Source organism: Zingiber officinale, chromosome 2A (assembly GCF_018446385.1).
Source record: "Zingiber officinale cultivar Zhangliang chromosome 2A, Zo_v1.1, whole genome shotgun sequence".
Lineage (NCBI taxonomy): Eukaryota > Viridiplantae > Streptophyta > Magnoliopsida > Zingiberales > Zingiberaceae > Zingiber > Zingiber officinale.
The window spans coordinates 142,813,718-142,874,665 of NC_055988.1; the positions used below are offsets into that span (position 1 = coordinate 142,813,718).

At 38.0% G+C, this 60,948-nt stretch overlaps 2 protein-coding genes across 2 annotated transcripts; both read left to right on the top strand.

Moving 5' to 3' along the window:
• Positions 1–35,352: 35,352 nt before the first annotated feature.
• LOC122042478 (solute carrier family 35 member F1-like) lies at positions 35,353–52,422 on the top strand. The gene is made up of 11 exons (XM_042602622.1): positions 35,353–35,607; positions 35,767–35,861; positions 36,374–36,431; positions 48,491–48,688; positions 49,419–49,495; positions 51,052–51,134; positions 51,392–51,443; positions 51,612–51,680; positions 51,825–51,911; positions 51,990–52,051; positions 52,133–52,422. Exons 1-11 carry the CDS (start codon positions 35,448–35,450, stop codon positions 52,212–52,214), a joined length of 1,023 nt encoding a protein of 340 aa, XP_042458556.1. The 5' UTR covers positions 35,353–35,447; the 3' UTR covers positions 52,215–52,422.
• A 1,582-nt stretch (positions 52,423–54,004) lies between these two features.
• Positions 54,005–60,599, top strand: LOC122044054 (COP9 signalosome complex subunit 3-like). The gene is made up of 6 exons (XM_042604597.1): positions 54,005–54,286; positions 55,200–55,315; positions 55,401–55,647; positions 59,896–59,953; positions 60,027–60,116; positions 60,504–60,599. Exons 1-6 carry the CDS (start codon positions 54,102–54,104, stop codon positions 60,597–60,599), a joined length of 792 nt encoding a protein of 263 aa, XP_042460531.1. The 5' UTR covers positions 54,005–54,101.
• Positions 60,600–60,948: the final 349 nt, after the last annotated feature.

Here is a 60,948-nt window from a genome sequence, read left to right on the forward strand (position 1 = left end):
GCATTCGAAGCTTAAGGAGTTGATCGCTGGATTCATCAATCTCGAAGAAACGGTAACAAATTGATATTCTCTAAGGTATGCTCTAAACGCATTTCCAAAGACCCTAGACTAGACATTGATAGTCGATTCCTACTATTTTTCTAAGGATATCGAGATAAATACCTTAGAAAGTTTATTTTCTACATTAAAACTTCGCGAATCTCGATGTGCAGGAATGAGAAAGGAGCCAAGTCAGAATCGAACGCTAAAAGTTAAGAAAGACGAATCAGATTATGACACATCCCTCGACGAAGATGAAAGAGCATACATGGTAAGAAAATTTTCAAAGTCTTCTTTAAGTCTAACAAGTTTAATAAGTCAAAGGCCAAGAAGCTTCTTCAAGGAAAAAGGAAAATAAAGTGCTACAATTGCGATGAAGAAGGACATGTAAAAGACAACTGCTCAAAACTAAAGAATAATGGAAAAGACAAAAATAAAGGGCCAAGATGATCGAAGCACAAGAACTTGAAAGTAACTCGGGACGAAATGTCATCATCTGAATCTAAGACGGAGTAATATGTCGGACTTACGCTAATGGCAAGTCATCAAGAAGAAGAAAATGACGAAACCTTATCCGAGATGAGAATCGAGAGTATCGATGAAGGAGGAGTTTTGAACAACGAATCTAACAGGTAAGTGAGGTACGACTCTTACTTCATGACCAACTTTAAGATGCAATTCAAATGCTATATAGAAGTCAATGTAAAAATAGGACAAAGTATATAAATGCAAAAAATAACTATTTATGTTTAAAAGAAGAATTTGAAAAACCAAAGGGTGAGAATGCAAAATTAAAAAGTAAAATAAAACTATTTAAAAATTCTGCACGCTTAAATCCTAACATTTTTAGTGGTTAAAATTTTAGAAATTATAAAGAATTAAATTGATATTTAAGAAATGATAGGGGTTAAATGGTAAAAATAGTTAGAAAATATATTCCTAAAAACTACTTGACAAATCAAGTATATAGGAACTTATTTTAAATTTTTAAATCATGCTTAGTATGATTAAAATCGATTTTTTATGTATGCTTTAAATTGAATGTGTTTTAATTTTTAACATTGTTTAAAAACTTAATTATTTTGCATACTTTCTTTTCATGTTTTGCATTAATTTTTTTTGTGAAAATTAAAGTTGTTATCTATTAACAAATTTTTTTTCAAAATTTTCTATGTTATATTGTTTTTTAAAAAAATTCTTTCAAAAAATAAAATTTTAATGATTAAAAGTATCATAAAATTGATTTTTGAAAAAAAAAATTCTGTGATAATGAAGTTTCTTTTCTATTATTTTTTTTTTCAATATTTTTTGAGGATTATATAATTTTTTATGAATTTTTGATAAAAAAATGTATTTTAAAATTTAAAATTTTTTAAAACTTACCATTATATTAGAAACATGTAGAAAAATTATTCAAATTTATTATCATTGAAAACTATTTTTAAATAAATTTAGTTTCAAAAATAACTTTATCTATTCAAAAATATTTATTTCGATTAAAATAAAAAATATTTTTACTTGAAATTTTTATATATTTTCAAATGATTATGATTATTATTGGAAAAAAAATTCAAGATTTTTTTGATGCATTAAAATAGTATTTAAATTATTTTTAAAAAAATTTAGATTAATTAATTAAAAATTATTTATTTTGAAATTTAATTTCGGTAAAATGACATATAACTTATGTTCTATTTAAAAATCCCTAGAAAAAGTTTCAATATTTTTCTAACTTTAGCTTTTTACCAAAAGACGTAGACAGAATTAGGTATTTGCCAAAAAGTGTATTATGATTTTATAATTACCAAAAGATGCATTAATAAATATGAAAGTCCATTTATACCCCTCCCGCTAACATCATCTTTTGCTACCCCATTTTTCAAAGTATCCGAACCATATTTGAATTGTTTAGATTTAAAAATTTTATTGATGATTTGGATTGTGATGGCGTCAACATCTTTCTCCCTCCCTCTCTCAATGCATGCAAGCCTCACACTTTTCTAACTCTCCGATTGCGAAAAACTTTCACACATTTTTAGTTGTGAGATCTTCCCCCAAACGAAAGAGTACGTAAGTGTCTTCGTGTGCTCGTCAGGCGACATCAAGGGTTTCCGGCAAAAATTCACACTGGTTCAGTCTCTACAGTGAAGTTTAGGGTTTCTGCCAATTCTCTCCTTTCATAATGGTGGAAGGAAGTAGGATGGGTGTTTCATCCTTTGCTGTTAAATTATCCATAAAGGTATCACCTTCGAAACCATCGGATTTGCAAAGTCTGAACCAGTTTGGACAGAAACTACATAGAATGTCTATAACAAGAAGCCAGCTGGTAAGTCGAGATCAAACAGCGTGAATAGAAAATATTGATATAAAATATCGAATATTAAATTTCTGATGTTATTTATAGGGTTGACCGTGGCTTCTTGTGATGCAATACATTCGATGTCTTTTATACAATTTGAAGATAGACTTCAAACAAGGAGACGTGAAAAAAATTAGAATTGATGTAATTATATCAATTTTAAAGGACAAATTCTGTAAAACATCGGATTAATTATCCATAGTGTTGTAAGCAAAAAAAGTTGGGTAGGGAATCTAAAGGTACAATTATGTAGTGTTGTTAGTTTTATATCTATGCATGTAGTATTTGTTGTTGAATATAATGGTATGTATGATATAAGATGTTTAAAATAAATTGTCACAAAAATAACAATACTATTGCTTAGTGAAATAAATATCACAATATTCAAATTGTCATGATGGTGTAGATCAGTGAAAGGAGACATAACTTCACACCATATCTCTCTTATGAAAACTAAAAACTTGGTAACCGTTCGGATTTTTTAGAAATCCAAATAGGCTAGGTCCGACACTAGTTTTAAGTCTACAAGGTCTGCTTGGAAATATAAAGTAGGCATGTAATTTGGGAACTCCAAAGTAACTAAGTTAGAGTTAAAACAAATGGTTATTATTATCCCCGGATATTAAAATTCGTTGTTCATTGAATGGAAATCCATAAGATTGAAATGTTTCGTGCCAACTGGCACGGAGCAAGAACTTCATTTGTGGTTAGAACCAAGATTTAGCACCATATCTTGCTTCTCCCCTCTCAAACCTTCCCAGGGAATGTAAAATTAAAGAAATTCAAGTGTCGTAGGTTCATCAATGAATTTCGGTCAAAATCCACTAATGGACTTAGACTTCTTTGATTGAACCCATTTATAGTGGTCTGAGTTTCTAGTCTTGCAAGGACTCTAACGGTGCTATGCTTTACTTATTTAAAGCTCTCTATAGGTGATCGGTCGTTATAAAAAAATTTAGCCTAATTGTGGGCCTGATATTATCTGATATCAAGTCCAAGTTGGACCCAATATTCTCTTATATTAGGCCTACGTTGGGCCTGATATGGTATCATATCAGGCCCAACGTGGGCTTGATTGGTTGGGACCTCGCCCGCTTTGTTCAATTGATCACAATCCAATTTTTTGATCTCGCTATCTAAAACCTGAGACTATATCTCCGTTCTATAAACTAAAAACTTGCTACAGATTATGATTTGTGAATTAGTTTAGAATTTCAAATAGGCTAGGTTGAACACTTGATTTGAAGTCTACAACAAGAACATTGGAAATATCTAATTGTATTGTAATTTAACTTAAATATCTAAGTAATTTTTAACTTAAAAATAAATTGGTGGTAGGTGTTATCCTCGGATATTAAAATTCAACAGGGTGTGTGTTGTTCATTGAATGGAAATCCATAAGATTGAATTATTCCGTGTCAATTGGTACGGAGCAAGAACTTCATTTGTGGTGGTTAGAACCAAGCTTTAGCACCATATCTTGCTTCTCCCCTCTCAAAACTTCCTAGGGAACATGAAATTAAAGAAATCCAAGTGTCGTAGGTCCATTAGTGGGTTTTGATCAAAACTCACTAATGGACTTAGACTTCTCCGATTAAACCCATTTCTAGTGGTATGAGTTTCTAGTCTTGTAAGGACTCCAATGGTACTATGCATTACTTATATAAAGCTCTCTTTAGGTGATCAACCATTACAAAAATTTTCAGCCTGATTGTGGGCCTGATATGATACCATATCAGACCCAACTTGGGCCTGATATTAGATAATATCAGGCCCAAGTTGGGTCTGATATGGTATCATATCAGGGCCAACGTGGGCCTGATTGGTTGGCACCTCGCCCGCTTTGTTCAATCAATCACAATCCAATTTTTTGATCCTAATATCTAAAACTTGAGACTATATCTCCGTTCTATAAACTAAAAGCTTGCTACAGATTGTGATTTGTGAATTAGTTTAGAATTTCAAATAGGCTAGGTTGAACAATAGATATAGGATAATTTAAATTGGTGGTTGTTATTTTTATAAATTAAAATGTGGCAGGTTGTCAATCATTATAAGAACAGAATATTACACTTATTTGAAATTACAAATATACAATTTACAATTTACAATTTGAAGTTTTTGTCAATCATTATTTTATGGCCAAGCCTAAATCTATAAGCTCATTTCAGCTTGTATAAAGTTCGTTGATCGTTGAAACATCAAACTCTTTGCATAGTGCATCATAAAAAAGCACAATCTAACCTACAAGAAAATAATATTAAACTTGTAAGAGTATATTTTGTAGTAAAGATAATGCAACATAAATAAATACTTATGATTTGCTTTGTGTCGGCCTATTTACTTGAATTGATTTAAACTCTCTCCCGGAGATAGGTGCTAAACAACGATGCCATATGTGATAGTATGACCAGTTTAGCTCCTTAAAAAATGACATGAACCAACTGTTGGTATTTAATCTATAACTTTTATTCTATATATTACTCTTTTTATATATTGAATTTTATTTTAGAATAATAACATGAGCCAACTGTTGGTGCTAGGCTATTTGAATTTTTTTTAAAAAAATCTCAACTCCTAGCAATTTTTTTTGTTTAGAGACATAAGATATGGTGTGAAATTTTAGATCTCAGGATTAAAATCTTGGTTGTGATTAATGAACAAAGCGGCCAAGGTCAGATCTTGCAAGGCCCACGTTGGGCCTGATATGTTAGTATATCAGGCCCAACGTGGACCTGATATTCTAGCATATCAGTCCCACAATAAGGCTGACATGTTTTGTAACGTTCGATCACCTCAAGGATTTTTAAATTAGTAATGGATTGCATCGTTGAAGTCCTTGGAATACTAGAAACTCATAAGACTTGAAATGGGCACGATTAGAGATGTGTAGGTCCATCAGTGGATGTGACCAAAATCCACTGATATCCCTACGGTACTTGGATTTCTCTAAAATCACCTTCCCTATCAAGGTTTGAGTTTGTAGAATCTATATATGGTGTTAAAACTTAGTTTTAACCTTTACAAATGAAGCTCAAGCTCCATGCCAGTTGGCATGGAACATGTGCACCTATTAGATTTCTTTAAATGAATATCATTAAATTTACAACAATACCAAGCACTGCCATTTTATTTGTTAGTGACAACTTAATTAGAGGTTAAAGCTATATTGCACTACTATTAGCGATTTCCAATCACACGCCATAGCCTTAAACCCACTGTTGGACCTAGCCTACTGGAATTTCTATACTTTTTCGCAATCCGTAGTGAGTTTATAGTTTATAGAAGGGAGAGATGGTGTCAAGTTTTAGATTTGTGGAGCAAGAAATTGGAAGTGATCAGCTGAACAAAGCGGCCAAGGTCCCAACCTATCGGGCCCAACGTTGGGCCTGATATATTATATCGGGCCCAAAATAAGGTTGAGATGTTTTGTAACGTTTGATCACCTCTAAGGATCTTTAAATTAGTAATAGATAGCACCGTTGGAGTCCTTGGAATACTAGAAACTCATAAGACTTGATATTGTTGGTGCAATATTCCCCAGGTCAAGGTTGACCGGGTTGACTGAGCTTGAATTGAGTCAAGCTCGAGTCTTAATGTTGTGGTTTCGATGTTTGACAATACATGTAGTCAATATATGAAGATTGCAGGTGCAATTGTTCATGTGTGAAGGAGAGTCAAGTAGGTCAAGATTGACTGAATACTTGACTGGGAATCCTGGTGAGTGAAGCCAGGTGAAAGACCTAATGAGTGAAGGTAGGCAGAAGAGAAATCCTGGTGAGTGAAGCCAGGTGAAAGACCTAGTGAGTGAAGCTAGGCAAAAGGAAATCCTGGTGAGTGAAGTAAGGAGAAAGACCTAGTGAGTGAAGGTAGGCAGAAGAGAAATCCTGGTGAGTGAAGCCAGGTGAAAGACCTAGTGAGTGAAGCTAGGCAAAAGGAAATCCTGGTGAGTGAAGCCAGGTGAAAGACCTAGTGAGTGAAGCTAGGCAGAAGGTAAATCCTGGTGAGTGAAGCCAGGTGAAAGACCTAGTGAGTAAAGCTAAGCAGAAGGAAGTCCTGGTGAGTGAAGCCAGACACGAGAAAATTCAGATGGATCAAGGCTGATCGGACATCTGGTGTTGGAAAGATCAAGTAGGTCAAAGGGATTGATCAGATACTTGGCACGAGGAGGAAAGTCCAAGTAGGTCAAAGGGATTGACCGGATACTTGGCACGAGGAGGAAAGTCCAAGTAGGTCAAAGGGATTGACCGGATACTTGGCACGAGGAGAAAAGTACAAGTGGGTCAAAGGGATTGACTGGACACTTGGTGAGGGTGTCCTAGCAGATCAAGGGTGAACCGGATGCTAGGCACGATGAACCAACAGGTCATGGTTGACCAGATGTTGGTTTAGGAGACTTTAGACATGATTTTAGGAAGAAATCCTGAGCTGGAACGATCAGCCGATCGATTGGCTCATGCCCAATCGATCGGCCAATCGATTGGGCGAGTCTTCGCGACAAGCCTCCTCCCAATTGATCAGTGGATCGATTGGGACAAGTGCGCGATCGCACAGAACGGCGCTGGATCTATCGGTCGATCGATCCAGATCCCCCAATCGATCAGTGGATCGATTGGGAGCTGCGATTTCACGCGATAAGCCCTGGATCGATCAGCCGATCGATCCAGGCAATTTTCGAGAGCACAGAGGCACTCTGGATCGATCGTCCGATCGATCCAAAGCCTCCCCAATCGATTGGGAGCAATCCGATCGATTGGGATCTAACCGTTGGCATCGTATTTGGCTGCTGGCGAGCTGTTCTCTCGAAAGAACTCACACTGTTTCATCTCAAATCTTTACAGGGCTTCCAAAGCTTCTCCACAAAGTTCTCACCGCCAGATCTTGAGGGTTTTTGGAGGTTTGTCCAAGTCAAGAGGCGGATCTACAGCGAGAAGAAGAAATCTAGGGTTAGGGTTTTCTTGTGCAAACGTGTAAGCTTCTGCTTGTATTTTGTTTCCTTTCCCTTTCTTCTTGTAGTGTGAACTTGTAGGGCTTCTCCGCCTTTGGTAGTTACCATAAAGGAGTGTTTTCATAGTGGAGGGTGCATGAGTGTGTGGATCCTTAGATTAGTCACCTCTTCTTGAGGTGGATACCAAGTAAATCCTTAGTGTTAGCGTTGTGTTTGTGTTCTTTGTAATTTTCGCTGCATATCCTTGAAGAAACAAGCAACGAAGAGCAAGACGAGCGCACTGAGTTATTCACCCCCCTCTAGCTACATAATCGGTCCCAACAGAAATGAGCACTATTAGAGATGTGTAGGTCCATCAGTGGGTTTTGATCAAAACTCATTGATGGCCCTACGATACTTGGATTTCTCTAAAATCACCTTCCCTATCAAGGTTTGAGTTTGTAGAGTATATATATGGTGTCAAAATTTAGTTTTAACCAATAAAAATGAAGCTCTTACTCTGTGCCAGTTGGCATGGAACATGTGCGCCTATTGGATTTCTTTAAATGAACATCATTAAATTTACAACAACATTAAGCACCACCATTTTATTTTTTATTGACAACTTAGTTAGAGGTTAAAGCGATATTGCACTACTATTAGCAATTTCTAATCACACGTCGTAGCCTTGAAACCCACTGTTGGACCTGACCTACTGGAATTTCTATACTTTTTCGCAATCTGTAGGAATTTTATAGAAGGGAGAGATAGTGTCAAGTTTTAGTTTTGTGGAGCAAGAATTTGGAAGTGATCGGCTGAACAAAGCGGCCAAGGTCCCAACCTATCAGATCCAACATTGGGCCTGATATGTTAGCATATCATGCCCAACGTGGGCCTGGTATTCTAGCATATTAGGTCCATAATAAGGCTGAGATATTTCATAACGTTCAATTACCTCTAAGGAACTTTAAATTAGTAATGGATAGCATCGTGGAGTCCTTGGAATACTAAAAACTCATAAGACTTGAAATGGGAGCGATCAGAGATGTGTAGGTCCATTAGTGGGTTTTGGTCAAAATCCACTAATGGCCCTACGGTACTTGAATTTCTCTAAAATCACCTTCGCTATCAAGGTTTGAGTTTGTAGAATCTATATATAGTGTCAAAACTTAATTTTACCCTTTACAAATGAAGCTCATGCTCCGTGCCAGTTGGCACGGAACATGTACACCTTTTGGATTTTTTAAATGAACATCACTAAATTTACAACAACACCAAGCATTACCATTTTATTTTTTAGTAGGTTAAAATGATATTGCACTACTATTAGCAATTTCCAATCACACGTTGTAGCCTTAAAGCCTATTGTTGGACCTGACCTACTAGAATTTCTATACTTTTTCGTAATTCGTAGTGAGTTTATAGTTTATAGAAGGGAGAGATGGTGTCAAGTTTTAGATTTGTAGAGCAAGAATTTGGAAGTGATCGGCTGAACAAAGCGGCCAAGGTCCCAACCTATCAGGCCTAATGTGGGCATGATATGTTAGTATATCAGGCCCAAAATAAGGTTGAGATGTTTCGTAACATTCGATCACCTCTAAGGATCTTTAAATTAGTAATGGATAACACCGTTGGAGTCCTTAGAATACTAGAAACTCATAAGACTTGAAATGAACATGATCAGAGATGTATAGGCCCATCAGTGAGTTTTGGTCAAAATCCACTGATGGCCCTACGGTACTTGGATTTCTCTAAAATCACATTCTCTATCAAGGTTTGAGTTTGTAGAATCTATATATGGTTTCAAAACTTAGTTTTAACCTTTACAAATGAAACTTATGCTCCGTGCTAGTTTGCACGGAACATGTGCACCTATTGGATTTCTTTAAATGAACATCATTAAATTTACAACAACACTAAGAACCACCATTTTATTTTTTAGTCACAACTTAGTTAGAGGTTAAAGCGATATTACACTACTATTAGCAATTTTCAATCACACATCATAGCCTTAAAACCCACTGTTGGACTTGGCATACTGGAATTTCTATACTTTTTCGCAATCTGTAGTGAGTTTATAGTTTATAGAAGGGAGAGATGGTGTCAAGTTTTAGATTTGAAGAGCAAGAATTTAGAAGTGATCGGCTGAACAAAGCGGCCAAAGTCCCAACCTATCAGGCCTAACGTTGGGCCTGATATGTTAGTATATCAGACCCAACGTGGGTATGATATTCTAGCATTTTAGACCCACAATAAGGCTGAGATGTTTTGTAATATTCGATCACCTCTAAAGATCTTTAAATTAGTAATGGATAGTATCGTTGAAGTTCTTGGAATACTAGAAACTCAAACTCATAAGACATGAAATGAGTGTGATCAGCCAAAACCCACTGATGGCCCTACGGTACTTGGATTTCTTTAAAATCATCTTCCCTATCAAGGTTTGAGTTTGTAGAATCTATATATGGTGTCAAAACTTAGTTTTAACCTTTACAAATGAAGCTCATGTCTGTACCAGTTGGCACAAAACATCTGCACCTGAATTGTGTTCTATTAGCGGCAACCGCTGTCCTATTATATTTTCCAAGCACAACAACACTTATTTTATTTAGGTTATAACTTAGTTAGAGTTGAAAACAAATTTATAAGACTTTAAAATTTCCAACCCCAATCTATTGATTTTAAATGCACAGTTGGACTTAGCCTATTATATTTCTAAATATTCATAACTACTAGTGAGTTTTTATTTTATAAAATTGATATATGGTGTGAAGTATTAATTCTGCCTTCCTGATATTGGTTTACACTTCTCATATTATAGATATCACTATATTAAAAAATGAATACTACAAGCAATGATATAACAATAACATTTTTTGCACAACTATTTTTTTTACAACATTATGGATGCACTGCATATAAAATATAAGGATCCACTCCTCCTTCTTACAAAATATTTAAATCAAGCATAATATTCCTATATACATATACAAGTAAGTAAAGAATTAGGGGTTGGCGACATTCTATAAGTCTTTCGATTATGACCCAGTTGTTTGCACTAGCTGCATTTGATTTTTACCTTCCCATTATGTTTCGACTCGATCCTTGCCTTCTTTCACTTACCCGGCTGCACAAGGCTATGGGGACCAAGTAACGATAAATATGGTGTACATATTAAATTTTCATAATTTATCAGTAGTTGTGATACAATTCAATTGATATGGACCTAGGATTTGTAATTTTCCATAATTTCAAACACTAGAAATGGTTGAGCAAAGAAATTGTATATGGTGTAAAAGTAAGTTTTAAGCAAAAATCATGCAAGACCTGATATGATCTCACATTAGGCCCATGTTGGGCCAGATATGGGATAATATCAGGTCTAATGTGGACCTGATATCATCCCATATTAGGCCCTCATTGAAGCATAAATTCTGGTAGCGTTGGACTACCACTCGAAGCCCTGAATAAGTAATGGATAGCGCAATTTACAACACCATAAAGTAACAACACATTCATTGGGTGTAATCAAACAAGTTTAGGTCCTTAAGTGGGTTTTGGTCTAAATATATTTATGGACCTAGGGTAATTTAATTCATGCAAACTCCCAATCACTGCGAAGGGTTAAACAAGGAGAAGGTACATATGGTATCAAATCAAATTTTTGATTAACGAATATAGTGGACTTGATATGATTGCATATTAGGCCCAACGTCCTAATACCTACCATATCAACCTAACATGAATGAGCAAGGTCTAGCTAAAATCTATCATCACAGTGGAGCACTGATAACCATTATTTGGTCATAATATTTTGATTCATATAAGCATGTCAATTGATCTTCTCATGTGTTAATTCCATGTTTACATCACATTACATGAGTTATATTCATCTATGGACTTAATTGTAAATTATATTATATTTGCGATATTTGATGCTAATATTTTGTTATATGTTTTGTAGGATCAAAAGGGTCATGGACTTGATCAGATCAGATCAAGTTTGGATTCAAATCTAGGGTTAATTGAAGAGATCAAGTTCTAAAGCAATATGGACCGCCCATCCAAGATTGGAGCAGATCTAAGTCATCCATCAAGGATCTGGTCCATCCAAGCCAAAGAATAGTAGATCACAACCATTGATCAAGATCTGAAGATTTTGAACAGATTTGGAGCAATTGCCACTGTTGGATCGATCCAAGGAAATCACAGTCGTTCATCAAAGATCTGAGATCTGATTTAAATCACATGAGAAGCTACAGTGTTCCATCGTCAATTGCTACAGTCTGTGTCAAGAAACAGGGAGCGCAAGCTCGCTCCGGCGATCTTCTTCCTCGATCCATTCCACCATCGACGGTCAAGAGAGGTCAAGGGTGTTAGGATGTATACTAAAAGCCTAGCTTTTGGTATAAACATTTATTTAGAAATAAGAATCACATTGGTCAAATGTCTACATTTACGATAAATGTAATTGCTCAATTAATTTATATTGTAGATAACATGGTGTGTGGTGTCACACACAGAAGATCATGTTATCGGTTCCTTATAAATTATAAACAGTAGCTCACGACCAAGATGGAAAGGAACAAACCATTGGAAGGTCGTAGTGTAATTAGGTATTAGTTTATCTTAACTATATAATTACACTAGTACACTTAGAGTATATTGAGTAGGACCATTTGAGGTCGTTCCTTTTATACTGACTTTATGAAGGAACAAAGACCTCAGTTATTATGGAAGTGTGTACTCTTAATCCTAATATAATAACAAGCACATATATTTGATATTTATTTCTTTAATTTATCAATGGGTGAGATTTAGTTCGATAAATCAATAAGCCCGATAAGTTGGGAAATGATATCACTTATAGTGTGTGTTGTTGATTATAGAAGGAAACTGTGTCCTAGTAATCTACGTTGATAATGTCCCCAAGATGAGCTCATAAGGATTGTCATGTTAAACCCTGCAGGTGGACTCAGTCCGACATGATGATAAGGTTGAGTGGTACTATTCTTGGATTAAGATATTAATTAAATGAGTTGTCAGTAACTCACTTAATTAATGGGCATTCAACATCTTAAACACAGGGAGACTAACACACTCATAATAAGAAGGAGCCCAAAAATGTAATTTGGGATTGGTGCGGTAGTTCAATAATAGTTCTCTAGTGGAATGAATTATTATTGATAAAATTAAGTTGTGTGTTCGGGGCGAACACGGGATGCTTAATTTTATCGGGAGACCAAAACAAATTCCTCCTCTCGGTCCCTATCGTAGCCTCTTATTTATAGAGTACTATACCTACCTATACCCACCTTCGTACCCATGATGTAGGGGCCGGCCAAGCTAGCTTGTGGTTCAAGCTAGGGCCGGCCAAGCCTTGGTTCATGGGTGGCCGACCCTAGCTTGAACCCAAGCTTAGGTGTCCGGCCCCCATTAAATTTAAAAGAATTTTAATTTTAAAATTTTCTTATGTGAAAGATATAATTTAATTGGAGAGATTAAAAATTAAAATATCTCTTTATAAAAGGATCTACAAAAGATTAAAGAAAGAGATTAGATCTCTTTCCTTATTTGTAGATTGGAAAGATATTTTATTTTTTCTCTTTGTAAATTATTCACATGTTGAAAAATTAAAATTATAGAAATTTCTTTTTATCAACTATGAAGGGATTTTAAAGGGAAATTTTATTTTTAAAATTTCCGAAGACAAATAAGGAATTTTTAATTGTTGATTAAAAATTGTCTTGTTTGATCTCCATGAGGTGGTCGGCCATTACAAGGTTAATTGGGAAATTTTATTTTATTTTTCTCAATTAATTCATGTCAAGGAAAGTTAAGAAAATTTTATTATAATTAAATTTCCTTATTTGCCAAAGCTAAGGAATATAAAAGAGAGGGTTGGGGTGCCTTCACGACACACATCTTTTATTATTCTTCTCCCTCTCTTCTTCCTTGGTGTGGTCGGCCCCTTCAAGTTCTCTCTTCTCCTTGTTGTGGCCGAACCTTCTCTTCCTCTAGGAGACCAAGTGGTGGCCGGATTCAAGCTTGGAGAAAAAGGAGAGAAAGCTTTATCCCTTGGAGCATTGGTGGTGTTTTCTCTTCATCCTTGGAGGAGCTATTGACTTGGCCGAACCTTGCAAGGAGGAGAAGAAGGTGTATTGGTGGTTTCTCATCTCGGAAGATCGTTGCCCACACAACGTCCGAGGTTAGAAGAGGGATACGGTAGAAGATCAAGAGGTCTTTCTAAAAGGGATAACTAGTATTTTTCCTTTCCGCATAATACTAGTTATTTTTGGAAATAATACCAAATACAAGAGGCATGCGATTCTAGTATTTCGAATTTATTTTCGATGTTGTGTTCTTTCGTTTTTCTTTTTCCTTGTGATTTGATTGTTCTTTTTGGTTGACCTAAAGTTATTTAAGGAAATTAAATATTAGCTTCCTTAAAAGGTTTTGTCTAGTCGGTGGTGGTTGCTCTCATATCCAAGAAGGCCATGTGCCTCGCCACGTCAGAACTGGAAGCCAATTTTGGAAATTAATATTTAATAGAATTAATAACCTAGGTGATTTGGATCGAAAGTGTTAAGTTTCGCAGGAGATCCAAATCTAAACCTAAAAGGACAAATAGATTAAACTTTGGATCAAACGTGTAAAGTTCCGCAGGCGATCCAAGTTTAATTTAAAAGAACACATGGTAGCTAGGAAAAGGTTCAGACCTTTGTACAAAATTTTTGTACAGTGGAACTATTAGGTTTTCCGAGTAGCAACCAACAATTGGTATCAGAGCTAGGGTTTTGCCTCTGTGTATTTGGTATTAGTTTAATTATGCACATGTCATACATAATTTAGGCAGGATAATAGTAGGATGTGCTAACTTTGTGGATGCAGGATCCAACTATTATGGCTTATAGATATTGTGTGTGTGATTGGACCCTTGGACATGTCAAGGGCATTTTATTGTGTGTGCATGATTGTATTATAAAATACAGCAGGAGCTGTATTTAGTTTTATTAGGATTTTATTTTTTGATCTAGATACATGTACATTCCTTCGAGGAATATAGGATCGAAAAATGTAAAATTCTATTTATGTCGCGGATCGAATCTTGCAAGGCGTGGAACCTTTTGAGGATCAGAGGCGCAGCGGAACAAGGAGCAAGATGGATGCGACAACTAGACCCGGTGGTGGTGGCCAAAGATGGCAGCAGCTAGGGTTGGCGACACACGGAGGACAGCAATAGATAAAAGCTATAATAGTTGAAAATTAGTTTTTCTATTTATTGCTTTTTATGTTGTGCTGTGTGTGCTTGTTAGTATGCATGTTAAGTAAGCTAGCATAGTCAAAATTTCTCACTTTAAATAACTAAGTGGGAGAGAGATTTATTTTTAAATAAATTCCACGGTCTCCATTACTGGTTTATAAGTGATGCAACAAGCTTGCGCGTTGGCTCTGAGTGCCTTCCTCCATATCGGATGAGCTTGTTTGCGGATCACTAGATCAAACTTCCATTTTGGATGACTATAGGAAATTAATTAAGAGCGTGTGATCTTCCCCATCGGAAGGGATATAATCTTATTAATGGACTAAGTGTCAAGTAATGGTATACACTTAGGCACGTCTAATAGTATCCTCCCCATCGGAGTCACTGCTATTATTTGTGTGACCGAAGAAAACCAACTATTAATTTGTCAAAAAGATAAGTTGACAGAATAATAAAATTAAAACCCTCTCTTATAAATGTTGAGTTTTTGTATACGTCCACACTATCGTGGCATACAAAATTCACGGTGTATGAGGTAATTTTATTTGTCAGGTTGACGAGAAAATAAAATTAATGGGAAAAACTCCTCTTACAAATATTTAATTTTGTATACGCCCACACTATCGTGACATACAAAATTTACGGTGTTTGAGATAATTTTATTTGTCATAAAGATTTATTGACGAGATAATTAATGGGTAAAACCCTCCTCTTACAAATGTTTAAATTTTGTATACGTCCACACTATCGTGGCATGCAAAATTCACGGTGTTTGAGGTGTTGGTGAATTTAAATAATATTGTTTGAGGAATCAATGTTATTTTAAATTCAAAAGTTTTGACCAAATATTTGATCAAAGAAAGATCAATTATTAATTTTATTCGTCATAAAGTAAAGTTGACAAGATAATAAAATTAATGGATAAAATCTCTTCTTTGATTTTGTATACGTCCACACTATCGTGGCATACAAAATTCATGGGGATTTTAAGGAATTGATCTTGACCAAATATTTTTGTGATTCTTAGGATTTAAAATGTTTGTCAATTCTCTAGTTGTTATACTATAGAAAAGACTTAGTAGTCCCGATTGTAATGATTGGAAATAGGACTTGGACATTAAGGTAGTCTGTCTTTTTAGAACTAAAGAACAATATAGGTGTATTTAATTCATTAGTTGAAACATGTTTAGTGATGTTATCTACCAGAACCTGGAGTGTAGATACAGATGTCATTAATCATGTCCGCAATTCATTGCAGGGTTCCAGGAAACCCGACAACTAAATGAAAATAAAAACACCGTCCACATGGGCACTGCTATAAAATGGTAGTTGTTGCAGTGGGAGATGTTTATCCTTTGATAAGAATAAAATATGGATTTTAAGTAATTGCCTTTACGTACCAAGTTTAGAAAGAACTAGTTTTCAGTTTCTAAACTATTCAACGAACTTGATATTCTGCCTCTTTTAATAACAAAGTTGTTATTAAGAAAAAGAGGGAAGTTATCTGTTCTGGTACGTTGGTTGACAATTTATAAATCCAATAACTCCCACGATGCAACAAATGGAAATTAGTAACACATCTTCTAACTTTAAGAGAAAGTAACCTTAAAAAATGAACCAATTATATCTTTGGCATCTAGGGCTAGGTTATATTAACTTGAGTAGGATTCATTGGTAGCTGATGAACTTTTGGGTTCATTGGTAGTGGAAATCTTTCCAACCTGCGAGTCTTACTGTAACGACCCAACTCCTGGGTACTAAGCTGTGAGCCGGATCGCTACATTAACTACTGAAACTGCTGTGCCGTACTGTGCGGAAAACTGGGTAAAATAAAATTTCTCTAACTGACTCTATTAAATTGACAACTGGTACACTCATGCTGTTATAAGGAAGGGTTCAAGACCTTTCCGGTAGGAGTATATGTGCTAAGGAGGATACTTGATCTCCCATCTGAGCTAGAACTCAAAGCTATCTTCCCAGCTAGCTGTTGTTCGATCCACGGACCGATCAAACTTGCCATGATTCTGTGCCCTGCTGGATCGGTCTACGGACCGATCCAGAGATCGATCGGCAAGACCGATCAGTGTGTCGGATCGGTGCAGACCGATCCGAGCACTGGAGGCGCCGAGATGCCTACCTTCGATCTTTGGATCGGTCGGTGACCGATCCAGTGATCGGAATCTCTAAGGCATTGGATCGGTCGGTGACCGATCCAGGAGGATACATTAGCATACCGTGGATCGGTCGGTGACCGATCCAGTGATACTCTGATGGTCTAGGACCGGATCGTCTAATTTCACTCGAGAGTTACGATCAACACTTTGGCGTGCCAAAACATCACACAACAGTTCTAAAACAATGGAGATACATTCTAGCATGTAATTACTAATGTTCTAAACATGATAAACTAAACAAGACATAGTTACTAAGCTAGAACAATTAGTAACAAGACTAAGTATGGAACTAAACATGTTAAGTGCTAAAACTGAAATAAAAGCGTATAGATCCCAAGGATCTTTATTCCAGACCCCTTGCACACACACATCATCATAGCATCGTCCTCCAGCCTCCGCTAGTCCACTTTTCTTTTACCGGTATCTGCAGTATAAGAAAAATAGTATCTGTAAGCCAATAAGCTTAGTAAGGAACCATCTACCTCACAAAAACATGCAACGATGCAATTATGTTTTTAAAACATGCTGTTTGAAACCTAAACTGAGCATGCAAGCATGGCATGGCATGATATCATACAAAGCATGGCATGACATATAAACTGAACCTGAAATTGAACTAGTCATGCATATATCTAAATTTGTATACGAACCCAAACCATGTAAACTGAACCTGAACTGAACTGAATGCTCAATTAGTGTTCTCATCACTGGTTTCAAATTTGCAAACTATACATATAATAGATGAAAATACTAAACATCTTGTTTGGGGCAACTGTACTTACTGTTCGCGCATCCCTACGAGACCCGGGATTGCAAGTTCCGAATCCAGCAGGGTTACTAGGTTATCTGAACCTAGGGACGACTGTGGGAGTCCAGCCATGGATATCTGATCCAAGTACAGTGTCAACTGAATAAAAGTAAAATACTGAATACTGTTTTATTTTATTTTGCTGTTCTAGGTTATCTAAACCTAGAGCTAGGTTATCTGAACCTAGAGGCTACTGTGGGAGCCCACCCAATGGATATCTGATCCATTTGCTGTAATATCTGATAATAAACTGAGTAAAATGTTCTAATTCATTTTACATGCTGTTAGGACGCCTATTGGTGCATCCTTCGAACCGAGCATTCTATCGAACGCTTGGTGTGCACTAAAAGCACACCCTAAACCGAAAACTGTGAAATTACTGAACTAATGCCAAAACTAACAAGCGAGAGCAATTATACTGCAGGTGAGGGGTTTCTTACCTCAATCGCAAGGTTTTCTTACGATTTATTCGCTAGGTTTTCCCGAAAAAATTGCTCCGTTCGACGAACCGCTTACGTCCTCGCGTTCCTCTCGCGGAGAAGAACCGACTTCGTACAGGTGTTGTCGCTGGAAAGTGAACACACGATCCTAGGGAAGGGACCCTAGGTTTCCCTTGCTTTGTTTTGCTGCGCCGAGAGAAAGAAACGGGAGAGGGAGAGGGTCTCGGTGAGGGTTTGGAGAAGGTCACGAACCAATTAGAAATAAACCAACCCACTTAAACCTCCTATTTATATCATGTGGTAATTCCGGTCTAACTCTAATATAAATATAAATGTTTCTCCTTTCTCTCAGCACAGCCCTGCTGGGTTCACTGGTTACTAACATTATCCCTTAAACCATAGGTCTCGGGTTTGACTCCCGCTTAGGCCGTTTTCGTTCCCAATTCTTTTTGCTACTTCCGATACTCGTAAAATTCCGGAAAAATATCTAAAAATTCCACAAAAATCATAGAATAATTCTAAAATAAATTCGGGAATTTTTCGGGCTTTACAATCCCCCATACCTTATAAAAAGTTCATCCCCGAACTTAAAAACAATTCTGGGTACTTCTGTCTCATGCTGGCCTCTGTCTCCCATGTCGCCTCTGCTGCTGTGTGATTTTGCCAACTGACTTTGACTAATGGTACATCCTTGTTCTGTAACTTCTTTACTGCTCGGTCTATTATCTGAATAGGTCGACTGTCATAGCTGAGATCATCACGGACCTGTACCAACTGGGGCTCAATCACCTGGGTGGCGTCTGGAATATGCTTCTTCAGCATGGAGACATGAAATACATTGTGGACAGCTGACATCTCCTGAGGTAACTCTAGCTCATATGCTACCTTGCCCACTCTCTTCGTGATAAGGTATGGTCCCACATATCTGGGAGCTAGCTTGCCCTTCTTCCCAAAACGCATGACTCCCTTCATGGGAGCTACTCTGAGGAAAACTGTATCCCCAACCGAGAACTCTAGGGGTCTGCGTCGTGTATCGGTATAGCTCTTCTGACGGCTCTGTGCTGTCTCTATCCTCTGGCGAATCTGCTGTATGGCTGCTATGGTATCTGCTACTAGATCTGTCTGAAGCTCTAGTTCCTTCTGTTCACCACTCTCATACCAGCAGATTGGTGATCTGCACCTCCGCCCATAGAGTGCCTCATAAGGTGCCATGCCGATAGTGGCCTGATAACTGTTGTTGTATGCAAATTCTGCTAGACTCAGATATTTGCACCAACTTCCCTTGAAATCTAGGGCACAAGCTCGGAGCATATCTTCGAGTACCTGATTTACTCGCTCCGTCTGACCATCTGTCTGAGGATGGAAGGTCGCTAAATTTTAACGGGTGCCCATAGTCGCACACACTTCGTAAGTGTGATGTAAATCTGTCTCTGCGATATAATGGTTCGTGGGACTCCATGCACTGACAATCTCCTTGAGATATAACTGAGCTAGCTGCTCCATGGAATAGGATATTCTGATAGCTAAGAAGTGGGTGATTTAGTCAATCTGACTATTACCCGGATGGCATCAAAACCATTCGTGGTTCGGTAATCCCACTATGAAGTCCATAGAGATATCCTCCACTTCCATTCTCGAATCTGGATCGGCTGCAGAACTCCTCCCGGTCACTGATGTTCCGCTTTAACCTGACAGACAGGTGCTGACATATCTGGCAATGTCTCACTTCATCCCGAGCCACCAAAATCGTTTCCTTAGATCCTGATACATTTTGGTGGAACCAGGATGCATCGCGTAGGAGTCTGTGAGCCTCGTCTAGAATCTGTCTCCGTAGCTCCTCATCCGGAACACGTAGTCTATCACCAAAATACACTACCCCACTGGCGGACACTGACTCTCCACTTTCCGATTCCGCTAACCCTTGCTTAATTTTCTGGATTTCAGCCTAGCGGTCTGGATATCATCAAGCAAGGTAGATGCTAAGAACATAGTGGAAAGCTGCCCGACCATAAGCTCGAGACTAAAATCTGTAATCTCCTTCCTTAGGGGTGGTGACATAGTTGCTAAAGATAATAAGGTGGCACTGGACTTCTGCTGAGTCGTCTGCTACCTTATTAGCTTTCCTGGATGGTAGAGGATATCTATGTCATAATCCTTGACCAGCTCTAACCAGATATTCAGATCCTTCGAGTAAAGAAATACTTCAGACTTTGATGATCTGTATATACTCTGCACTGAGCTCCGTACAAATAATGTCTCCAAATCTTGAGAGCGAACACCACTGCTGCAAGCTCAAGGTCGTGAGTAGGATAGTTCCTCTCATAATCCTTGAGTTGTCCGGAGGCATAGGCGATCACCTTGCCTCGCATCGATCGCTCCTAATCCCAATTTGGGCGCCACGTAGATGTCATGCATGTTTGCTTTGGTATAGCTAAAATAGAGCACCTGGTCAATCTCCGCTTTTAGTTCAAGTCGCTCGATCCTCCGCCCACCGAAATTTCTTGTTCTTCCGGTGAGAGCTGCGGTGGGAGGCTATCTGGAGAAGTCCTCTACGAATTTCAGTAGCTCGCTAATCCTGAAAGCTTCTTATTTCACCGGCGTTCTGGGTCTCTTCCGCTTACTTACGCTTCTATCTTGTGGATCTACCATAACACCATCCTTGGAGATGATGTGACCTAGAAAGGCTACTGGTCTAGCCAAAATTCACATTTCGTGAATTTGGCGTATAGCTGGTTCTGCTGAAGGATCTGCAAAACTGCTTCAGATGCTCTGCATGATCCTCCTGAGTGCCTGAATAGATAAGAATGTCATCGATAAACACGATGACAAACTTGTCTAAGTATTCTCTGAATACTGCTCATGAGGTCCATGAAAGTAGGAGCATTTGTCACGCCGAAAGGCATGACTACGAACTCATAATGTCCGTATCCGGTCCCGAAAGCCGTTTTAGGTATATCACCTTCCTTGACTCTAACCTGGTGATATCCTGATCCGAGGTCAATTTTAGAGAACACTGTGGCTCCCTTTAGCTGATCAAACAGGTCATCTATCCCGGGATACCTGTTTTTAATTGTGACCTGGTTCAAGGCACGGTAGTCTATGCATAGCGCATGCTTCCATCCTTCTTCTTCACGAACAACACAGGTGCTCCCCATGGTGAGTGACTAGGGCGTATGAAACCCTTGTCTAGAAGCTCCCGTAATTGCTCCTGAAGTTCATTCAGTTCAGCTGGAGCCATGCGATGCGGTGCCTTGGAAATTGGATTTGTGCCGGGAATGAGCTCTATCTCAAATTCAATCTCCTTGTCTAAGCCTGGTAGCTCTTCAGGGAAGACTGCTGGGTAGTCACAACGACTCGAACCTCGATAGCTGTTGGTTCTTGTCCTGGTGGTGTCGACTACATTTGCTAAAAATCCCATGCATCCCGAATCCAATAACTGCTGTGCTTTCAATGCTGAGAGAAACTTTCGCTTTTCTCTTTGGTTTTCCTATGAACTCAAACTGTACTTATGACTTTCTGCTTACGGCACTCTATAGAAGCGCCGTATCCGATCGAAAATCCATTCCAAAGATGACATCATAGTCATCATTTCTAGCACTATCGGATCACCAAAAGTTCTCTCGTCTATAATGACCGCACCGCCCGAGCTGTGTAGATGCCATAATGTCTCCCGAGGGTAGTGTTGTCGAAATTGAGTACTTCGAGGTGTTGCTAATTTTTCGCAAACGCCTGGATACATAAGAGTGGGTTGCCCGGTATCGAATAAGACAGTTACATCATGTAAAATACTGATCCGACCTGTGACAACTGCCGAGGCATTTGCTACGTCCTCTCCGGTGAGAAAATCCTGGCATTCGTGGTAGCTGTGGGGGCTTCTAATCTGCCCTGACCGATCTGTGGACCATCTAAGGCGACATACATCTGGTGTAGCTACCTGGCTGAGCTCCATACTGTATTGGCTGATGTTCTTGTTCGGGCACTGCTTTGCCATGTGCCCTTCCTGTCCACATTCAAAACAACCCCGCGTACCCTTGCGGCAAACTCCTGGATGATGTTTCCCACAAGTAGTACACTTGGGATGTCTGGAATGTTTTCCAGCTGGTCCTCCTTTTGGGTCACTGCTTGCCTTACGTTTCCCCTTCCAGTTGGAGCTATGTCCCTGTTGTTTCTGCTGAGTACCTGAGCCCGCTTGCCCCTTGGGCTCTGTGAAAACCTGCTTCTGCTGGATGATGCTGTGCTGATAGTGCTCGGTGATCAGAGCACTACTCACTAGCTCCTCTGTGGTTTGTGGCCTATGAACGCCACCAGCCACATTCATTGCGATCTCTGGTCTGAGCATCTTCAGCATCAACCGTACCCGTTCCTTCTCTGAGCTGACTAGTTCTGGACACAGACGGGCCAACCTGTTGAATTTCTTCACGGCCTCCTGAACTGATAGGTTGCCCTGACGAAACTCTGTAAACTCGTCATAGTGTCGGTTCGTGACTTGCATGTGAAAGAATTCCTCGAAGAACTCTTTCTCGAAGTTGGCCCATGTCATCTGGTTTACTGGCCACTTCGATTTAATCCGCTCCCACCACATGCGTGCATCTCCTGTTAAACAGAAGGAGGCACACTTCACCTTTTCGTGCTCTGGCCAGTCTAGAAGCTCCATCGTGCTTTCCAGTGTTTTAAACCATGCCTGAGCATCCCATGGTTCACTGGTGCCTGAGAAGTTCTCGGGCTTTATTCTCTGCCACTGGATAAGGTAAGCTTCTCTCTTAGCCCCTGCTACTGGGGCTACTGGGACTGGTACTGCAGGCTGAGCTGGTACAACCTCTGTGATTACTGGAGTCGTGAGGTTCGGTACTGGAGTGACTGGGGGAGTAGTCTGCTGGTTAGCCTTTAAGGAGGCTATCTCCTGCTGCTGTTCAGCTAACTGCTGCTGTAGCTGAGCCACTAGTGCTGTAAGGTCTGGGGGAGGCACTGAACTGCCTGCCTCATGCTGGGGCTCAGCCGCTGATGCTTTCTTAGCTGGACGTCCTCGTACCATTTTCTAAATAGCAGAGAACACATATATATAACTAGGCTATCATGTTATAGTTAACTACTGGTAACATGTTAAATACTATCACTGTAAACATGAATTAATTAACTACCAACATGCGAGCAAACATGAAAGTACATATAACTGATATGAAAGCTGAAAACAAAACTGAGTGAGAGATGTTCTTACTTGGAAGCTGCAGGAACAATGCTGATGTGTGTGTAGGAAGTATGGAATTTGGCTCTGATACCACTCTGTAACGACCCAACTCCTAGGTACTAATCTGTGAGCCGGATCGCTACATTAACTACTGAAACTGCTGTGCCGTACTGTGCGGAAAACTGGGTAAAATAAAATTTCTCTAACTGACTCTATTAAATTGACAACTGGTACACTCATGCTGTTATAAGGAAGGGTTCAAGACCTTTCCGGTAGGAGTATATGTGCTAAGGAGGATACTTGACCTCCCATCTGAGCTAGAACTCAAAGCTATCTTCCCAGCTAGCTGTTGTTCGATCCACGGACCGATCAAACTTGCCGTGATTCTGTGCCCTGCTGGATCGGTCTACGGACCGATCCAGCAGAGGCTGGATCGGTCGGCAAGACCGATCCAGGTGTGTCTGGATCGGTATGCAGAGAAACGCTGGATGCTCTCTGTTCGGTGCTGGATCGGTCGGCTGACCGATCCAGGCACCTGGAAATCTCCTCCGAGGCTACTGTATCGAGCTGGATCGGTCGGCTGACCGATCCAGGAGGATACAGTAGCATTCTGTATCTCGCTGGATCGGTCGGCTGACCGATCCAGTGGTACAGCTCAGACCCTGATCGGTCTAGGGACCGATCAGTGTCTAATTTCACTCGAGAGTTCTGATTTCAGCACTTTGGCGTGCCAAAACATCACACAACAGTTCTAAAACAATGGAGATACATTCTAGCATGTAATTACTAATGTTCTAAACATGATAAACTAAACAAGACATAGTTACTAAGCTAGAACAATTAGTAACAAGACTAAGTATGGAACTAAACATGTTAAGTGCTAAAACTGAAATAAAAGCGTATAGATCCCAAGGATCTTTATTCCAGACCCCTTGCACACACACATCATCATAGCATCGTCCTCCAGCCTCCGCTAGTCCACTTTTCTTTTACCGGTATCTGCAGTATAAGAAAAATAGTATCTGTAAGCCAATAAGCTTAGTAAGGAACCATCTACCTCACAAAAACATGCAACGATGCAATTATGTTTTTAAAACATGCTGTTTGAAACCTAAACTGAGCATGCAAGCATGGCATGGCATGGTATCATACAAAGCATGGCATGACATATAAACTGAACCTGAAATTGAACTAGTCATGCATATATCTAAATTTGTATACGAACTCAAATCATGTAAACTGAACTTGACTGAACTGAATGCTAAATTAGTGTTCTCATCACTGGTTTCAAATTTGAAAACTATACATATAATAGATGAAAATACTAAACATGTTGTTGGGGACTGTGCGCGATCCCTACGAGACCCGGATTGCAAGTTCCGAATCCAAAGGTTACTAGGTTATCTCGAACCTAGGGACGATCGTGGGAGTCCAACCCATGGATATCTGATCCAAGTACAGTGCCAACTGAATAAAAGTAAAATATTGAATATTTTATCTTACTTTTTTCTAGGTTATCTCAACCTAGAGCTAGGTTATCTGAACCTAGAGGCTCCTGTGGGAGCCCACCCAATGGATATCTGATCCATTTGCTGTAATATCTGATAATAAACTGAGTAAAAATGTTCTAATTCATTTTACATGCTGTTAGGACGCCTATTGGTGCATCCTTCGGAACTGAGCATTCTACCGAACGCTTGGTGTGCACTAAAAGCACACCCTAAACCGAAAACTGTGAAATTACTGAACTAATGCCAAAACTAACAAGCGAGAGCAATTATACTGCAGGTGAGGGGTTTCTTACCTCAATCGCAAGGTTTTCTTACGATTTATTCGCTAGGTTTTCCCGAAAAAACTGCTCCGTTCGACGAACCGCTTACGTCCTCGCGTTCCTCTCGCGGAGAAGAACCGACTTCGTACAGGTGTTGTCGCTGGAAAGTGAACACACGATCCTAGGGAAGGGACCCTAGGTTTCCCTTGCTTTGTTTTGCTGCGCCGAGAGAAAGAAACGGGAGAGGGAGAGGGTCTCGGTGAGGGTTTGGAGAAGGTCACGAACCAATTAGAAATAAACCAATCCACTTAAACCTCCTATTTATATCATGTGGTAATTCCGGTCTAACTCTAATATAAATATAAATGTTTCTCCTTTCTCTCAGCACGGCCCTACTGGGTTCACTGGTTACTAACATTATCCCTTAAACCATAGGTCTCGGGTTCGACTCCCGCTTAGGCCGTTTTCGTTCCCAATTCTTTTTGCTACTTCCGATACTCGTAAAATTCCGGAAAAATATCTAAAAATTCCACAAAAATCATAGAATAATTCTAAAATAAATTCGGGAATTTTTCGGGCTTTACACTTACTTGAAAGGAAAAATAACCAAGAAGCTTTTATGTATAAGGGGTTTGGAGCCAAAGATACATTGGAATACGTTCATTTTGATTTGTGTGGTCCTATGACAAGAGTTAGTGTCGAATATTTCGTCTATTTTATAGACAACTATTCAAGATACGGATACATTTACTTGATGTGCCACAAGTCTAAGTGCTTTGATTAGTTCAAAGAGTACGAGGCTGATGTGGAGAAACGTCAAAGTAAAAGTATCAAGACACTACGGTGAGATCATAGTGGCAAGTACCTCTTGGGAGAATTTAGGAGTCACTTATCAGAAGTAGAGATTCAATCCCAACTAACTGCATCTGGTACACCCCTACAGAATGGTGTAGAAAAAGGAAGGTATAGGACTCTTATGGAAATAAGTAGATTGATGATGAGTTATTTGGAAAATTACCAAATTCATTTTAAGGATATACTCTGGAAACGGAAGTGAACATAAGTTAGAACTCTCTACTCATATAGAATTGCTAAATAGGCATAAGCCTATTTTGAAGTATATTCGGATTCGGGAAGTCCAGCACATATGCTGAAGAGAGACAATGATAAGTTGGACAGGAATTCACTTGTTTGTAAGTTATCCTAGAGAAATGAAAGTAAGTTTATAGTCTTAAAAATCAGAAGGTCATTGTTAGCATCAATGATCGATTTTTAGAAAAGGACTATGTAATAAACTACAAGCCCATAAGTAAATTTAAAGAAATTATAAAGGACATGTCTAATCTAGTACCAACTGTACAAGATGAAATATCACAAGAAACTGCAACACGTATCACAATTGATACACAATTATAGACAGTACATCATCGTAGTGGGAGGGTTGTCAAACAACCAAAAGGATTCATGTTTTGGGAGAGTTTTTAGACTTGATCCCAAATAAACATGAGTCTGATCCCGAAAATATGATGAAGCACTCCAAAATAAAGATGCAACATCTTGGCAAAGAGCAATGAATACAGAATTAGAATATATGTATTCTAATCAAATCTGGAAGCTTGTAGAACCACCAGATGATGTAAAATCCATTGGGTGAACATATGTCTACAATAGGAAAAGATGGATAGACAGGAAGGTGGAAATTTTCAAAGCAAGGCTTGATGAAAAAGGAAACTTTTTCACTGGTAGTCATGCTTAAGTCTATCCGGATTCTTTTATCTATTTAGCAAGTGAATGTCAAGACAGCATTCGTTAATGGAAGTCTTGAAGAAAGCATCCATACAAAGCAACCAGAAGGGTTCAGTGCAAAGGACAAAGAGCATTTTGTATGCAAGCTCAATCAGTCTATGGACTAAGGCAAAACTTCAAGGTCTTGGAACATCCGGTTTATCAAAGGAATCCAGACCTATGGATTTATTTAGTAACCGGATAAGTCTTGTGTATACAAAAGGTGTGATGGAAACATGGTGATATTTTTTGTACTATACGTAGATAACATTTTTTGGTAGTTGGAAACAATATCAAAATATTGTCAGAAGTAAGGGTATGGTTGTCCAAACAATTCGATATGAAGGACTTGGGAGAATGAATATATTCTTGGGATCGCAAGAAAAGAATATTTTAATTATCCCAAGCTTCATAGATCGGAAAAAATCCTTGCTCATTTTAAGCATACAAAACTCCAAGAAAGGTTTCTTATCTTTTTAGCATGGAGTAATTTTATCTAAAGAAATGTCTCTGTAGACATCAAAGGAGATAAAGGACATGAAGGCAGTTCTTTATGCTTCGGTTGTGGGAAGCCTAATGTATGCAATGCTGTGTACGAGACTGGATATCTATTTTGCCGTGGGCATAGTTAGTAGACATCAAAGCAACTCTGGACAAGGACATTGATCTGCGGTAAAGCATATATTGAAGTACCTTAGAGGCACTAGAGATTATATGCTAGCTTATAAGGCAGATAATTTGTTCCCTGTGGGTTGCATGGATTTTAACATCCAATCGGAAAGGGACAATAGTAAGTCAACCTCGGGGTTTTGTGTTTACTTTAGGAGGTAAAGTCATAACTATGGAAGAGTGATAAGCATAGGTGTTTTTCTGGACTCCACCATAGAAGCTTAGTATATGGCAAGCCTCTGATGTAGCCATAAAAGCTGAATGACTCAATAACCTCAAGATAGACTTAGATATGATTTCTGGTTTGTCCAAAGATTATTACAATTTATTGTAATAATATTGGTGCAGTAGCAAACTCGAAGAAATCATAAGTCTATAAGGCAAGTAAACACAATAGAGCGCAAGTACCACCCAATACGAGAAATCATATAAACGAGAAGTTGTTGCTGCCTAGATTGCATCAGGTGATGACCTATAGATCCTTTCACTAAGGTCCTTAAGGCAAGAGCTTTTGATGGGCATGTTGAAGGGTTGAGAATCAGATGTATGGTAGCTGATATGGTAGCTTAGTCTTTTAATATAAGTGGGACATTGTTAGGATGTATACTAAAAGCCTAGCTTTTGGTATAAACATTTATCTAGAAATAAGAATCATATTGGTCAAATGTCTACATTTACGATAAATGTAGTTGCTCAATTAATTTATATTGTAGATAACATGGTGTGTGTGTCACACACAGAAGATCATGTTATCGGTTCCTTATAAATTATAAACAGTAGCTCACGACCAAGATGAAAAGGAACAAACCATTGGAAGGTCGTAGTGTAATTAGGTATTAGTTTATCTTAACTATATAATTACACTAGTACACTTAGAGTGTATTGAGTAGGACCATTTGAGGTCGTTCCTTTTATACTGACTTTATGAAGGAACAAAGACCTCAGTTATTATGGAAGTGTGTGCTCTTAATCCTAGTATAATAACAAACACATATATTTGATATTTATTTCTTTAATTTATCAATGGGTGAGATTTAGTTCGATAAATCAATAAGCCCGATAAGTTGGGAAATGATATCACTTATAGTGTGTGTTGTTGATTATAGAAGGAAACTGTGTCCTAGTAATCTAGGTTGATAATGTCCCCAAGATGAGCTCATAAGGATTGTCATGTTAAATCCTGCAGGTGGACTCAGTCCGACATGATGATAAGGTTGAGTGGTACTATTCTTGGATTAAGATATTAATTAAATGAGTTGTCAGTAACTCACTTAATTAGTGGATATTCGACATCTTAAACACAGGGAGACTAACACACTCATAATAAGAAGGAGCCCAAAAATGTAATTTGGGATTGGTGCGGTAGTTCAATAATAGTTCTCTAGTGGAATGAATTATTATTGATAAAATTAAGTTGTGTGTTCGGGGCGAACACGGGATGCTTAATTTTATCGGGAGACCAAAACAAATTCCTCCTCTCGGTCCCTATCGTAGCCTCTTATTTATAGAGTACTATACCCACCTATACCCACCTTCGTACCCATGATGTAGGGGTCGGCCAAGCTAGCTTGTGGTTCAAGCTAGGGTCGGCCAAGCCTTGGTTCATGGGTGGCCGGCCCTAGCTTGAACCCAAGCTTAGGTGGCCGGCCCCCATTAAATTTAAAAGAATTTTAATTTTAAATTTTTCTTATGTGAAAGATATAATTTAATTGGAGAGATTAAAAATTAAAATATCTCTTTTTAAAAGGATCTACAAAAGATTAAAGAAAGAGATTAGATCTCTTTCCTTATTTGTAGATTGGAAAGATATTTTATTTTTTCTCTTTGTAAATTATTCACATGTTGAAAAATTAAAATTATAGAAATTTCTTTTTATCAACTATGAAGGGATTTTAAAGGGAAATTTTATTTTTAAAATTTCCGAAGACAAATAAGGAATTTTTAATTGTTGATTAAAAATTGTCTTGTTTGATCTCCATGAGGTGGTCGGCCATTACAAGGTTAATTGGGAAATTTTATTTTATTTTTCTCAATTAATTCATGTCAAGGAAAGTTAAGGAAATTTTATTATAATTAAATTTCCTTATTTGCCAAAGCTAAGGAATATAAAAGAGGGGGTTGGGGTGCCTTCATGACACACAATTTTTATTATTCTTCTCCCTCTCTTCTTCCTTGGTGTGGTCGGCCCCTTCAAGTTCTCTCTTCTCCTTGTTGTGGCCGAACCTTCTCTTCCTCTAGGAGACCAAGTGGTGGCCGAATTCAAGCTTGGAGAAGAAGGAGAGAAAGCTTTATCCCTTGGAGCATTGGTGGTGTTTTCTCTTCATCCTTGGAGGAGCTATTGACTTGGCCGAACCTTGCAAGGAGGAGGAGAAGGTGTATTGGTGGTTTCTCATCTCGGAAGATCATTGCCCACACAACGTCCGAGGTTAGAAGAGGGATACGGTAGAAGATCAAGAGGTCTTTCTAAAAGGGATAACTAGTATTTTTCCTTTCCGCATAATACTAGTTATTTTTGGAAATAATACCAAATACAAGAGGCATGCGATTCTAGTATTTCGAATTTATTTTCGATGTTGTGTTCTTTCGTTTTTATTTTTTCTTGTGATTTGATTGTTCTTTTTGATTGACCTAAAGTTATTTAAGGAAATTAAATATTAGCTTTCCTTAAAAGGCTTTGTCTAGTCGGTGGTGGTTGCTCCCATATCTAAGAAGGACATGTGCCTCGCCACGTCAGAACTGGAAGCCAATTTTGGAAATTAATATTTAATAGAATTAATAACCTAGGTGATTTGGATCGAAAGTGTTAAGTTTCGCAGGAGATCCAAGTCTAAACCTAAAAGAACAAATAGATTAAACTTTGGATCAAACGTGTAAAGTTCCGCAGGCGATCCAAGTTTAATTTAAAAGAACACATGGTAGCTAGGAAAAGGTTCAGACCTTTGTACAAAATTTTTGTACAGTGCAACCATTAGGTTTTCCGAGTAGCAACCAACAAAGGGCATCCCTTCCTCCGGTCATCAGCCATCTTCCAGCCGGCGACGCCATCTCAACCATCTGAACACCAATTTCTGCCGCGACTTCGTGCAAGGAAGAAGAAGCAAAGAAGGTGGAGGAATTTGGTGGTTTCAGCCGATTCACTTTCCTTCCGGCCGACGATCTTCCTTTCTTGAAGCTTCTGACTCCTCTGACTTCTGCATCAATTTCTAGTTTCAGTTGCGTTCCATATGATTTGATCGGTTGTTCATCACTTGTGTGCGCCGGACATCTTCGTCCAATACAATCTGAGTAAATCTCCTCCCATGTGACGAATGGTTGGCTTGATCCATTATGCATCTGATTTCCATAATTCAATTTGTTCTTGCCTTGTTCTTGCTTAGTTTCCATTTTGTTAGCACTGTTTAATTTGAGAAGTATTAGTTAGTTTCATTAGTTTAGTTGTGAAAGGAGTTCAGTTTGATTCTGTTACATGACCTTGATTCATGTTTCCCATTTGTGACTTTGCTTACTTCATGCTTTGATCTTGTTTGTGTTTGATTTTTGTTCTTGTTTGCTGTTTGTTTAGAATACGAATAGGTCAGATCGGTTTCAATTAAGTGCTCAAGTTTCCTTAATTGCTTTGTTCTTCTTTAATTCATTCCATCAATAGTTTAGATGGGCTATCTTTTACTACTTGTCTTCTAGCATTTATAGTTTAAAACCCAAACCCCATATTCAATAAATCAATCCTAAAATACCATCATCGTTACATTCGTTGGGAGACGACCCGAGTCATCTCTATGCTACATTAGTGTAGAATGAATTCGGTCATTAATTCTTTTGATACCTATTTTGCGACAAAATTAGGGTAAATCAAGCACCTTGCAGGTGTTGTTGAATATTTATTCTCCAGACATCGAATGAAATCATAAACATGATTTTTTTTCATCACCCTTTACTACCAAACTGTAATATTTTTTTACATGACAACCATACAGTAGTAAATTTATACATATATCGCTAAATCTTTAACTGTCTTCTTCTACTAATTTTCCTTTTGCTACAAATTTATTCTTCAGCGCTACAGTTCTTAACCGCTGTTGTCCTATGAATTATTCTCTTGAAACTCTTGTTTTGCAATGCCGTCAAACATCGCGAGAAGGTATAACAGGCGGAGGAGGTTCACGATCGCTTCGTGTTTATAAGACCAATAAGAGGGATAGAGGGAGAGAGAGGGTGAGAGGACGTGCATCCGAACCACAAAATGATTTTCAGTTAAAAATGTGCCTTGGATGCTTGGAAAATGGTGATTGACAAGAGGAGATTGGCGGGAGGGGTAAAAGGGAAACTTCATTTTTTGTTATGCGCCATTTGATATAAACAAAACTATGGTATACCTTTTGGTAAATACATAATATTATCCATGCCTTTTGGTAAATTGTCGTTCTAACTTTTCTCATATTTTCCCTAATATTTTTTTAGATGTGATAATGGGGGACAAATTGAGGATTAAGTTAAGGGAGAGGTTATTGAATTGATTGTAATTTTGAATTGTAAATTTTTTCGTTTAAATGTCAATAAATATTTGATTGTTTTGGTTTAACCTTAATTTAACTTGAATTGATGTATATCAATATAGGGGATATTATAAGTACCTCGAGAAGTTTTAATGTGATCAACCGAGTTAAGTTAGACTCTACGATTTAATACCTTGTGTCTAAGTGTGCAATGACTTAGAAACATAAGAAGTCGAGCGGAAAATGTAGCTAGCGAGAAGGATGACATGGGAAGCGAGTTGACATGCTTAGTGCATCCAAGGGACGATGTGCTGCAGAAGAGTACACCAACGGACAAGAAGGATGCACGTGACACATCCGAGGGACGAGAAGCCAGGGAGGAAGACTACTCGAGGAGTAGACTGGAGTTGGTTCGGGAGAGCTCAACTCTGGATTATCAGAGAATCACCCAAGCAACCAAACGAGAAAATGGTCAACTTTGAAGTTGACAGTGTCCAAGCGCCCGAACTAGGTCCAAGCGCCTGGACCAGGTCTAAGTGCTTGGACTAGGTCTAGGTGTCTGGAGCAGTACCGACCAGCTTTTCGAGCCGTTGCAGTGAGGATCAATTAGAGTCCACGTCGGCAAGACTCCAAGCGCCCGGGCCAGGTCCAGGTGCTCGGACCGGGTCTAGGCGCCCGGTTCAGATCCAAGCGCTCGGTCCGGGTCCATGCGTCTAGGAATCGATAAACAGTTGACGAAGAATCGTTGTTGAGTGGATTGAGGCGACCAAGTCCAAGCGCCCGGATCAGGTCCATGCACCCCTGGAGCTACTCGATCAATGGACTATAAATAGAATCATGATTCTCAAAGTTCAAATAACATATTCATTTTAACATCTGTAATATTTAATTTTTAGCACTTGTAAAAGACTACTCCGTCTTAATGAGTCATTTTAGTTAGCTGATATTAATTTTAGATTAACAATTATCTAATTTATAACTAAGTAATTCCTGTACTTTATATAAGTTATTTTTTATTTCGAATTAATTGTGTCCTTCCTAACTCTAGTAGTAAAAGAAAGTTTTAATTCCTTGTATAGATTATTCATCCCCTTTTAATTGACTCACCTGATCGTGTTGGTGATAAAGCTAATTCATCGATGATTCTCTCGTCGATATTCACGGACATGTGAATCAGAAGATTAATCCAAAACCTCTAATAATTTTATACATCTCTATAAAATATTTATTAAAAGACACAAATAATAAAATAATCTTCTTAATTGGAAAGTGTTCAAGCAACTGTCTCTGAAAATGCTAGAATCTAGTGAAGAATATATGCTATTTTATTTGCATGGGTTTCACTTTCCTTGTTTGACTGCATATATGCTTTTATATACATTCTCACGGACGATCCTCGCGATCAACTCAAATTCGAGTTGATTTGAATTAGGATTTAATAAATTTATAGGATTAAATTAAATTTTATTTTAAAAATTAAGATATTTATATATATATATTAATATCAATGTTAATATAATAGTGATGGAGTATTGAGATAAAAATAAAAAATTATTAGAAAAATAATAAAAAAGTCATTTTGAATCAAATTTTTTGGGATATTTAGATCGGGTACGAGGTTGGGGTTGATCAGATTGGTCAGGTTTAGATTTAAAAATTTTGGGTTGAATTTAAATTCTACTTGAAATTTAAAAAAAAATAATCAAATCTAAATTTGATCCACCCGACACCTCTAATTTAAACAAACTTCCTGAAAAACAAAGCAACGTTTGCTTATTAATGTTTGAACAAAGCTTGTATAAATAATTTAAATAGTAACTAGTAATTTTTTTAAAAAATATTTTATAAAAAAAAATTATCTTCTAACAACTAAAGAAAATCCTTATAAGTATGAGAGCATATTTCTTTTCCTATTTTGTTTATTTGATTTTCTTAGTAAATAAGATAATTAAGACAATATATCAAATTATGTACAATATATGTTAAAGTGAATTATATTGCATTCGACTGATTGTGTGAGGTTAATCCTATGGTGTATTTTATGAGTGACTAGTTGCTAAATAAATATATGTCATCATAATTTTAAGTCATTTCTTACTTTATATATAGCAAATTAATATTATACATCAGAAGGATTTGGTAAATTTGTGAAATATTATAAAGTATTTAGCCATGGATGTTTAATACATTTCACGTGTTAATTTAATAGTTTTATAGGCTAAAATCAACTAAAATATTTTGGAATCAACCATTTTTATTTAAAATATAAAATAAGTATTTTAATAATATTATTATTATTTATTACAATTAGATATACTATTCTTATTTATGGGCTCACTTAACATAGAGGTTTAGTTTTTATAACTTAATCTAATCTAGCATGTGATTACTGTAAATAAATTTTGAGCATTCATAAATAAATATCTGACAATTAATCAAATTAATCAAAGTGCGTATTTAAAATTACTAAATGCTACTTTTATTTTTTTTATTTTTCAAAAAGCATACTAACTTTTCTGTCTTCAAAAAATAAGATGATGTAATTTTAGGGTTCCAACAATATCAAAATAATATTGATTTTTAAATGAAATACCATAATGTTTCTATTCTTATCCACATACAAAATGAATTAGGGGTTGGTTCATTATTAATTACGATCAAATTGTAACTATGATATGATCATAATTGATTATGATTCTTTTATAGGTTTATCATTCCTATCAAATTATAATTTGGATCGGAACGAATCGATCATTGAAAGTAAACAAGTGTCGAAGTTATCGGACACTGAGCAAGAGGTGACTCCAGAGAGTTTTCGGTCGTCCGCTCCGATTCAAATTATAATATGATGAAGATGATAAATCAAGAAAAAGTTAGAATATGATTCGATCATAATTAAAAATGGATGATTTTATTTATTTTTTATTTTTTTCTACCAAGAAATCCGGTCTCTTCTTATCCCGCATAAAAAGTGATGATAAATTTATAATATAGCATCATTTTTTCTACCAAAAGATTTGGTCTCTTCTTATCCTGCATAAAAAGTGATGATAATTTTATAATATAGCATCATAATGATAAAATAGAAAATGAATACGTCTTTGGGAAATATGAAAATTAGGTTCAGTTTTTAAGAATTCCATAATTTTTAATGTACTTTTGGTCCATTGTCAATAAATATACTATTTAATTTAATAAAAACTCATTTATATAATAAAATTAATAAACTCGGACACCTCATATATATGAATGGTTCATATTTGAGTGGTTTTCAACACCCAACCATGGCGGTTCACTTTCTTCGCTTTCCTCCACCGTCGTTCGATGTCTCCCGTGCAATCATCACGTCCTCTCCTTTTCGCGCCATCATTGTTCTTTCCGCCTATCCTCAGTTGGGCCTCCAACTCCAACTCTGCGTGCCTGCCTATAAAAGCTCTCGCTCTCCAACGGTGCGACAAAGATCCGATTTTTTTTTTTTTTTAATTCGCGCGAGGAGGAGACGACGGCGGTGGGTGGGTCGAAAAGGAAGGAAAATGGCGCCGCTTTTTCTCTCCGAGGCCTGCCGCAACTCGATTCGCGAGGTGTGGAACAGGGTGTGGACGAGGCAGGCTCTCATGGGATTGTTGCTGGGGCAATTCGTCTCGCTTCTCATCACCTCCACCGGATTCTCCTCGTCCGAGCTCGCCAGACGAGGTTTGCTCTCTTTTCTTGCTTCTTTTAAGTTGGTGCTACGGCGATTAACGTTGAATAGATGAAAAAGGTGCGATTTTTATTTGGGTGAGGGGGTGGAGGGCGGTGTCTTACCCTGGTGGATAATCTGGTTTTTGAATTATTTTCTTGGAATGATTGTAGGAGTGAACGCTCCCACGTCGCAGTCGTTCTTGAATTATCTTCTCCTTGCTATAGTTTACGGTTCTATTGTCATCTACAAGAGGAGACCGCTCCAGGTGCTGTGATAGCTCCTTGCCCTTGCATTTTTTTTTTCTGGTTTATTTGATATGTCCAGAACACATTTTAGTTTTCCTTTCAGATTGTTAGGGGTTTGTCTTCTCTATATGGACTGAATTGAAGTTAGGTCAAAATTTGTCTGCCACTCTATTACTTAACCAGAGTTGAAAAGAAAAAAAAAAAGGAATTTGCAGCAGTCCAAATCTCGACAGAGACGGAGCACATTGACTGGCTTTCTCAATACATAACTAACTTTTTCAGAATTATTCTCCTCTCAATTATATATGTGTATTATCCAATCATCTTAGAGCAATAAAGAATGACTTTATACTGTGTCTTTATAGCAAGAATATTTCCTCAGAACAGTTTTTTTTTCTTCCTCAGAAAAAGTTGTTGCTAGTTAATACTTTACTATTTTTTGACACTTGCTGTAATTATGATAGATTGTTCGATTAATCTTTCTTCTATTTATAGATAAGGATTGATTCAAACTTGCTTTTCTTTTGCACAGATAAGTTGGTACTATTATCTGATGCTTGCTATTGTCGATGTGGAAGCCAATTTCATTGGTCAGTACTTCTTTGTGATATTTACACTATGCAACCATAGGATGTCTAATAACGTGTCCTTTTGAAGATGATAGTGCTTGAACACAATTTATGAATTCATTAGTTATATTTCTATAACAATCAAGAATCGATATATGTGCTGCAATAAGGTCGAAAATTAGTTTCTACTTCTTGTAATATTATTGAATCAATGATAAATCATGCTTGCAAGCTCCCACCAACTAATACCCAAACTGAATTTAGTAGAATATCCATCAATGAATTTGATCATTGAGTTCTGCATCTCCAAGTTCCAATATAGCCAAAGATGCATTAGGCTTATCATTATACTTGAAAATTTGAACTTGATGAGACAAAACATTTGGTACTAGTTAATGTTTACAAGTACTTATATGGTTTGATATATCATCAGAACAATGAAGTAGATGAACAGAGAATAAATAAATGAGTAGAAGAATTAAAATCAGTGACCTGGATTCAAAGTTTTTAATTATATCCTTCTCAATGACCTTGGCATCTCTGGATTTCATTATCTCCATATTGTAATGATCTATATTTTGCTCTTAATCATCAAGAATATGCTGCTATCATTTAACTAGCACACTTCTGTTATGCCAAAGAAACACCTATTATTGTCCAATCATATTCCTTTCTAACGGCAATATTAACAATTTTCTTTAGCTAGTAAGGAAATTGAGAGAATTTTACTGGATTATTGTGGTTGAACTTTTCTTTTTCTAATTTTACATGTCAGTCCAGGTTGTGTAGTTGCACATACCTGAATCTATATTGATACGGTGAATACGGTAGGGCCCCTGAAATTGGGTTCAAAATCAAGAAGACCGGATGATGTCGCTATCAAAGTTAAGGAGAGTCAACACATGGGGCAGGTACGGTCACACGGTTCCGCCGAGTAGTCCAGCCGACCGGGCATTTGGTTTGGTCGGATACCGAGTCCCCCAACCCGATGAAGTCCCAGGCCGGTTCGACCGGGCCCCATGCCCGAGCGAACCTCTAGTCGGCCGAACTCCTTGTCCAGTCAGAGCGGATACCAAGTTTTCAAGAGGCCAAGTCCTCGAGATGTTCAACGCTCTTTAGCCAACAAGACTCCCTGTCCAAGCGGACCTTAGGTCGACCAAACTCCCTGTCCGAGTGGATGTCTAGCCTTTAAGAGGCCAAGTCTTCAAACGGGTCAGTGGTGTTTAGTGGACCAAACTCCTCGTCCGGGCGGATTAGGCTCGATCGGACATTATAAGAGACTTGACCAGCCTATCACCAAAAGCGTATTAATGACCCATCAGCCCAACAACCCAACATTTTTTTTGACGTTTTGTGTAACCGTTGTCAAATAATAAAGGAATATCCCTTGTGCATGCTATACGGCGAAAGCTTCTACCCTGCAATACACAAAAATGATGGGTTTATTTTAGGAAAGTTGTCAGAATATCAAAATAGTCGGTTCTTTTTTGGAAATGCATTGATATCCGTGCATAGAGGAAAATTAGCAATATAAGAGGTCTCCTCCTAAAGGCGTAGGTACTCGCTCACCCACACACATCCATATTACTGTTCTGCTATTCATCTTCTTCTCAATTTCGCTCGACTATTGTTCTAACTTGAGCATATGAGTGCCTGCATCGGGACCCCTCCCTGTCTCGGTGACCAACACTTTTTTTTCTCGGTTCCTGTTTTGCTATGCAGGTTCATCCACATCATCAAGGTCTTCGCCTCCTCGCAGAGCCACCTAACTAGCACGTCATCTTCCCCGCTTTCAAATATGAACAAATTTGGCGTCGTCTGTGGGAACTTTGCCTGAATCTAAAACTCGAAGATGGAAGAAGCTGGACAGTTCGCACTCGTTACTTTGTTGTAGAGGACCTGGAGTTACGCGTGGTTGTTCAAGCTAAAAAATTGGTGCAATAGCAACAGGCAGTCGTCGGGTTTCCCCTGTCGTACGACCTAGTATTCTCGGGGACAGGACCTCACATTGAGCAGAGGGCTAGGGCGGAAGGACCAATGGAGTTTCCCCTAGCCCCTCATCTAACCAGTTATGACCAGGTTCCTGTACAGTTGACTGCCTTCCCTCCCGTGCCTCCATCACCGATTGCATACCACCGGGCGCTGTTCTGCATGCCCTTCGAAGATTTGGGCTGAGCGGAGAGGCCCCGACGGTCATCCTCTGGAAATGCCCCTGCTCGAGACATTCGTACGGGGAAAGCTCCGATGGGCAATAGCTCCCTTGAGCGGATTAGTATGTCGTTCTCTTTGGAAGTATTGGAGGATAAGCTGCCGAGCTACTTCTGACCCTTAGCAATCGGAGAATACGGAGGGAACACCGACCCGGAAGACCACTTGCTTAAGTTTGAGAATTCAACCATTCTACACCAATACACGGATGGTGTTAAGTGTCGAGTGTTCCTGACCACACTCTCTGATCTGGCACAGAGATGGTTTAACCAGTTGTCAATCGGTTCCATCTACTGCGTCAGGGATTTCTGCAAGGCGTTTCTCCACTACTTCGCTAGTAGTCAGAGATATAAGATATTACCAGGCCCCACTCAATCTGTTTGCCCTTCGGCAAAGGTCAAAGGAAATGTTGAAGGAATATATCCGGCATTTTAATCAAGTTGCCTTAGATGCCCCCTTTGCAACTATAGAAATATTGGTGAGCGCTTTCTCGCAGGGCCTGTCTGATGGAGATTTATTCTGCTCTATTGTGAAAAAGCTCCCAACAAATTTTGATAATTTGTTGAGCCGATCGATCAGTTATGTTCGTGTGGAGAAAGCTCAATCCGCTAGAAAAGAATGCAATACACCAACTCCTGCCCTTACTCAGACAGAGCGCAAGGATCTCCCTCTTCTCTCGCAAGGTGCATATTGGCATCTGAGCTGCCCACTTGAGCCAAGAAGGGGGGAGAGAGTAGTGTAGAAGGTGGAAGACGCCCCAGAAGTGACTATCGCGCCAGATCGGTCGCTTCTTGAAAAGTATCGACGTTTTTGTGATTACCATCAATCCCATCATCATGCTACTAGTGAATGTCATCAGTATGGCAAGAAGCTCCGTCGAATGGCGGAGTCAGGAGAAGCGAATAAAGAATCATCCTCGCTCCTTGCTCCTCCCTCAAGGATCTGCTTCAAGAATATAGTGTTGGGACCTTGATCACCAGCTAGATTGGGTGAATAGCTTATCACCCACTTTGTTCGCTTCCTAAGTATTCATTAGTGCACAGCGGAAATACAAAACTAATACCGATACAAAAGCCAAGAACAAGAAAGAAAACAAACAAACCCTAACACATTTCATTTAACGTGATTTGGAGATTATGTTCCTACTCCACAACGTGTCTGTAAGGTGGACGATCCCTGTGATCCTTAGTGAACGACTCATTCTTGGTGGAGAAACCACGCCACAAACTCGATCACGCGCACTTGGATCATGAGAGATTGGAGACTCTAATTAGGGGTTAACCATCTCTAATTTCTTCACCCAAGTCAGCTATCCCGAGCTCCATTATATAGAGCTTCAGGGAAAACATCCAAGCTGCTTTCCCTCTACCAGTCGACTGGCCTATGTGGAAAGTCGACTGATAAAGACACCAGTCAATTGGTCCACATCGGTTGAGAGAACAAAAACATTCTGTTCTCTTCCAGTCTGACTAGTAAATTGGGATCAGTTGACTAATAAACATACTAGTCGACTAGTCACCCTAGGCTAAGCAAATAGAAGCTCATACTTGCTGTTTCTCAACCACCATTCGACTGGGATATATACCAATCGACTGGTAAATCCTAACACTAGGGTTTTTACCCCGAGTATAATTACTCAGCAATTGTCCTCGCCCCCACAACTTGACCTTGCCTTCTAGTCTCCTCTATCACCCTTATGTCCCTCAGATACTTTCCCATCCTTCACGCTTTGCCTTCAAGAACTTGAACTTCCTTCGGCCTTGTCTTTGTTGTCGGATCTTCCATTGCCAAGAAGCTCCTCACCTCCGAGACTTCAACCTTGCCAAGAGTTCCTCACTCCGGGACTTCATCCTTGCCAATAGCTCCTCGCTTCTAGACTTCATCCTTGCCAAATCATACTTGGGCTTATGTTGTCAAGATCACACTTGGACTTACCTTTACCAAGATCACACTTGGACTTTTCCTTTGCCAAGATCACATTTGAACTTTTCTTGTTGTACCTTCCACCTGAACACTTAACAACGCATATCAAATACAACAAATAACCTAACTTAAACCTTTGAAAAAACATCAAAACCTAGGGTCACATTGATTACTCCAACAATCTCCCCTTTTTGATGTGTGACAACCCATTTAAGTTAGGTAGACATATAATGCAATAACATGCAAATAAATATGAATCTACTCATGCATACATCATGGAACCTAATCCTAGGCCTCCCTTCACCTAAGTTCCCCCTTGAGCTAGGATTTCTTGCAAAAGTATTTAGGTTTCCCACTTAAACCTAAACTGCTCCCCCTTTGCCATACATCAAAAAGAGCTCCAATAATGTCCTAATTATTGGACTCTTTTACCTCTAATGATCACAATTATCATGTATTAATTCCTCATAAGACTATATACACGTATACCATTCTTTTGGCCATTTCCTATTGCTGAAAAATAGTTTTAGACTGTATTAGTTTACTACCATAGTCCCCAGTCGACCACCCTCATCGAAACAAACTCACAGAGTTATTCTGTGTTTGATGAACAGTGTCACCAATCGACTGGTCATAGCAGTCGATTGGTACAAATTTCAACCCAAAACACATTTCTGAACTAATTTCATAAATGCACCAAAAATTTCACATGCTTCCAAAAATCTCAAATTTTGTAGAGGTATGTTTTACCCTTGTCTACTTGGAAAAAATATATTTAAAAATATATCTATCATGAATTGACACAAAACCCAAAACTATCTAAATGGTTCAACTAAACATTGACCTAAAGTCCTAGTTTTGGCTTCCTCTTGATATATTGACCCATACTAAACCATAATGCATCCCTAATTTTAGTTTATATGACATCTATATATCCAAAACTAATTTTCATGCAATATGAATCTCATTTCATATTTCTTACATGACAACTCATCTCAATTGTGCCAATTCCTTGGATTTGAGACTCAAGTCCGTCTCCAAACCCTTTGGCACATTTCATAACCCATCTAGAATCCCAAGCAATGTCCACTTGAGATCCATTGGCCATGGTTCCCAATTTGAATCTTTGAGCTCCCCTTAGAGTTCTTAACCTTAGCCACCTTCTTAGGTGACTCATCCACTATGATTAAACCACTATGATGCACTTTAGGTGACATTTGGCCTAACCATTTAACTTTCTTAACCTTAGACATCTTGCCTTTGGTTAACTTCCCTTTGTCCTTAACCTTGGATGATCTATCCTTGCTTAACTTCTCGTTGCCATAGTTATAGGCAACCCTTGCATATTTCTTTTCATTGGCCTTGGAGGGACTAGATCGGTATCCCAAGTCCGATCTAACATTTTTGGGTCTTTGACTACCCAACACCCTATCCAATCCTTTAGATCCAATAATGAATCCATATAGGACTTTCTCCATTTCTTCAAGCCTTAATTTTATGGCTTGATTTTCCAATTCTAGGTTCCTAACCCTAGAATTAACATGTCCACATTGGACATTCCTAGACCTACCCTTTTTTCTAGGCATATGTCTCCCCTTCTTAGGATTAATGCCTAGATCCTTCATTACCTTCCTCTCCTTAGGCATGGTAGTTTGGTTTTTGTTAGGTCTAACCTTTAGGTTTGACTTTCTAGGGTTATCAACTATATTAACCCTATTCCTATCATTATACCTAAATCCATAATTATGTATGGGTAAATAACTAACATTATTTTTAGCATGCATTGAGGAATTTAAATTTGAATTCAAATTTAAACAAGGGTTTACCTTACCCTTTATCTTTGGAGCTCCTCCTTGACATGAACCTCCATTCTTTCTCCACTTCTTTAGTTGCTCCATCTTCTTGAGCTCTCCTTCTTGGGGCATTTTGTGTGGTAGTGTCCTCACTCACCACACGTAAAACATCTAATATGTTTCTTCTCATTCACTTCATTCCTACAACTCACATTAGTTTCTAAATCAACCTTATTGAGTTTAGGAATTACCTCCTTTACCTTTTTAAGCACGGGGCACCTACTCTTGTAGTGTCCCATCTCTCCACACTCAAAGCACTTGATGTGGACTTTCCTGCTCCTCTCGATAGAAGTGGTTGAGTGTTGAACTTCCAAGACCTCTTCTTCACTTGCCTTGAATTACTCGTCTTCTTCTTCCTTCGAAGATGTGGACGATTCCACTTCTTCCTCCTCTTTGGATGTTGAACATGTGTCCACATCCGATTAGTCCTTCTCCTCCTCTTGGACTAATGAGCCCTTCTCCTCGGGCTCTTTCACTTCTTGTGTTTGTGAGGTGTTCCCATGATAAGCAATTACCTTCTTCCAAAGGTCACTTGCATACTTGTATTCACCTACACTAGACAACACATTAGAAGGCAATAAATTTAATAAAATTTTAGTTACCTCCTTGTTCGCCTACCATTGTTGCTTTTTTTCCTTGGTCTAATATTATGGACGGAGACACTTTCCCTGCTTGTACGTTGGAGCTTCGAAGGGATCTTCCAATGCAATCCAATGGTTCCAATCCATTTGGAACCATGTCTCCAATCACAACCTCCAATATTTGAAATCTCCTTGCATGTTTGGAAGAGGGATTCAGATATCGCATCCTAGTGCTCCCTCCGACTTCATTTCTTTCTCTAGCACTTGCTCCTTCTGGCGGTTAGTCCTTCAAGAGCGCTCCTTACTTTGATACCACTTGTTAGGACCTTGATCACCGACTAGAGAGGGGTGAATAGCCGATCACCCATTTCGTTCACTTCCTATATATTCGTTAGTGCATAGAGGAAATACAAAACTAATACGAATGCAAAAGCCAAGAACAAGAAAGGAAACAAACAAACCCTAACATGTTTCGTTTAACGTGGTTCGGAGATAATACTCCTACTTCACGACGTGTTCGTAAGGTGGACGATCCCTTCGGTGGATCAATCCCTGGTAAACTTTGGTTAGTGAACGACTCCTCAGTGGAGAAACCTCGCCACAAACTCGATCATGCGCACTTGGATCACGAGAGCTTAGAGACTCTAATTAGGGGTTAACCACCTCTAATTTTGTCGCCCAAGCCAGCTATCCCGAGCTTCATTATATAGAGCTTGGGGAAAAACATCCAAGCTGTTTTCCTGCTACCAGTTGACTGGTAAAGTCACTAGTCGACTGGCCTATATGGAAAATCGACCGTTACATTTTAACGGCTCGATACCAGTCAACTGATGAAGAGACTAGTCGACTGGTCCAGTTCGATTAAGAGAATAGAAATATTATGTTCTCTCCCAGTCGACTAACCAGTCGATTGATGAATATACTAGTCGACTGGTCACCCTAGGCTGAGCAAATAGAAGCTCACACTTGTTGTTTCTCAACTACCAATTGATTGAGACATATACCAGTCTACTAGTAAACCCTAACACTAGGGTTTTTACCCTGAGTACAATCACTCAACACTCGTCCTCGCCCGCATAACTTGACCGTGCCTTCTAGCCTCCTTCATTAGCCTTGTGTCCCTCAGATATTTCTCATCCTTCACGTTTTGTCTTCAAGAGCTTCCTTCAGCCTTGCCCTTGTTGTCTGGTCTTTCATTGACAAGAGGCTCCTCACCTCCGGGATTTCAACCTTGCCAAGAGTTCCTCGCTCCGGGACTTTATCCTTGCCAAGAGCTCCTCGCTCTGGGATTTCATCCTTGCCAAGTCACACTTGGATTTACGTTGCCAAAATCACACTTGGACTTGCGTTGCCAAGATCACACTTGTACTTGTGTTGCTAAGATCACACTTGACTTACTTTTGCCAAGATCACATTTGGACTTTTCCTTTGCCAAGATCGCACTTGATTTTTCATGTTGTACCTGTCACCTGCACATTTAACAACGCATATCAAATACAATAAATAACCTAACTTAACCTTTGCTCAAACATCAAAACCTAGGGTCACACTGATTGCTCCAACACATAGTGGGAAGAGCCTCGCTGACGCTTAGACCAACATCCGATCAACAACTTTGAGAATCAAAATAGCCATCAAAATCAAAATGGATAACTTCAAAAGTCAAAATGAGCATCCGATTGAAAATCTTAAAGGACCAAACTTTCAATTCGATCAACAACCCCCAAAAAATTTTAAATTGTGGCAATTTCATTCAGCAAATCCTTTCGGCATGTTCATTCAGAATAAATTTCAATCTCCACTTGGTAGCTCCAACAGGCAACTTAGCTATACCAAGTGGCCCATTCGGGTTGTACACCATGCCTCCACCCTACAAAGCATTCGAGTCATACACTGTGCCTCCACCCTCCAAGGCATTCGGGTCATACATCGTGCCTTAAAGCTTTAAGGAATTCGGGTCATATACCGTGCCTCCACCCTCCAAAGCATTCGAGTAATACACCATGCCTCAACCCTCCAAAGCATTAGGGTCATACCGTGCCTTAAAGCTCTAAGGTATTCGGGCCATACACCGTGCCTTCATTGTCCAAAGCATTTGAGTTATACACTGTGCCTCAACCCTCTAAGGCATTAGGGTCATACATTGTGCCTCCAACACCGTGCCTCCACCCTCCAAGGCATTCGAGTCATACACTGTCTCCAACACCGTGCTTTCAAGCTCTAAGGCATTCCGGTCATACACCGTGCCTCCACCCTCCAAAGCATTCCGGTCATATACCGTGCCTCCAACACCATGCCTTCAAGCTCTAAGGCATTCGGGTCATACACCGTGCCTCCAACACCGTACCTCCAAGCTCTAAGGCATTTGAGTTATAGACCATGCTTCCAACACCGTGCTTCTATCTTCCAAGGCATTCAGGTCATACACAATGACTCTAATATCGGGCCTCCACTCTCCGAGGCATTCGAGTTCAACACCATGCCTCTAACATCGTGCCTTCAATCTTAGAGGTTAAAATCCAGACTCTCGTGCCGATTGACCGAGTTATAAGCGAATTTGCTCTTGCGCCCAAGTTCTAGACTCTTGTGTGGCTCGGTTGAGTTATAAGCAAATTTTCTCTTGCGCCTAAGTCTCAACTCTTGTGCCGATCGGTCGAGTTATAAGCGAACTTACTCTTGCGCCCAAGTCCCAGACTCTCGTGTCGATCGGCCGAGTTATAAGCAAGCTTACTCTCGCGCCCAAGTTCCAGATTCTCATGTCGCTTAACTAAGTTATAAGTGAGCTTGCTCTCGGCCTAAGTTCCAGACTCTCGTGCCGCTCGGCTAAGTTATAAGCGACCTTGCTCTCGTGACCAAGTTCCAGACTCTCGTGCCGCTTGGCCGAGTTATAAGCAAGCTTGCTCTGGCGTCCAAGTTCCAGACTCTCATGCAGCTTGGCCGAATTATAAACGAGCTTGCACTCGTGCATGCTGATCGATCGAGTTATAAGCGAGCTTGCTCTCGTGCCCAAGTTCCAAACTCTCGTGCCGCTCGGCCGAGTTATAAACGAGCTTACTCTCGCGCCCAAGTTTTAAACTCTCGTGCCGCTCGGTCGAGTTATAAGTGAGCTTGCTCTCGCGCCTAAATTCCAGACTCTCGTGCCGCTCGATCGAGTTATAAGTGAGCTTGCTCTCGCGCCCATGTTCTAGACTCTAGTATCGCTCGATCGAGTTATAAACGAGCTTGCTCTTGCTCTTGCGCCCAAGCTCCTGTCTCCCTTCTTGCTCATATAAATTAGAAGCGAGCTTGCTCTCATGCCTAAGTCCTAAACTTTAGTGTCGATTGGCCTAGTTATAAACGAGATTGCTCTCACGCCCAAGTTCTAGACTCTCGTATCGTTCGATCGAGTTATAAGCGAGCTTGCTTTCGCGCCCAAGTTTCAGACTCTCGTGTCGCTCTGCCGAAGCTTGCTCTCGTGCCCAAGTTCTAAATTCTAGTGTCGCTCAGCTGAGTTATAAGTGAGCTTGCTCTCGAGTCCAAGTTCATGACTATCTTGTCGCTCGGACTAGTTATAAGCGAGTTTGCTCTCGTGACTAATCCCAAACTCTCGTGCCGATAGACCGAGTTATAAGCGAGTTTGCTCTTGCGCCCAAGTTCCAGACTCTCGTGCCAATCGGCCGAGTTATAAGCGAGCTTGCTGTCACGCTCAAGTCCCCGACTCTCACGCTACTCAACCGAGTTATAAGCGAGCTTGCTCTTGCACCCAAGTTCCAGGCTCTCGTGCCGCTTGGCCGAGTTATAAGTGAGCTTGCTCTCGTGCCTAAGTCCCAGACTCTTATGTCGATCGGCCGAGTTATAAGCGAGCATGCTTTCGCGCCCAAGTTCCAGACTCTAGTGTTGCTCGATCGAGTTATAAGCGAGTTTGCTCTCGCGCCCAAGTTCCTGGCTCTCTTGCCGCTCGGACGAGTTATAAGCGAGTGTGCTCTTGCGCTTAAGTCTCAAACTCTCGTGTCGATCGACCGAGTTATAAGCGAGCTTGATCTTGCGCCCAATTTCTAGACTCTTAGGCTGATCGGCCAAGTTATAAGCAATTTTCCCCGTGCATTTCGTCCATTCGGTCGTACGGTCACTTGACTAATATTACCTAAACAAGTTGTCGCAAAATAGTGCCGAACGGAAGATAATCAAGTCAAGCGTTGTGCTAATACACCAAGGCGAAAACCTTTCGATTGGTCGAGGTAATGCTTGCTCGAGTCAGTAGTCGTTTAAGCACTACTCACATGAATTGGTGTACACACATTAACATAACGCCTAGGAAAAATTTGAAGGCTGAGAAACACAAAAAGACATGAGTGTCTAGTTAGTCGAGTTTGCAGCCTCCTTCGACTAGACTTAAAGGGGTAGGTAAGGCCCCCGAAATTGGGGTCGAAGTCAAGAAGACCGGATGATATGGCTGTCAAAGTCAAAGGGGTCGGTATTGTCGCACAGTTTCGTCGAGTAGTCCAGTCGATCGGACATTTGGTCTGGTCGGATACCGAGTCCCCCCTAGCCAGATGAAATCCCGTGCCGGTTCAATCGGGCCCCATATCTGAGCGGACCTCTAGTCGGCCGGACTCCTTGTTCGGTCCGAGCAGATACCGAGTTTTCAAGAGGCCAAGTACTCGAGATGTCCAACGCTCTTTAGCCTATCGCAGACCTTAAGCCGACCGAACTCCCTGTCCGAGTGGATATCCAATCTTTAAGAGGTTGAGTCCTCAAACTAGTCAGTGCTCTTTAGCCGATCGGACTCCTCGTCCAGGCAAATTAGATTCGACCGGCTTATCACCAAAAGCGCATTAACGACCCATCAACCCAACAACCTAATATTCCTTTTGACGTTTTGTGTAACCGTTGTCAAAGAATAAAGAAATATCCCTTGTGCACGCTATACGGAGGAAGCTTCTACCCTGCAATACACAGAAATGATGAGTTTATTTCGGAAAAGTTGTCAGAATGTCAGAATAGCCGGTTCTTTTTCAGAAATGCATTGATATCCATGCACAGAGGAAAATTAGCAATATATAAGGGGTCTCCTCCTACAGGTGCAGGTATGTGCGCACGCACACATCCACATTATTATTCTACTATTCATCTTCTTCTTCATTTCGCTCGGCTATTGTTCTGACAGCGTTGGAGTGCCTGCGCCGAGACTTCTCCCTTGTCTGGTGACTAACACTTTCTTCTCCCAATTCTTGTTTTTGCTGCGCAGGTTCGTCCACATCATCAACGTCTTCAGAGCCACCTAACTAGCGCATCATCTTCCCCACTTTCAAACAGGAACATATACCATTGGACCTCACTAATAAAAAACTATAATTGATGTATCTCATGCCATTTAGCTGAATTAAATTTCCAATTTCATCTAGTCTTATATTAGTGTTTGCTAGTTGTACTTATATATCTATGCAATTTACAATATTTTTTTCTTCTTAAAGTTTGGGTTACTACTGCTCCTTACCTGTTAAACTTGATTCATTGACTTCTTTTTTTGTTGTAGTTGTCTTGTCTTACCAGTACACGTCTTTGACAAGTGTCATGCTCCTGGATTGTTGGTCAATTCCATGTGTTATACTTTTCACTTGGCTGTTTCTGGGTACAAAGTATGGATTCAGGAAGTTTGCTGGTGTTGCTATTTGTGTTGCTGGCCTTATTATGGTAGTATTTTCCGATGTTCACGCTAGTGACCGTGCACAGGGTCAGTTGATACTTATTGAAGTGGTACAATTCTGTTTTTTAATTTCTCTGTTACTACCAATGTCTTTGACAAATACTTTTATATTGTTATGGTGATTGTACTATAGTTTCAATAAATGCACCATCCAGGATTGTTTAAGTTTGGATTTGGCTTACTTGACACACACTATAACCCATTTGAATAGGTACATGAAGCAATTTTGTTCCAAAATAAAATTACCGAAGTGGCCAAATCCAATCAATCCATCAAATTAATTTGATGAAGGCAGAAGAAAGATGAATGATATACCCATTCAGCATTATTGTTTTAAGTCAATTTTTAATTCATTTACTAGTTTTGCAGCCAAACTTGTGCTATTAGAAAATAGTCTCAAGTTTAATAACAAGTTAATGAACTGAGGGGAATTTGTTTGATCCATTACATGTCTGTCGGCACTCATAATACCAAAGAAATTATATTAGTAATCACATTCAATTGGAGCATGGGCACTTATAATGTCAATGAAATTAGATCAGTGTTCATTCATTCTATTTCCTTCGGAAATAACAAAAATAAGAGAATTTAATTTCTGATGCCTTTTCAAATCTTTATAGTTCACGCAATGTGAACATCTGATCAATCTTTATAGGCACCTTTTATCTTGGAGGATAATCCAGCAACTATGTGGAATTTGTGCAGCATTTTGATTAATTGACTTACCCTTTCTCCTTTTCCTATTTCATTGTTATAGGAGGACCAAATCCTGTGAAAGGTGATTTGTTAGTCTTTGCTGGCTCTACACTCTATGCAGTTAGCAACGTTAGTGAGGTGTGCTTCACTTCCTCATACCCGCCACTATATTTTTATCTAATAATTTTATAGTTTTTACTTTATTTTGTTTCTATTTGTACTCTCAAGGAAATAATGGCATATTAAATGATTGTTTTTCCCTCTTTCATAAAACATGTCTAGTGAAGTCAATAATCTGATAATTCAACTACTTTCTGTTTAATGTAAGTCTTTAGGTATTGATTTTCTAAGGCAGGGACTTCTTCTATCCTGTTGATATGTTGAGTGGTGTGTAAGAAGAAAAGACGTATAAAAGTATGATTAATTGGAAGAAAAAAAATAGAGATCTTTGGTTCGTAGTCTCTAGTAGGATCTCATTGATACTAATGCACGAGCATCTGTGTTTGTGCAACCATGTGGTTTTGTGCAGAAAGATTGCAAGGAATCTCCTTGTTTTACCACTTTCTCTTTTTGTCAAGGATTTAAGACCATGGATTGGGCCTTTCCTGATAGCTTAAGCATTTAGGTATTTATTTATCCACTTGACTAAACATGATATTGGAGCTAACATTATGAGCTCAAAACCTCTCATCGTCTGTTTCCCTATGTATTCTACTATGCTTTGCTTTTGGTGAAGCTTGGTTTGAGAGGAATGGCATTTGAATTTGATGCTTCGATTATTGTTCTTACATCTAAAAGGGTAATTTAGTGCACAAAGTTTCCACCAATGCGGGGTCCTAGGAAGTGTCAGACCACATTGTGTCTATTCTACATAGTCTTATCTTGCATTTTGCAAGAAGTTATTTCGTGACTCAAACCCGTGACCTCAAGGGCACATGGCAGTAGCTTTACCATTGCTCCAAGGCTCCCATTCATTATTGTTCTTACATCTGAGACCAGAAAAATAAAATCATTTCTGATAGCTTAGTTTTTTGGTCATAGTAAATCTAATTGAACTTAATATGGTATTAGACCAGAATTGAAGTTATGATAAAATCAGGGTCGTATGTTCAAAATTCAAACGATGCAAGACAGTTTTGGTTATTACTTCAATCGGTTCAGTTTGTTTGTCCAAAACTCAAGGGGAATATGAACAATACAATACTGGGTCGAGCCATTTCCTGACATCTTAAACTTTTGGGATAGTTGTTTGCTTCTTTTTATTTTTTATATTATTTGTAAGAACACTGGGAGATGCATTTACATTTTTCAGCCATTAATAATCTTGACATGTGATCAGATTAGATAAAACTCCATATGGTTGTTTATTAAGTAATTGTAAATTGTTCTTCCCAGGAGCTGCACAACTCTTTATTGTTGTTCAGTAATCTGAGGAATCTCATGAATCATGACAGCATAACCTTGGGTGAGAAATACCGAGATCATCGAAGGACATAATCTATTCACTGAAGAAGATTGTTTTTTCATTTTCCCTTATAGTCTTTTCTGTCTATAGCATCTTTTATGTTTTTCTTCCTGTTTTATAAACTCTGTCTAGCCTTGCATATCTTTCTTGCTTCAACACAAACTTTAACAAAAGTGATTCATTCTCAACTAAGGAAATTCTTTTCATCTTGTTTTTTGCAAATGATCAGGAATTCATCATAAAGAGGTCAACTAGAATCGAATTGATGGCAATGCTTGGAGCATTTGGAGCTGTTGTCAGTGCTATTCAAATGTATCCTTGTTCATTTTGCGATGGACATATATTGCAAACTTTAAATAGCAAGCTTCCTCCTTACTTTGATGAAGTCTGATAAAATAATAGATAACTATTTACCACAAGGAGTGTTTAAATAGCAAAAGATAGTAAATGAATTTCTCAAGTAATCAAATGCAAAACACATATTAGACCTTTGATTAAACCAGTTTTGTTCTCTTATTGGTTTGGAACATCGATTGTTTGTTTAATTTTTTTTCCTCAATTATTCATAGAGCCATTCTCGAGCGGAATGAGCTTCAAAATGTCAATTGGACGGCTGGAGCAGTAAGTCTATTCTTTATGTTTGTGCAACCATACATGCATGCACTTAAAGCTTAATACACAACAAGAACTGCAGTTGTGAGCTAAAACAAAAATATTATGCAATAACCATCAAGATAGACAATAGCACTGTCATAGTCCCTAATTTAATTTTCTGAATATGTATTTCAGGTACTACCATTTCTTGGGTTTGCATTGGCAATGTTCTTATTTTATTCTACTGTCCCTATAATTCTCAAGGTAGGCTCGATATGCTAATGGATTTATGATTTGTTACTTATTGTTGAATAGATAGTTCAAGATACAAAACTAAAAAGGTGTCTGTTTATCGAGCTACTATTTGGATATAAAAACATCTGTTTAATTTGTTTCATCATCATTCAGATATGTGGAGCCACAATGCTCAACCTTTCACTACTGACCTCAGACATGTGGGCTGTTCTAATCCGAATCTGTGCCTACCACCAGAAGGTTAGTCACTTTGCCGCGGCAAAAGATTGAATCGTAAAAGCTAAAGGCTAGAGATAAATCTCTTTTGGTTCCTTGCAGGTGGACTGGATGTACTTCATAGCTTTTGCAGGTGTCACGATTGGGCTCATGGTTTATTCGTGGTATTTCTTAGTCGTCATTGAGTTCTTCATCGCTCTGTCGTAGAAGATTGAATGAGCAACCTTTCTCGTCGATTTGTGCAGGAGCAGGGAGGATAAGAGTTCTGAGGTTGCAAAGGACAATGAGGCTGCAGGGGACCGTAATGTGAATCTGAACAGCTGTTGAGGCTCTGCCAATCCTCAAGCTTAATCTATCACGAGTTTGCTACCATAGATATCGAAGCAAATCCGCGGGGAATTGCTTATTCGATTAAACGATGCGCGGTTGTTTGAATGATTTTTTGATGGAACATACAAAAGCACAGCATGATCAGAACACAAATCGTGATCAGTTGAGTGTTTGTCTATTTTAAGTACCATCTTGTTCTTGTTCTTCTTGGTTGTCAAACATAAATAATTCATTTAACTGAAAGTAAAAAAAAGATAGATATTGATCTTATGAATCTGATCATACTTTAATTTCTCATGATAAAGTTTTGCAAAGCCAAAAAAAAAATAATAATCAGTCATTCAAAGCTTTAAATAAAAAATAACATCGACTACGGGTTCTATAAGTGCCCAATTTTAAATAAATTTTAGATGCTACTAATTTTTATTTATAATAAATTTTATTTTTTTTATCTATAGTATTACTCCGTTGCATCGACTTTAAACAAGTTAAAATGCATATTTTACGAGATTTATTCAATATCGTTACAAATTAATATCATATTAATTAATTATATTATTTATATAATTGCTCATTTTTTATTCTCCCACGAAAGAGAATATCCTAAGATGTTACGTCTAAGAAGACTAATTATTAAGAAAAATTAATTTGTCACTAAAAATCAGTATTTTGAAAATCAACTTCACAGTATTCATAAGTTGTATTTGGAGGCCCACGTGCTGACCCATATAATTAATGTAGGTATATTGTCATTCATAAGTTTGGGATTGAAATGTCTTGTTAGTTGCCTCATCTTTTTACGTGTAATATTATTATCGGATAAAATCTTCATGATTTATCTCTTTGAAGAAAAGTACTATTAAAGTGACGATTTTATCTTTTTACCAGTATTTTAGAGTTATCTAATAGATAAATAATAATTAAATTATCATTGCTCTATCAAATATTTGTTTTATTTTTTAATAATCTAAATATTTGATTCTTCAAACTATTAATTTTGAAGGTGATTATCTATGAAAATATTTTATCAACTATCATAATAAATTAGGAAGTACTCGTAAAGATCTATTTAAGAGTGAAAAATATCTATATGTACCATAAGTTATATTTTCAAGTTATCAGATATATAAATCATAGAAAGATTATTTATCTATAATAATTAAATTATCATTGCTTTATCAAGAAAATCATTATTTTTTTAGTAATTTAGATAGTTAATTTTTTAAATCGATTAATTTTAAAGATAATAAATTTAGTCTCATGAAAATTTTTCATCAACCATAGGATAAATTGAAAAATGCTCATAAATACCTATTTAAGTTAAGAAAAATCTGTATAGTGCTTTATAAATGAAATTTAACCTTTAAATACCTGATTAATCACTAGAAGAACCTAAACCGTGAGGTAAAATGATCCTTTGACCTTAGTTTTTATGTTAGTCATCCAGATAATTAATTTGGAAAGGTTGATAGAGGGGAGAACGTAGAATTTTAATAATATATTCAGATAATAACTAGTAACATATTTCTTTAGATTTTTGATAAATAACTATTTTTTAAAAAATAAACTATAGAAAAAATGATATTAAATATGCAAATATAAAAGCTATATTTATAGCTTATTTACTTAGAAAGACAGATTAAGAAGAGAGTCGAGATAAATTTCACCTCTTACAAACTTTGGACCAGGCCGGGTTCCCATTTTGGCCCGGTCCATTCATCGGCCCGTTCGCTGACCCATTGCGACATTGGTATTAGACGAAGGGCCGGCGAAGAACCGAAACCATCGACCGGCTTTTGAGCTGCTTCTCATCCCGAGCCTCGTGGGATTCAGTTTCAAATTCAATCAGGAGGGTCTGCGATCGGCGAGGGGAAGAGCACGGCGATGGAGTCGATTGAGGTGCTGGTGGCGCACATCCAGGGCTTGTCCAGGAGTCCCGACGAGGTCTCGCACCTCCACTCCCTGCTCAAGCAGTCCGAGGACGCTCTCCGCTCCCATGCAGCTCGACTCGCCCCCTTCCTCTCCCAGCTCGACCCATCCATCCACACCCTAGGCTACCTTTTCCTTCTGTGAGTGAACGCTGACCCTTTTTTGTCCTTCGCTTTATTTCCTCCGCCGAAAGCTACGCTCTTGTTCTTCCGTCTCTAGCTTCTTTTTTTGTATGTTTTTTTATTGATTTATTTTTGTTTTTAATGCGTATGTTTAATCACTTGGTGATCAGGCAGAAAGCGCTCGTTTGATCACGCGCTGACAACCATTGTTGAGAAATTTATCCTCCTCCCATCATATTTTTACATAAGACTGTACCAAAAAAAGAGAGTCTGAGTGGCTTCAGAAAGTCCCGGAGTTGTGAGAATATGCTAAAAAAATGAAAGAACTGTGAGATCGAAATAGAGGTAGTGTGCTATGTTTAGAATCAGTTGTGTTACTTAAGTTCGTGAATTTAGAAACTGCTGTCACATTGTGGCTTTAAATTGATTAGTGCAAAGAGGATTGAAATGATTCTAATCTTCAGACATTATAGTTATCCAGTTTGACAACTATTTATGCAGTTCGGCCTACTGCCAATCAAATAAATTATATATGCGTAGGACATAAAATTCTAGCAAATATGTACCAACCAACCATTATTTAGTTCAGTTCATGTACCTCCACATGCATCTGAAGGGTTCTTCCTGAATCAACTGAATAAGTTATAAATAGAGTCAGTATTTTTTCTTTTACTGGTCATCCATTCATTATGTACCATATGAGCTGGAAATGAAATCAATTTTCTTTCAACTGTAGCATTGGGGTTATCCTTTATATCTTTTTGCTGATAAGTGTTAGATGTCCTTTTCTGAAATTATTTTATTGTTGAACTGCACTTAAGAGTGCCAATTTGTATTGAGACAATTTCTTCCTGTATAAGTTTGCCTGTTGTTACTCTCTCTTTACTTGTAAACATGGTTCATGCCTGATTTTAATGTGCTTGTCTTGAAGGGAAGCATATTCATCTGGGTCAATCTCAGGGGAGGAGGCTTCCGGTTTTCTTTTGACTGTAGTGGAATTTATCAACTCATGCTCAGCAGAACAGATACAGCTTGCACCAGAAAAATGTATGATTTTTGACCTGTAAATAAGAACTAGTTTCTATGTTATAAATCTTATTTGTCTGAGGTAAGAATTGTATTTTCTCTGCAGTCATTTCTGTTTGTAAGAGTTTCAAGGATCAGGTTATGCAGCTTGGGGTTCCCATGCAAGGAATAGCTCCCTTGTGGATGGCTGTCCGTAAACTCCAAACTTCCACAGAGCAATTAACTACCTTACACTCGGATTATCTTCTTCTGTGTCTTCTAGCTAAGTGCTATAAAGCGGGACTAAGCATTCTGGATGATGACATCTTTGAGGTTGATCACCCGAGAGATCATTTCCTCTATTGCTACTATGGGTTAGTCATTCGATATGGTTTCATTGGCTGTCATTATTTTGTTGAGAATTATATAATAAATATTGAAAGTTATACCCTCTTTATCCATCTTATATAACACAAAATAAATCATGATTTTGTTGATCTACAATCAAATTATCTGAAATTTACATATTAAAGGGAATATGATCTGGAGGTTCACTTTCTGAAGCTATAGAATGTTAGAATTCAAGGAGCAATGGAAGGCAATTTATAGGATGCCCTTGTTGTCTTATGTGGTAGCCCTCCACTATCTACACATTCTTTATATTACTATTGTAGTTTCACCTTCAAAATGTCACGATATCATGTGGTATTTTGCTCACACAATAAGATCTGAGCAGCTGTAAAGATAGAGGATGAAGATCAAAGAACAGGTAGGAAAATGTGATCGGTATTCAAGAAATATGCTTGTTTTGGGAAAGTAGGTTCAGGGAATTGTTTAAGTATATGGAGTTGCACTCAGCCCTTTTTTTAAAACTCAATCAAGGCGTTGAACCTGTCAACCTGATGATTGCAGTTTTCTTGGTTCAAGAAATTTAAAATTCAATTCAGTCAGGATGCTGCAATTATTTAAACTGGACCTGGTTGGCCTCTAGTTAGACATGACACCTAATAGTTATGGGATAGTCTACAAGATAAAACTATTGGCTACTGATAATGGGAATACATTCTTGTTCATTTGATAAAAATTCATAATTCTTTTAGGATCAATAGCTAGATTAGTCATCTCAATAAAATAGCAAATTTCTTTTGTGGATTCACATGTTATCCAAAACTTAATCCCTAATATTTCCCATCACCTGCATAATGGTGGAAAATTGCCAATTTTCTAAGATTGGATGAAAAAGGTTGTGGTTGCATTAGGGGTGGACAACCAACATTAAAATTGTCTAAACTTGTCATAATTATTGTGTCATTTGCCACTTTTTAGTAAGTTTAGATCATCACTTTTTAGTGCTCAGGGGGCGTTCACCACTTGGATACCTCAATATGCACGAAGTAGGCTTGGAGGCCTCCTAAAATAGGCCCATCGTAGCAATTCTTGGATTTGATGTAAAAATAAGCAAGAGTTATCTTATTATTATAGGCCAAGATGGGTAAAGAAACTAACCCATAACTATAGGATAAGGTTAGCAGATGACATTATTAGGAGTAAAATAAATATATATGCTTACAATAAATACAAGTTTTAAACTTTGTTATATAGGAAAATTAAAATAAAAAATGTATCATACCAAATAAATACTATAAGAGTAAGGTTTTCAATAAGTTAAGAAATTTGGTGATAGAACTATTGTGCTATAGTTCACTTTAGGTAATGAGATTCCAAGTGTTAATGCTTATGCCCCTCAAGTAGGATTGAATGATCAAATAAAAATGAAGTTTCAGAGAATAAAGATGAATTGTTCATGGTATATTTATAATTGATAACAAGGATTAAGGTATTAAGATGTGTTGCTTGACATAGGTGGAATTTACCATTTTGCCTGTTGACTAATATTGAAACGTTTTGGCATCAACATTGGAGTAGCAACTTGCAGCATAAATAGAGAAGGTGAAAAGACAAAGAGGAATATCTTGGAGAGAGATGGGGAGGGGACGAGTTCCATGTGTTCAACGAGGGCCGGCTAGTCAAGAGAGATGGTAAATATAATTTCTAACCTTTTAAAAATACTATATTCAAATTAAATATCATTGAGTCTATCTTATACATAAATTCATGTCAAATCTTAATCTTAATCTTAATCACCATGTCTACGATGGGCTCTACCAAACCTAATTGACTTTCAGTTGAGCCTAGTTTACAATATTGGTTTGGTTTAGTTTAATTATTTATTTATTTTATTTAAATTAAAACTGGTTTAACTTTTGAGAGATAGTGTGAACAAGCGATAGAAAAATTAGGGTTGAATGGAATCGTGTTGAGCCTCTCTTCTCTTCCTTTGGTTCGAATGTCAAGGAACAATTATTTTTTGATATGGCGCTTTAATTACATAAAATTTATTTATTTAAGTTAAAAATAAATTATTTTTAATTCATTTATTGGAATATTATTGAAAATACATGATGGTTGCAATATCTGTGCAATGTCTATTTTTTTTTTAAAAAAAAAACTCTATCCAATCTAATTTGAAGGGATTTTTTTAAATTTAAATTTAATTTTATTGAAAAAATAAAAAAACCAGAATTTTTTAAAATTTTAATTAGACAAATCTTCAAGTTTTAATTTTTTTAAAAAGATTTTATACTTATAAAATTTAATAAATTTAATTACAAAATTGAAGATTTAATTTAGACCTAAAATAAAATATTTTTATGTCTCAAAATTTGAAAAATTTCGGATCTCTTTATTTTTTAAAAACTTTAGTAATTTTAGTCATGTATTTGAATTATTTCACTAAATCCAAGAGTTTTATTTAGGTCTATGAAATAAAATACAAAAAACGATGTTTAATGAGATTTGTCAGTTGTGCCAAATGTGCTCAGCACTAACTTAGGTGGAGGAGAAGCAAGCAAGATAGAGGAAGAGGAGAACGAAGAATAGGAATAGAGGAGAACTAGGCGAATGAGGCAGAGAAGAGGAGAATTGAGGTACATAAATGAAGGAAGAGGATAACGAGGTGGTAGAAGAGGAGTTAGTCATGTACTACAAAGAATCTTTGCCGCATTGAGAATACTTCATTGTACAACTTGTTTTGTCAGGGTACCAATCTCGGACCACATTACAAAAGTTGACTAACCTCATACTTCTAGCAGAATCATTGCTGACCTCATACCACATCACAAAAGCTTGATTGACCTCAGAGGAAGCTTCTAAGTGCATTGGATGTAATGTTCCTATGACTCTAGTCGTTCTGTGTGTTAATTTGCCTGCGGAACAAGATGTTTTGCCAGTTCCTATAACTGCATTCATTTAGTGAGATTCTAATCCATGGTGATGACTTTATAATGGTGGATTTATGAATTAGATATGGTGAGGTGGGAGCAAAATAAGGATCTCAGGGACAAACACACATATAGTGACTAGTGAGGGTCAAAAGCCAAGAAGTGACTATACCAAACATTCTTCTTGAGGCTAATTTGATCTCTTCACTTTAGTGGAAAGGAAAAAAGAAGATTTTTTACTTTCCTTAAAAAAAATCCTATTCTCTAGATCTCCATGGAATTATGTAAAAAAAAAAGGCTTGAATTGTACACTACATATGTCACTTTAAAATGAAAGGACTGGTCTCATAGTTCTTGGTGTGTGAAGTGGTGCTTCTTTTTCTAGGTTGTACCTAGACTGAAAGGAGTTGTCTTTGAGGTGGGGGTGGTGGGAGCAATATGAGGATTTGGGACAAGTGCATGAGATTTTTTCCACCAATAATTTTATTCTTGTTTAGTCAGAACTTAGGGATGTGGTTGCTGCCACCGTAACCTTTCCCCTTCAACCTATAACTTTCCTCAATAGAACTAATCAAATCCTGTTAATTAACTTGAATGATGCTAACTAAAGTTTAGATTCCATCTGAAGTTTTTAGAAAGCCTATTGAGGCGTTATATGGCTGAACATGTCACCTATAGCATGTGGCCTAACCACTACATAACACATGTTTTTTTCCAGATTCATATACAGTCAGTATTTTTTTTTAAAAAAAAATATTGATTATATTGAAATATTGTACAATTTAAAAAAATGTATAAATTTGCCTCTATAATATATCAAATTAATCAACCTAATCAATCATTGTAAAGAATATTTACAGCTATCTCTTTATAATTAAATTCATCGCCTTGAGTAATCCAATCTCTTTTAAGATATTTTGTATATAAGAATCTGAGCAATACAAATGTGACATACAACACAACATATAATAAATTAGGCTAATCAGCCATCACAGTTTAATTCACATAACAAAATAATTATTTATTGAGCTAAGCAATGCATATGAATTCCTTCTTTTTTTTTGTTTATTTGGCAAAATTAATTTAATCTAATCAATATGAACATTACTTGGAGTTTAGTAAGCTAGGATTTGTATAGCCTGTATGACTTTTTTGTGGGTTCTTGATGTGTAAGCTATGTGGCTGCCTTACCGGCTTAGGAGGCGGCCTTTTAAAATAAATGATTCCACTGCATTGCTGCAGGCGGTTGCATATATATGCTGATTCTGTCTTCTCTTTTTTCTGGTTGGATTTTTTGACATGTTATACTCAAGTTATGATTATTGAAATTTATTGCAACAGGGGAATGATAAACATTGGATTAAAGCGTTTTGAGAAAGCATTAGCGTGTCTTCATAATGTGCGTAAATGGTATAAGCAATCTGATATCTAACTGATTAAATAATTTATGGAGCAATGGGCATATTTGTCAGGTTGTTACTGCACCGATGACTACTCTAAATGCAATATGTGTTGAAGCATACAAAAAGTATATTTTGGTTTCACTCATCCTGAATGGACAGGTATGCTCTGTATTTTCTTTTTTTAGCCCCTTACTATGTTTTCTTGAATTATAATGCGCATCTGGCCCAATGAACCTTTGTGAAGTATGTAAGATTGTGGTAGATTACAAAACAATTTTTAAATCCTTAGCAAACATCTAGCATTTTGCTTAAATCTTGAGCAATAGATTGATTACTGGAACAAAAAGTGCTTTATATAGGATTCAGAAGAATGACTCTTGAAACCTCTTGCATTATTTGTTGAATGCTTGCTAGTATAGGTTGTTCGTTTTTCTGTAGTCATACATCTTTCCTTAATACCATAAGAAATGACATAGTTAATTCTTATTTAGCTTCTATGCAAAGTTTTTAGTATGCTCATTTTAAATTGAGTTCAAAATTGGGCAGGTTCCATCATTCCCAAAGTATACTTCTTCAGCCGCTCACAGAAATCTGAAGAATTATACTCAGGTTTGCATCAACTTCATAACTATTATTTCCTAAAAACGAAACTACATTTCTTCTGTATTATTTCCTAAAAAAAAAAAAAAAGGAGCAACCATTTGCAACACTATTGTTGAGGACAGTATTGTTCTATATCGTTGTCCTTTTTCTACAGTAGTTATCTCATCAAAACTTAATTCATTTTCTGCATAATACAACCTTTAGTTAGTCTCTTTCAATTATAACTCCTTGTCACAAGTTGGAATCTTTGGCCACTTTTGCTTGTGTGGATCAAGATGCAAAGGAAAGAAAAAGGAGAGAAGAAAAGAGGGTTGCTGTGTATTTGTGGAGATGAAGTTTGATGGAGATGAAGAGGCAATAGAAGGCAAGGGGTGAATACATTTGCTAA

What these genes read in the sequence shown, in the direction of transcription:
- LOC122042478 (XM_042602622.1), top strand. Translation starts at nt 35,448, where the DNA reads ATGGCGCCGCTTTTTCTCTCCGAGGCCTGCCGCAACTCGATTCGCGAG. An exon ending in TGTGGAAGCCAATTTCATTG is followed by an intron (nt 36,432 to 48,490) that starts GTCAGTACTTCT and finishes TTTTTGTTGTAG; the next exon opens with TTGTCTTGTCTTACCAGTAC. An exon ending in TCAATTGGACGGCTGGAGCA is followed by an intron (nt 51,444 to 51,611) that starts GTAAGTCTATTC and finishes TATGTATTTCAG; the next exon opens with GTACTACCATTTCTTGGGTT.
- LOC122044054 (XM_042604597.1), top strand. Translation starts at nt 54,102, where the DNA reads ATGGAGTCGATTGAGGTGCTGGTGGCGCACATCCAGGGCTTGTCCAGG. An exon ending in TTCCTCTATTGCTACTATGG is followed by an intron (nt 55,648 to 59,895) that starts GTTAGTCATTCG and finishes TTATTGCAACAG; the next exon opens with GGGAATGATAAACATTGGAT. An exon ending in CACTCATCCTGAATGGACAG is followed by an intron (nt 60,117 to 60,503) that starts GTATGCTCTGTA and finishes AAAATTGGGCAG; the next exon opens with GTTCCATCATTCCCAAAGTA.